Genomic DNA, 60,948 nt, shown 5'->3' with positions numbered 1-60,948 from the left:
GTCCTATCCCAGCCAGCGGCAGGCTCAGGAAGATGCACAACAGTAAAAATACATATATATAAAATCAATTACAGTAAAAAATTACAACCCCTGATGGCGTCTTTAAAGTGCTCTTAGTCCGTTCATCAGGTCAGAGGTGGGGGGGTCCCCCCAAGAGGGGCTGGAGAGGAAAAGGTGCCACGACAGCAAAGGCTTGGGGGAACATCTCTGCCGTACAGGCCCTGCAAAACTGTAAAGCTCCCGCAGGGCCCTGATGCCTTCTGGCAGAGGGTCCCACCAAGTTGGGCCCAGGTATGTTTTCGTGCTGTCATTTTTTGTGTAGCCATTTTCTTCCTCCAGTTTCTCTCTGGTTTTGGCTGATTTCTTCAGTTTCCCTTTGACTTGAGTGGGGAATGGCCAGGCCTGTAGTTTGGGTGCTCATGGTTTGGGACCCAGAGGTCCAATCCACTTGAAACTTGGCAGTCCATTACTGGGAATGGGCCTGAAGGAACTCCACAAGTGTTGTGGCATTGGGCCCCCAAACAGATCCCCCCCAATCCCCCAGAAAGACTCCCTCTGCAATCTTCTATGGCAGAATATGCTGGGGATCGGTTTGGAATTCTTGGAGCCTCCGACTGCTGGGCACCCTTAATGCTGAGCAATTTCCCAGTCTATGAGGAGACCCCTCCCCCTTTGGGTCACATGGCCTACCTTATTTCCTATGGGCAAGCCCGGTCTCCACTTGGGCTTTCTATTATTCCCTATGGGCAGGCAATAAGTATCATTATTCCCTACGGGCAAGGCTGGATTCTCTATTTGCAATCATGTTATAGTTTCTGGAAGAGCCCCATGGCACAGAGTGTTAAAGCTGTGGTACAGCAGTCCCAAGCTCTGCTCACGACCTGAGTTCGATCCCAGTGCAAACAGGTTCGATCCCAGTGCAATCAGCTCCAGGTTGACTCAGCCTTCCATTCTTCCGAGGTCGGCCAAAGGAGTCCCCAGCTTGCTGGGGGGAAAGTGGAGATGACCGGGGAAGGAAAGGGCCAACCACCCTGCCAAAAGTCTGCCGTGAAAACATTGTGAAAGCAAGGTCACCCCTGAGTCGGAAACGACTGGTGCTTGCGCAGGGGACCTTTCCTTTCCTTTCCTTTCCTATGGTGGCCAACGGTAGCTCTCCAGATGTTTTTTGGCTACAACTCCCATCAGCCCAAGCCAGCGTGGCCAATTTTCATGGCAGACGTTTTACGGAGTGGTTTGCCATTGCCTTCCCCAGTCCTCTACACTTTCCCCCCAGCAAGCTGGGGACTCCTTTGACCGACCTTGGAAGGATGGAAGGCTGAGTCAATCTCGAGCCGGCTACCTGAAAACCCAGCTTCCGCCGGGGATCGAACTCAGGTCGTGAGCAGAGCTTGGGACTGCAGCTTTAACACTCTGTGCCACGGGGCTCTTCCATAAACTATAACATGATTGCAAATAGAGAATCCAGCCTTGCCCATAGGGAATAATGGAAAATCAGGGTTGCCCTAAGAATAGCGATCGCCCATAGACAATTCATGATTGCCAATAGAGAATCCACCCCTGCCCATAGGGATAATGATTGCCTGCCCATAGGGAATAATAGAAAGCCCACTTGGCCGTCCCACCCCCAGGCCCCTTCCACAGTGTGATTCTGCGTGTGGGGGGGGGGGGGTGAAGAGGGCAGGACCTTCCTCAGCCCCGCCTTCTGGCGAGCTCGGCCAATGGGGAGCCCGGCGGCCCTCGCCAGCCCCCCCCCCAGCTCGTCTCTGTCTCCTTGGAGACGAGGACGCCGCCGGAGGGATGATGGAGGAGCCGCCGCCGTTGGAGGCGGGGTGAGCGGGGCGGGCGGGGGCTGCTCCTTGTGGCGGGCCGTTCCACAGGCGGGCCCCGGGGGAGCGGCCCTGAGCGCCCCTCCTCCCGCTTGCTGCGCCCTGCAGGTCGACGGAGAGCGGCGCCGGAGGAGGAGGAGGAGGCGAGGAGGAGGAGGAGAGGGCGGCCCCCCCGCCGCCGCCGCTGCTGCTGGAGACGCCGGCCTGCTCGGTGGAGCTGCCCCCCTGCCATGGGCTCCCGGGCCCCACCTTGGCCGAGCTGCCCCCCACCAGCGAGCTGCTCCTGCCGCCGGAGCCCCCCAGCAGGCCGCCCCCCCGCGGGCACTGCCTGCTGGCCAACTGGCAGGAGGAGGTGAGGCGGGCTCCTGCGGAGAGGGGGGCGGGGGTGGCCAGCCTGCCCTCCCCCTCGCCCCCAGCCCCTCCCCCTCTCGACTCTTTGCAGAGAGCCACCAACGCCCTGGACCGAGTGCCCAGCCCGCGGGAGGGCACCGAGGGCTTCTTCTACCGGCACGGGCACCGGGGGCTGCTGACGCTCCACGCCCTCGCCAGCCTGGCCCCCAGCAGCGCCACCACCATGAAGGACTCCTTCCGCCCGCCCCGCCCCACCGGCCTCCCGCTCCGAGGTGGGTGGGCGGGGGGGGGAGGCGCTGTGGTGTGGGCCGGGGGCTGGTTGGGGAGGGGGGCCGCTGCAGGCCGGAGCCAGGATTTCAAATGTTGGGGGCATTTCAGTTTCTGAGGGGGCACTTGCATTCATTTAATCCTTGCCGGGGAGCTGTGTCCTGATGCTCTCTCTGTCTGACCTTTGCCAGGCTGGCTTTGGGCAGAAATTCGACAGGGGTGGCCAACGGTAACTCTCCAGATGTTTTTTGCCTACAACTCCCATCAGCCCCAGCCAGCATGGCCGATGACTGGGGCTGATGGGAGTTGTAGGCAAAAAACATCTGGAGAGCTACCGTTGGCCACCCCTGGAGTAGCACACACCTGCAATATATATTCAATTGCTCATTATATTCGGTCGCTCATATCATAAACACAGGATACACAAAGACATATTCACAAAGTCCCAGTCCCCAAATGTCCACGGAATTCCAAAGTCGACTTGAAATGCAGTCTCCAATTGCTTGTGTGAAGTAGTGGAGAAAAGATGGGGAGGGACGGTGGCTCAGTGGTAGAGCATCTGCTTGGTAAGCAGAAGGTCCCAGGTTCAATCCCTGGCACTCCAAAAAAGGGTCCAGGCAAATAGGTGTGAAAAACCTCCGCTTGAGACCCTGGAGAGCCGCTGCCAGTCTGAGAAGACAAGACTGACTTGGATGGACCAAAGGTCTGATTCAATATAAGGCAGCTTCATATGTTCACTGGTTTCGGCCACAACTTTCTCAATCATCACTCACAGCGCAAATCGCTGCCTCCACCTCCGGTTATACAAAGGATCATTCGCTCATTGGGACCCAGTCCTACTTCACTGATGGGCAATGCCTTCCCCAAATTCCACAGCTGGTTACTACGTCCCATCTTTTCTTCTCCACTACTTCACACAAGCAATTGAAGACTGCATTTCAAGTCGACTTTGGAATACCGCAGACATTTGCGGACTGAGACTTTGTGAATATATCTTTGTGCATACTATGTTTATGATACAAGCGACTGAATATAATGAGCAAATGAATATATATTGTAGGTGTGTGCTGCTTGCATTTCTGTGTTTTTGACATCTCTCTTTCTCGGGTATCCTCTGTCTTTGGGAGCAGCAAGGCACAGGAGGGGCTCCCCTACTGCCCAAAGGGCCATCTCTGCCCCCCCCCACTCCCCGGCCTCTGGACAGGGAGGACCAGCCTCTCACAATCTCCCCACCTGCTTCCCAGGTGGCAGGAGAGACAGCAGGAAGGGGAGGCTGTGGGCCCAGGGGCCTGAGTCAGGGGGCAGGGCCCCTCTGTGGCTACAGGTCTGGGGCGCTGGCTGTGCTCCCAGCCCTCTTGCCCTCCCTCCGCCCAGAGGGGGGGCTCTGCAGAAGCAGCCGGGTCCTGGGGGGAGTGGCCGCTGCAGACTGGGCCGAGAGGGAGGGGTCTGAGGAAGGGCAGCGAGACCCCCCCCTCCGGCTGAGCTCCTCCTCCCTTCCCCCGTAGGGCAGCGCGAGGCCCGGCTGGAGTGCCTCCTGTACCAGAAGTACAGGTGAGCGGCTCCCCCTCTCTCCCCTGCACCGGATCTAGGGGGGAGGGCAGAGGGGGGTGCTTGCCCTGGAGGCACCATATTGGGTATGGAGTCCATTGTATTTTATGGGACCATAAGATAGAATGCCCCAATGGGGGGGCATCATTTTTCTAATTTTACCCCCCCCCCCTCAAAAAACATGGCAATCCGGTCCTGGTAGGGGCAGTTGCCGTGGCGCCCAGCGGAGGGAGTGGAAAGAGCCAGCCGGGGACTGCGATGCTGCTGCTGGCCCAGGAGCTCCCATGACGGCGGGACCCTCTTCCCTGTCCCCCCCCCCTCCGCCCCCGTTTCCTGGCTCTGCTTCCGGGCCTCTCCCTCCCTCCCCAGGGGTTGCCTGCCGGCCCTCTGCTGCCCTCGAGACTCCTTCCCAGGCAGGCTCCCCTCTGCCCCCCCCCACTGAAGTTGCTGTCCTGTGGTGCCTGCGCAGCAAGGAGGCCTTCGAGGCAGATGTGGACCCTCCCCGCGGCCCCATGGAGTCCCGCTCCACCACCCACCAGCACTACTGTCGTGAGGGCTTCTCCTCCGTGCCCCCTGCCCCCACCCAGGTGAGCCAGGCAATGGGCACGGGACGGAGCCAGGGGCCTTGCTGGGTGCGGCTGGCATGATGCAGCTGCTTCTCTCTGCAGCCCCACAACTACCGGACGGAGCAGCCGCAGACCTTCTGGCTGGAGCAGGCGGGACAGCTGCCGGTGAGTGAGACCCCCCTCCCTCCCTGCAGTGTGGAGCAGCCTGGCTCTCAGGCCAGCTGCAGCAGGGGCACCCACCCTTCTTCCTCTCCCTAGGGGGTCTCCAACATCCGGACGGGGGACACTCCCTTCAAGAAGAACGCCTCCTTCAGCACTCCTGTGACCGAATACCTCGACCAGCCTCTGCCTTACGGAGCAGAGAACTACCCCAAGCTCTAATAAAAGCAAAGGGCATCAGACAGGGCTGTGCCGGGTGTGCTCTGGTGGTGGGAAGGGGGCAGCGAGGGAGAGCTGCAGGGGCAGGAAGCAAGACTTGCACCGTGTCCTTCTCACGGGCCAGACGAGGCTGGATCAGGGGAATGCAGGAGACATCCTGTATCTGGATTGCAGTAAGGCTTTTTAGAAGGTTTCCCTTTCTGGCCTTGTTGACAAGTTGGATCCTGTTACCATTAGGTGGGTCTGGAACAGGCTGGAAAACTGGGCTGAAACCAATAAAATGCATTTTAACGGGGGATAAATGTCAAGTTCAGCCTTTAGGTAGGAAAAATCCAATGCATGGTTATAGGATGGGGGAGACTTGTCTTAGCAGTAGTGTGTGCAAAAAGGATCTCGGGGTCTTAGTGGATCAGACGCTGACTAGATGACCCCAGAGGTCCCTTCCAACTCTATGATTCTAAGGCTCCCCGCCCCCTGGGCTGGCCTCTGCTCCTGCCCTGCCTGTATGGCTGGCACACCCCTACCATGCATTCCACTGCCCCCAGACACACACACTCCCAGTCTTGTGGGTTAAAAAGTCTGTATTTCAACAAAATATTCTGTACTATGTTTGGATTTGTATATTTACATCTGGGGGGGGAGGGAGGGAGCAGTCGCTGGGTGGCTCAGCCAGCTGAGCTGCGTGGAGCAGGCAGGCAGGGGCCAGGAACCGGCCAGGCCCCGCAGGGCAGCAGGTCCAGGGGAGAACGGGGCACAGCCCTGCTCTCGATGCTGAGGGGCCCTCACTGGCATGGGGCGGGGGGAGGGCTGCTGGTGTCATGGGGGCAGCGGGGGGGCCCGGCAGCCCTGCCTGCTTCAGCCCAGCCTAGCAGGGGCCTCTCCAGCCAGGGGGTCTTCCTGCCCCTGCGGTCCAGTTGGTGTTCTCTCTCTCTCATTCTCTCTCCTTGCTCCAAGGGAAAGCAATTTCCGCTGTGGCTGCACCTCTTGCTGAGAGCAGCTGCCACCTGTGCCCTTCGTGGGGGGAGGGGCCATATCAGATGACACCGAGGTCCTTCTCACCCAGCAGCCAGTAGGTCCGCAGCTTCCCCTTGCCCTGCCAAGGAAGAAGAAGAAGAAGGCGCCCAGCTGCCTCCAGGGCCCCAGAAACAGCCCCACCCTGTGAGACACCACAGAAGGCTGCCCTCTTGGGGGGGCAACCCCCCCCCCCCGTTATCCCTCCCCAGGAGCAGCACCCACCTTCATCTCCACGTCCCCCCTCAGCTCCAGCTCAAAGCAGCCAAACTCATCCAGGATCTCTTTGGTGGAGGCCGACACATGGATCTTCAAGGCTGGGGAGGGGATCGGGGCTTCAGTGGGGGAGGGTGAGCCAGCTGGAGAGCCGGGCAGGCCCCCGGGGACTGAGGGTGGTGGCCCCAGCCTCCCCTGACCCGGAAGACGCCTCACCCTCGCCGTTGGACTCCATGCGGGAGGCTGTGTTGACCGTGTCCCCGAAGAGGCAATAGCGAGGCATCTTGAGGCCCACCACTCCGGCACACACCGGCCCTGCAGGGAGGGAGGGAGGAAGATGCAGTCCCGGTTCCCACAGCCCCTGCCCCGCTCCCTCCCCCTGGCCCGGCCCGGCCTGCTGCTGCTGCTCACCAGAGTGGATGCCGATCCGCAGGTGCAGCTGCTCGCTTGGCCGGTGCCGGATGCGGAAGGTCTTCACGGCCTCCAGGAGGGCAAGGGCCATGCGGACGATCTCGTGGGCGTGCAGCTTGCCGTTCCGCACGGGCAGCCCCGACACCACCATGTAGGCATCGCCAATGGTCTCCACCTGTGGGGGAGGGGCAGCCTCAGGCTCCGCCCACCGCTTGGGGGCCACCAGCCCCGCCCTGCCCGCCCCTCCCCTCAGGCCACACCCACCTTGTAGACATCAAAGTTGTCGATGATGGCATCAAAGCAAGTGTAAAGGTCGTTGAGCAGGGTCACCACCTGTGGGCAGGGAGGGGGCAGAAGAGGCAGGTCACTCCCTGCCCAAGCCTTTCCACAGCCCCCTGCCTCTCGCCGCCCACAGGGGCAAGCAACTCCCTGGGGCTGCAGGAGGCAGGCTGGACTGGGGAAGGCCTCGGCCCAAAGGCATCACGAGAGCCTGCATGGCTGTGGGGCTGCTTAGGACGGGCTGACCTGGTCCCCCTTGCCACTCGGAGGCCCCAGAAGACAGCCCCCTTTCCAGCACAAGAGAAGAGTCAGGCTCGGCGAGACTCCAAGCCCGCCCCCAGGGGCGACACGGGCCAGACCAGGGTTGTTGGAGGGGGGCGGAGAGCGAGGCACAGGCAGGGCAGAGCTGGGCCTCCTCCTGCCCCCCTTCTCCGGGCACCTGCATGGGGGTGCTCTCCGCCGACAGGGAGGTGAAGCCCACAATGTCGCTGAAGTAGATGGTGACGCAGTCGAAGGCCTCTGCCTGCACCGTCTCCCCACGCTTGAGCTGCTCGGCCACGGAGCTGCAGGGAAGGGCAGAGAGTCAGGGGCCGGGGGGCCGAGAGGGGAGAGGAGGGGCTTCTGCCTCCCGCCCCACCACTCACTGGGGCAGGATCTGGTAGAGCAAGTTCTCCGCCTTGCGCTTCTCCTCTAGGTAGGCCTGGGTGCGCTCCTCCACCAGCTTCTCCAGGTTGTTGGCGTACTGCTCCATGCGCGAGAGCAGGTTGTCCAGGATGCTGGCGCTGCCCTCCCTGCGGAGGAGGGCAAGGAGGAAGGCTTGCAGGTGGAGGGGCAGCAGGGGGAGGAGCCCTGGCCAAGGCACGCCCCCCTCCCCCACCTGGGCCACCAGGGCCTTCCTCCTGCATGCAGGGGCAGCAGCTGCAGGACAAAGACACCCACTGAGCCTGGGGTCTTGTCCTCGCGGAGGGCCTTTGCCACATGGGCAGGGCAGCCAAGTGCCTCTTCTCCAGCCTCACAGGAATCAACAGGGATAGAGGGGGGCAGACTGGCTGTCTTGACAGGGCACCTCCCCCCCAGCTGAGGACTGGTTGAGGTCAAGCCCCCTCTCCCCACAGAGGCTCATCCTTGCTTCACTTGGCCTCCCTCTGTCACTCCCTCTCCCTCCCTCCCTCCCTCCCTCCCTCCCACCCTCTGTCTCTCTCCCCTCCCTCTCCCTGTCTCTCCCTCCATCTCTCCCCCCTGTCTCTCTCCCCTCTTTCTGCCTCTCTCTTTCCCTTCCCTCTCTCCTTCCCCCTCTCCCTCTCTCCAACTCTCTCCCCCTCTCCCTGTCCCTCTGCTCTCCCTTTCTCTCCTTCCCTCTCGCTCCCGTCTCTCCTCCCTCCCTCTCTCCGTCTCTCCTTCTCTCCCCCCCTCCATCTCTCCCTGTCTCTCCCTCCCTGTCTCTCCTCTCTGTCTCTCCTTCCCTCTCCCCCCCTCTGTCTCTCTCCTCTCCCACTCTCCTTCCCTCTCCCTCCTCTGTCTCTCTCTCCCCCCTCCGTCCCCCCTCTGTTTCTCCCTCCCTCTCTGTCTCTCCCCCTCCTTCTCGCCCTCCCTCCCTGCAGTGCTGGAAGGCTGGGTGCGGGGAGAGGGGCAGGATTCCTGGAGTGGGCTGGTCACTGAGGAGGCGAGAGGGCGGAGTCCAGGGCGTCCACTCACTGGGGGGGGGCTGGGATGTACCCAGTGCTGGGGGGGGGAGTATTCATTTGCAGACCAGGCCAGCGTCTGGAAGGGCCCTCAGCCTTTGCAATCCCCAAGCCAGCTGCTTCGTCTGGCAAAGGGCGATGTGGGCAGGGAGCGGGGCCCAGTGCCGCCGTGTGCCCCCTCCCCGGCCGCTCCCCCTGGCACCCACTTGTTGAAGCGCCGGATGAAGATCTTGATCTGGGTGAAGTCGGGGCGCTCGGCCAGCTCCTGAGCCCAGCAGCGCTCCATGAGGACGGCCAGCTCCTCGCTGTGCAGCCGGGTGTCGACCGTGGGGCGGAAGTAGGGCCGCTGGCTGTTGCGCACCTTCTGCACAATCTCTGTGGGGGAGGGGGTGGGCACGGGGGTGCAGAGGAGTGAAGTGAAATGGAGGCCAGGCCGGCTGTGGTGAGGGGGGGGTCATGCCATGGGTGGGCCACTGAGACAATGAGGGGAGGCGCATGAGCTTCCTGGTGCTGGTGAGCGGGGAAGACAGACACAGAGTGGCATTATCACCTGGTCAGCAGCAGCAGCATCAAAACTCCTCCCCCCCCCAGATCCCTGGCCCAGGAAGCAGCAGCTGCCCCCTCTCCCCCCCCCCACACTGAGGGTGAGCAGCTGCAAGGCAGGAGGGCCCCCTCCTCATCTCCTAGACTGCGACCCTTTGAGCGAGGCCGGGCATCCCTGGAACGCGTCTCTGGCAGAGAACTGTGCCCCACGCTTGCCACTCCCAGCTCCTGGGCTGGGCAGGGTTAACCCTTGGACCCCCACTGCCACGTGAGCAAAGGGACTCCCTGCACAGCCGGCCAGGGCCCGAGGGACTGACTGGAGGAAGGCCCTAACCCCACCCTTCCTGGAGACCCCGATCCCATCTCCCCCTCCGCCCGGTCATAGAATCATAGAATGCTAGAACTGCAAGGGGCTCCAGGGTCATCTAGTCCAACCCCCTGCACAATGCAGGAAACTCACAAATCCCTCCCCCGAAGTTCACAGGATCTTCATCGCTGTCAGATAACAATCTAGCCTCTGTTGAGAAACCTCCAAGGAAGGAGAGCCCACCACCTCCCGAGGAGGAAGCCTCTTCCACTGAGGAATTGCTCTTACAGGAAGTTCTTCCTAATGTTGAGCCGGAAACTCTTTGGGCTTAATTTCAACGCATTGGTTCTGGTCCTACCTCCTGGGGCCACAGAAAACAATTCCACACCATCCTCTATAGGACAGCCCTTCAAGTTCTTGAAGATGGTGATCCTATCCCCTCTCAGTTTCTCCTCTCCAGGCTAAACACCTCCAGCTCCTTCAACCTTTCTTCTCCAGACCCCTCACCATCTTCGTCGCCCTCCTCTGGACCCCTTCTAGCTTGTCTAGATCCTTCTTAAAATGTGGTGCCCCAAACTGAACACAAGACTCCAGGGGAGGTCTCACCAGAGCAGAGTAAAGGTATACCATCACATCACGTGATCTGGACACTAGACTTCTGTTGATACAGCCCAAAATTGCATTTTCCTTTTTAGCCACCGCATCACATGGTTGACTCATGTTCAGCGTATGATCCACTAAGATTCCTAGATCCTTTTCGCACATACTACTGCTAAGACAAGTCTCCCCCATCCTATTATCATGCATTGGATTTCTCCTTCCTAAATGCAGAACTTGACATTTCTCCCTGTTAAAATTCATTTCATCGGTTTTAGCCCAGTTTTCCAGCCTGTCACCTAGGGCCATCTAGTCCAACCCCCTGCACAATGCAGGAAACTCACAAACCCCTCCCCCTCAATGCACAGGATCCTCTTTGCTGTCAGATGGCCATCCAGCCTCTGTTTACCCTGATCCCCACACTGGAGAGGTGCAGGAGACAAGCCGGCTGGGACCGTCCATCCATGCCTCCTCCCACTCAAAGGCACCGGCAGCTGCCTCCTCCCTCCAGGTCTGCCTGGCAGCCGCTCTCAGAGTCCTGCAGAGGAGGCTGCTACCGCTGCTGCCCTCGCTGGCCTGGCGGGGACTGAAGCAGGGGCCACACAGCAGTGGCTCCACAGCCCCTCCTCCTGCTGCTGCTCACCTTTGGGGCTGAGGTCCATGCCCTCCACGTAGAAGGCCCCGTTGCGCAGGGCGATCTCTTGCAGGATGATCCCAAAGCTGTAGACATCGGCCTTCTGCATGGCAGGAGGGGGCAGGCGCCGGTTCTGCAGGAGCTCTGGGGCGGTCCACAGCTTCTCTGCAGCCAAGAAAGAGCCAGAGGTCAAAGGGCGGTGGGAATGGCTGCTTCAAAAGCGGGGGCTTCCTTGGCCAGAGGGAGGCTGAAAGCTGCCTCCTCGGCACTCCCTGCTGCGGGAGGAGGGAAGGATAGGAGCCAGTCCACAGGGTCCCTCCCCCCCACCCAGAGGCATCACGCCCGGCGGGACACTCACTGGCGTAAAGGGCGTGGCTGCCCTCCCCCTCGCTGCTCTGGCGGAAGCTGGCCAGGCCGTAGTCGGTGATCTTGAGCACAAAGCGGCTGTCCACCACGCAGTTGGAGGACTTGAGGCTGCCGTGCTGCCCGATGATGCTGCTGTGCAGGAACGCCATGCCCTGGGGGGCGAGGAGGAGCTGCTGAGCGGGGGTGGGGGAGCCAGGGAGGGAATTGTCGGGGGGGGTGCCTGTGTGTGCAGGGGGGTCTCTCTGTCCTGGACTGGGTCGCCCCTTGCCAGTTTCTGTTTCACCCCCCAACACAGGCCCGCCCCTCCCCTCACCTTGACGAGGTCATTGATGAGGGAGTAGCGGAACATCCAGTCCAGGTTGATGCTCTCGTTCTCCAGAATGTCCTGGGGGGGGGGAGGGAGGGGGTGATGCAGGACCAGGCAGCACTGCCCATCCACAAGCAGAGGGGAGGGCCGTCCTCCCCCCTGCTGCCCCCTTCCAACCCCCACGGAGGGAGGCAGCCCCTTCCTCACCTGCAAGCTGCCCCGGGGACAGTATTCCGTCACGATGCAGATGTTGGGAGGGTCAATGCAGGCCCCGATGAAGCGCGTCAGGTGGTTGAACTGGATGTCTCGCATCTGCAGCCAGGAAGAATCAGGGCTGAACCAGGGGGTGGGCAGCCCTTCAGGGGGGCCCATGAGTGACTGGCGTGCGAGGGGAGCTGGCACCAAGGTGGGATTTGGAGAAAGCAGCAGCAGGGTGGGATTATAGGGGAGGGACGGTGGCTCAGTGGCAGAGCATTTGCTTGGTAAGCAGAAGGTCCCAGGTTCGATCCCCGGCATCTCCAAAAAAGGGTCCAGGCAAATAGGCATGAAAAACCTCAGCTTGAGACCCTGGAGAGCCATGAATGGGGCTGTGGCTCAGTGGCAGAGCATCTGCTTGGGAAGCAGAAGGTCCCAGGTTCAATCCCCGGCATCTCCAACTCAAAAGGGTCCAGGCAGATAGGCGTGAAAAACCTCAGCTTGAGACCCTGGAGAGCCATGAATGGGGCTGTGGCTCAGTGGCAGAGCATCTGCTTGGGAAGCAGAAGGTCCCAGGTTCAATCCCCGGCATCTCCAACTAAAAAGGGTCCAGGCAAGGAGGCGTGAAAAACCTCAGCTTGAGACCCTGGAGAGCCATGAATGGGGCTGTGGCTCAGTGGCAGAGCATCTGCTTGGGAAGCAGAAGGTCCCAGGTTCAATCCCCGGCATCTCCAACTAAAAAGGGTCCAGGCAAATAGGCGTGAAAAACCTCAGCTGGAGACCCTGGAGAGCCATGAATGGGGCTGTGGCTCAGTGGATGAGCATCTGCTTGGGAAGCAGAAGGTCCCAGGTTCAATCCCCGGCATCTCCAACTCAAAAGGGTCCAGGCAAATAGGCATGAAAACCCTCAGCTGGAGACCCTGGAGAGCCATGAATGGGGCTGTGGCTCAGTGGATGAGCATCTGCTTGGGAAGCAGAAGGTCCCAGGTTCAATCCCCGGCATCTCCAACTCAAAAGGGTCCAGGCAAATAGGCGTGAAAAACCTCAGCTTGAGACCCTGGAGAGCCATGAATGGGGCTGTGGCTCAGTGGCAGAGCATCTGCTTGGGAAGCAGAAGGTCCCAGGTTCAATCCCCGGCATCTCCAACTAAAAAGGGTCCAGGCAAGGAGGCGTGAAAAACCTCAGCTTGAGACCCTGGAGAGCCATGAATGGGGCTGTGGCTCAGTGGTAGAGCATCTTCTTGGTAAGCAGAAGGTCCCAGGTTCAATCCCCGAAATCTCCAACTAAAAAGGGTCCAGGCAAATAGGTATGAAAAACCTCAGCTCCCAGGTTCAATCCCCGGCATCTCCAGCTAAAAAGGGTCCAGGCAAATAGGTATGAAAAACCTCAGGTCCCAGGTTCAATCCCCGGCATCTCCAGCTAAAAAGGGTCCAGGCAAATAGGCGTGAATAACCTCAGCTGGAGACCCTGGAGAGCCATGAATGGGGCTGTGGCTCAGTGGTAGAGCATCTGCTTGGGAAGCAGAAGGTCCCAGGTTCAATCCCCGGCATCGCCAACTAAAAAGGGTCCAGGCAAATAGGCGTGAAAAACCTCAGCTTGAGACCCTGGAGAGCCATGAATGGGGCTGTGGCTCAGTGGCAGAGCATCTGCTTGGGAAGCAGAAGGTCCCAGGTTCAATCCCCAGCATCTCCAACTCAAAAGGGTCCAGGCAAATAGGCGTGGAAAACCTCCGCTTGAGACCCTGGAGAGCCACTGCCTGTCTGAGTAGACCAGACTGACTTTGATGGGCCCAGGGGGGTCTGATTCAGTAGAAGGCAGCTTCATAAATGTTAAGGAGGGATGGTGGCTCAATGGTAGTGATTCTGCTTGGGAAGCAGAAGGTCCCAGGTTCAATCCCCAACATCTCCAACTCAAAAGGGTCCAGGCAAATAGGCATGAAAACCTCAGCTTGAGACCCTGGAGAGCCATGAATGGGGCTGCGGCTCAATGGTAGTGCATCTGCTTGGGAAGCAGAAGGTCCCAGGTTCAATCCCCGGCATCTCCAACTCAAAAGGGTCCAGGCAAATAGGCGTGGAAAACCTCAGCTTGAGACCCTGGAGAGCCACTGCCAGTCTGAGCAGACAAGACTGACTGATGGGCCCAGGCGGGCCTGATTCAGTAGAAGGCAGCTTCAAATGTTCATATGACACAATGGCTCTCTTTGGGGAGGGCCTGTGGCTCATTGGCAGAGCATGTGCTTGGTAAGCAGAAGGTCCCAGGTTCGATCCCCGGCATCTCCAACTCAAAAGGGTCCAGGCAAATAGGCGTGAAAAACCTCAGCTGGAGACCCTGGAGAGCAGCTGCCAGTCTGAGTAGACAAGACTGATGGGTCCAGGGGGGTCTGATTCAGTAGAAGGCAGTTTCATAGGTTCATATACGTTCATATGTTCACACATACAAGGATGGAGAACTGGCCCCATGGGAGCTGGGATGGTTGGAGCCATCTGGGCCAGGTCAGCCCCTCCCCCCAGCCTCTCCCTCCCCCCCCCCGGTACCTACGTGTTTGAGTTCGAAGAGCACCTGCCTCGTCAGGTCAATCCGCTTCTTGTTGACGTGTTTGATGGCCACGACATTCCCCTGCAGTGGGAGAGAGGAATCACAGAATCCTAGAGTTGGAAGGGACCTCCAGAGTCATGTAGTCCAACTCCCTGCACAATGCAGGAAACTCACAAACACCTCCCCCTAAATTCACAGGATCTTCATCGCTGTCAGGTGGCCATCTAGCCTCTGTTGGAAAACCTCCAAGGAAGGAGACCCCACCACCTCCCGAGGAGGAAGCCTGTTCCACTGAGGAACCACTCTGAACTCACAAACCCCTCCCCCTAAATTCACAGGATCTTCATCGTTGTCAGGTGGCCACCTAGCGTCTGTTGAAATACATCCAAGGAAGGAGAGCCGCCCTCTGGCCTGCCAGAGAGCCATGGGGGGTGGAGGGAGTCCTGTCCGGAGGAGGGACGCTCACCTTGAAGAGGCCGGTGTTGGCAAAGATCTGGTACTTGCCATGTGCCGTCATCAGGGAGCCATAGCTAGAGCCACGCTGGGGGTGGAGGAGGGAAAGAGGAAACAGCAGTCATGACTTGAACGCAAGGCAGGCTCTGGGGGGACACAAGGCAGCTGGACAGGAGCACCAGCGGGCACAGGGCACAACAGTCTGGAGACAACAGATACGGGGGGGGGGGCAGGCTGCCCCTCAACTGCCAGGAGGGGGGGGCTTCCCGGGGTCTCACCAGAGAGAGGGTGAGGCGGCTGCCTGCCCCCTTGTGGTAGCGCTCGGAACTCCCAAACTGCAGTTCCTCCCAGCGGATCCGCCACAGCATACTGGCGAGCTCCTTCTCCAGCATCAGCTTCCTGAGGAGGCAGGAGGGGGGGAGCAGGCTGGCCAGGCCCTTCCTTCAGAGCAGAGAGCCCAGCCCAGTCCCTGCCCCTCCTCCAAGAGCCCCCCTCCCAGCTGCCCCCAGCCCCTCCTCCATTTTTTGCCTGCAGCCACCTTACGGGGCAGGCCAGGTCACCCAGACTGCTCCATGCGCGGAGGGGGGGGGAGGCCTTTCCCCTGCCTGACTCCCTGTGCCCCGCCCCACACAGGCTCTCTCTGGGGGGAGGAGGACTGCGCCTGGGAAGCTCAGGAGTCAGTCCACCGGGCCCTGGCCGACCACCCTCAGCTCATGGCCTCCAAAGCTAGAGCACCTCTGAATGGAAGCTTCATTCCACTCTGCTCATCAGGATCGGCTGCTGGCCTTGGTAGGCCTTCCCAAGGCCCACGTGTGGAAATGCAGCCCCCAAAGTTAATGATACGAGGGGAGGGCTGGAGTGACCCATATCCCCCAGGCCTCTGGAAGCTCAAAGCACTGCAGTCAGCCCTGCCCTGTCCTGCCCTTGGTGGGGGGGGGGGAGAGGAAGGCACGGAAGTGGGCCCACGTGGACAGTGCTGGAGAGAAAGGCCGCTGCTCCCCACTTCTCAGCCTCCTCCTGTTTCCAGGGCTGCTTCTTGAGGCCTTTGGGGCAGCCCCGGGGCCAGCTGCAGGGGAAGGGAGAGGATGTAGCCAGGCAACCAGGAAAAGAAGAGCGTGGGGTCCTGGGCCAAGCCACAAGAGGCCGTCCAGGCACAGAGTCAAGCCCTGCCCCACTATGGGGAGGGACGGTGGCTCAGTGGTAGAGCATCTGCTTGGTAAGCAGAAGGTCCCAGGTTCAATCCCCGGCATCTCCAACTAAAAGGGTCCAGGCAAATAGGTGTGAGAAACCTTAGCTTGAGACCCTGGAGAGCTGCTGCCAGTCTGAGTAGACAATACTGACTTTGATGGACCGAGGGTCTGATTCAGTATAAGGCAGCTTCATATGTTCATATCACCGCCCCCCCCCCCACTCACACCCACGGGGCTGGGGGGCTCCCTCACCTGAAGATCAGGAAGCTGGAAACTCCAAACATGATAAAGGTGAGTCCGGCTCCCAGCGCCACGATGGCCAAGGTGGAGAGCGGAGCTGCAAGGGGAGGCAGAAGAGCTGGGAGAGAGTGTGTGGGGGAGGCTTCCCTGAGAGAGCTCAGCCCCCAACCTCACTCAGCTCCTGGCAGTCCAGTGTGTGGGGAGGGAAGGAGGGAGGGAGGGGGAGGTTGCACATCTCTGGAGGGCTCCAAAGCCCACTGTGGAAACCCTCCCCCCATGGGCTGCCCCACCTCCCACCCACAAGCCCCAAAGGCAGGCTGCAGGCAATGACCTCTCCGGAGCACAGAAGGCCAGCCCATGGGCCTGCCCCACAGCCAAATGCCTTTGAGCAGCCCAGAAGGGGCCAGGACACCTGAGCAGGTGGAGGGGACAGAGGCCGGACTGTAGAGACACCTAGGCTGGAAACAGCAGGATGAGGTCTAGGCTGACTCCCCCATCCCTAAACCCGGCGTGGGAAAAAATGGGAAGCCTGAGGAGGGCAGGGAGGTGCAGAGGCCTCTGGATACACCCACTTTTATCACAGGTGGGGTCATCCACATCAAAGACACAGGGAGGGTTGTCGAGAGGAGGCCCCCCCTTCTTCCAGTGGATGGGTCCCACCCAATTCATCTGCTTCTCTGATCCCATGTAATGACCCACCACCTGTGGAAAGAAAGAACATCCAATCAGTGCTCCACTTTGTTCTGCGTGCTCTCACACAGGGGCTCATCAGTTCCTATGGAGGGCCAACAACAGGGCAGAGAGGCCAAGGCCTTCCCCTGAGAAGAACATCAGAAGAGCCCTGCTGGATCAGACCAGGGAGGGTCCATCTAGCCCACCATCCTGTCTCACACAGTGGCCAACCCGTTCCTCTGGAGGGCCAGCAACAGGGCAGAGAGGCCGAGGCCTTCCCCTGAGAAGAACATCAGAAGAGCCCTGCTGGATCAGACCAAGGAGGGTCCATCTAGTCCAGCCTCCTGTCTCACACAGGGCCAACCAGTTCCTCTGGAGGGCCAGCAACAGGGCAGAGAGGCTGAGGCCTTCCCCTGAGAAGAACATCTGAAGAGCCCTGCTGGGTCAGACCAGTGAGGGTCCATCTAGTCCAGCCTCCTGTCTCACACAGGGGCCAACCAGTTCCTCTGGAGGGCCATCAACAGGGCAGAGAGGCCGAGGCCTTCCCCTGGGAAGAATGTCAGAAGAGCCCTGCTGAGTCAGACCAGGGAGGGTCCATCCAGCCCAGCCTCCTGTCTCACACAGTGGCCAACCAGTTCCTCTGGAGGGCCAGCAACAGGGCAGAGAGGCTGAGGCCTTCCCCTGAGAAGAACATCTGAAGAGCCCTGCTGGGTCAGACCAGGGAGGGTCCATCTAGTCCAGCCTCCTGTCTCACACAGGGCCAACCAGTTCCTCTGGAGGGCCAGCAACAGGGCAGAGAGGCTGAGGCCTTCCCCTGAGAAGAACATCTGAAGAGCCCTGCTGGGTCAGACCAGTGAGGGTCCATCTAGTCCAGCCTCCTGTCTCACACAGGGGCCAACCAGTTCCTCTGGAGGGCCATCAACAGGGCAGAGAGGCCGAGGCCTTCCCCTGGGAAGAATGTCAGAAGAGCCCTGCTGAGTCAGACCAGGGAGGGTCCATCCAGCCCAGCCTCCTGTCTCACACAGTGGCCAACCAGTTCCTCTGGAGGGCCAGCAACAGGGCAGAGAGGCTGAGGCCTTCCCCTGAGAAGAACATCTGAAGAGCCCTGCTGGGTCAGACCAGTGAGGGTCCATCTAGTCCAGCCTCCTGTCTCACACAGGGCCAACCAGTTCCTCTGGAGGGCCAGCAACAGGGCAGAGAGGCTGAGGCCTTCCCCTGAGAAGAACATCTGAAGAGCCCTGCTGGGTCAGACCAGTGAGGGTCCATCTAGTCCAGCCTCCTGTCTCACACAGGGGCCAACCAGTTCCTCTGGAGGGCCATCAACAGGGCAGAGAGGCCGAGGCCTTCCCCTGGGAAGAATGTCAGAAGAGCCCTGCTGAGTCAGACCAGGGAGGGTCCATCCAGCCCAGCCTCCTGTCTCACACAGTGGCCAACCAGTTCCTCTGGAGGGCCAGCAACAGGGCAGAGAGGCTGAGGCCTTCCCCTGAGAAGAACATCTGAAGAGCCCTGCTGGGTCAGACCAGGGAGGGTCCATCTAGTCCAGCCTCCTGTCTCACACAGTGGCCAACCAGTTCCTCTGGAAGGCAAACAACAGGGCAGAGAGGCTGAGGCTTTCAAAAGAACATGAGAAGAGCCCAGCTGGGTCAGACCAGGGAGGGTCCATCTAGTCCAGCCTCCTGTCTCACACAGGGGCCAACCAGTTCCTCTGGAGGGCCATCAACAGGGCAGAGAGGCCGAGGCCTTCCCCTGGTGTTGCCTCCCGGCTTTGGGATTCAGAGGTTGATTGCCTCTGAATATGGAGGTTCCCTTTAGTTCCCCTGGCTGGTAATCTTTGTGGACCTCTCCTTCATGAATCTTTGGGGGCCCTCCCTCCCTCCCTCCTTGCCTTCTTCCCTCCCTTGCCCTTCTGCCCCACCTGATATTCTCCGGTTTCCAAGTCTGCCATGGCCCACACGTCAAAATCTGTCTCTCGATCATTGTTGTTGTCCATGCTCACGGTCCCAGTGACACCTGATCAAGGAGAGAGGGGGAGAAGTGCAACATTTCCACAAGGCCCCTGGCGCCCGCTGTGCATGCAGTGGAGAGGAGAGGAGACGCAGCTGGAGCTGGTTCTGGCCAGACCAGGCTCTGGGGACCGGCAGAGAGCCCCTCCCCCATCCAGCCAGCCCCCTCCCTGCCTCCCACCTCTCTCTCCTGCCGCTTCCCAGCTTGGCAAACCTCAGCTCAGGATATCTGATGGGTTCAGCCCCCATCGCCAGCTTCTTTCCCCTCCTCACAGCATCCAATACCCTGGAATTTCCGGCCCTTCATTTTCTGGAGGATGCGGCTGGAGTCCCGCTTGCTTCCACCTTCACGCAGCGTCTCGTTCAGCACGGCAGCATAGAGGAGGAGCCCGTCGTGGAAGCAGCCGGCCACCAAGTTCTTCTGCATTGGTGGGACACGGAGAGAGAGGTCAAGGCCCAGTCCTACGCCCACTCGCCCTCTCCTGCCCTCCTGTGGCCAGCCTTTGCCTTGCACCTGAAGGTCTGCCCTGACTGGGGCACAAGGGAGACTGAGGTGGGCTGACGGAGCACTTAGCAGTGTCCTCTGGTGGCCAGAAGGAAGGGCTTCTCCTTCTCTGAAGGAACTCCATTCCCCGCACTGGGCAAGCTCAGCTCCTGCAGCCCATCCAAGAAATGTTAGTCTAGAACCCTGGCAGCCCATCCCACGGATCCTTCATGAGCACTGGAAAGGACTGCTCCTTTGGGGCCTGCCCCATGCAGCTGGAGAGACCTCAGCCCTTCTTCCTCCAGCCATGCGGCCCCAGCCTTCCCCGGGCAGACAGCTGATCCCTATCACCGGCCCAGCTTCCTTTCCCACATCAGACTCTCGCCCGCCCACTCGCCTTCTGCTGCTGCAACACACACACACACACACAGCCCCCTCCCTGGTCCCATGCTCCCCCTCCCCCCAAAACACGAGAGGCTTTGCCACGCTTGCAGGTGCCAGTGTCCACGGAGCACACAACACAAAATGCAAGCTAGTGACCAATTCACTAAGAAGTATATAGAAATCAGTCCAGATGTCCGAAACATGTACATTCAAGTCCCAAAGTAGTGTGGTGACAAGCCAATGGATTAAGTACTTGTTTCTTGTGGCACAAGAAGCCACATACTGAGCTGCAGCCGAGGTGAAATTGCTGCTGGAGACGCTCCGCATCCCTCTTTTTTGAAAACTGTGTAAAATCTATATAATTGAATCAATATTGGTCCCAGGTCTGATGAAGACTGGAAAGAAACAAGTACTTAATCGATTGGCTTGTCACCGCACTACTTTGGGACTTGAATATACATGTTTTGGACATTTGGACTGCTTTCTGCATACTTCTTAGTAAATTGGTCACTAGCTGGCATTTTGTGTTGTGGTATCCACTATAGCGACCTCTCTCGGATTGCATTCTATCTCCGTGTCCAGGGGAGGGCAGGAGACGCCAGGTCAGTTGGCGAAGGTGCCCCCCCCCCGCTGCACATGAGGGGTGGTGCTGGAACAAGGGGGCGGAGAGAGGGCCGCTGAGCATGAGGGGCTGGCCCCGTGGACACAGCTCCCCCAGGCAGGGGCAGATCTAGCGGGGGCAGAGGGGGGTGGTTGCCCAAGGCACCAACGGACGGGGGCGCCAAATTGGGTATGGAGTCCATTGCATTCTATGGGTGTGTAAGAAAGAATGGCCCAGAAGGTGGAGCCATTTTTTAATTTTGCCCCCCCCCCAAAAAAAACATGCCGATCCGGTCCTGCCCCCAGGCCAGAGGGCTGAAGTCCCGTCCTTGCAAGAGAGCCAGGCAGGCAATTCTGCCTCTGAACACTGAGCTCCTGGCAGGATCCCACCTCCGGCCCCTGCTTGTCGCAGAGAAACGCCCCTCCCCTCCCCGAATTAATTGGGGGGATTGAGTATCTTGATCCTGTGATTCAGCAGCATGACGGGCTGGTGGCAGAGAGTTCCAAAGGGCAAAGGCGGACTGTGTGACGTGTGTCTCTCTACATCCAGCCCCAACCGCCTCCCACATGTTCCTTGAGGAGGAGGGACCCTCGAAGAAAGAGGAGCCTCCCCCCCATCTGCTCATCCCTTTCCTGGGGGGGGGGCTGTGCCCCAGTGGTCTCACAAGACTGCCAGCCCCCCAGCTCTCCTCCCCCGCCCCCCCCCCGGGCACGCAGGCAGTGACAGCTTGAGTGGCCAGCCAGCCAGCCAGGGGAAGGTTCCAGAATCCCAGCTGGTGCCCATCTGCCTGCGGGGGCTTCCTGCTGCCCCCCTCCCCAAGTCCATCTGGCGCCTGGTGCAGCTGGACCCCAGAGGGGCTGTGAGATGGCCTGGAGCTCAGCAAGGAACCACCAGAGCCCGGCACCCCAGCGCCTCCTCTCCCAGATCTCCCTTGCCCTGAGGAAGCCGGAGCAGCCTTGCCCAGACACAAGGGACGGCACACAGCGAAGGAGTGCAGGGAGGAGGCCTCGTGCCAGGCAACTGCAGTGCAAGCACTGGTCACTTCGCCCCTCCCCCAAACCAGCCCTCCAAGCCTTGGCCAGCCGCACTGGAGCCCTGTGGGCTCCTGAAGACCATCCAGCACAGACTTCCAAGCCAGTCCCTTCCTCTCGGACAGCTCTGGCTCAGCAGGACCCCCTTCCCTCCCCTGTGGCAGCCTGGTCTCCCGCCCTCCCCAGTGGAGCAGGATCAGGCAAGCCACGGCTCTGGAACTGGGGCTCAGAGCGGAGACCGAGGTGTGGTCTCCAGGCCTCAGCCAGGCTCAGAAAGGACACGGCTGCAGAGCCGTGCTCTGTGCGGCTTGCACCATCTGCAGTCCAACTGCTGCGTTTGGACCCCCAACAGAAGCAGCTCTGCACGGAATGCGCTGCACTAGTCCAGGCCCAGGGGCTGCAAAGGCACTCTGGGGCAAACTCGGTACGACCTGGGAGCAAAAACTCCAGGAGTGTGACCCAAAGTTCCCTCTCCAGCCTCCACCCACCCAGCAGTGAAACTGGGGAGCAAGCAGGGCAGGCCCCCCGGCTTCCATCTCCTCCCCCCACCCCAGGCACCTGTGGGGCACCAGCCGCTCTCCCCAAAGGCAGCCCAAGGCCTGGACAGAGAGAGAGAGAGAGCGCAGGCAGCCCTTTGCAGTAAGGAGCCGCTGCACACACAAGCAGGGGCCTGGGACAGGGGAAAAGGAAAGGTCCCCTGGGCAAGCACCAGTCGCTTCTGGCTCTGGGGTGACATTGCTTTCACGTTTTCACAGCAGACTTTTGATGGGGACTTTTGCCCTTGCCTTCCCTAGTCATCTACACTTCCCCCCCCCCCCCAGCAAGCTGGGGACTTGTTTTACCAACCTTGGAAAGATGGAAGGCTGAGTAAACCTCAAGCCAGCTACCTGAAAACCCAGCTTCCACTGGGGATCGAACTCAGGTCATGAGCAGAGCTTAGGACTGCAGCTTTAACACTCTGCACCACCAGACAGGACAGGACAGACTGGCAAAAGGACATTTGGGGAAAGAAAGAAGCCAAGAAAACCACCTGCAAGGCCAAGGTCACATCCCCCGTGAGCATCAAGGCCACCTTTGCCACCTCCAGTCCACTTGATGGGAATCTCAGCCGTGGTGAGGCTTCTTCCCACTGGCAGGGAAGGGAAGACTTTTCCCCAGAAGGTTGGCTTCTCTCCCTCCTGCCCCTTCCCACAAGAGGCCCTGCATGCAGCCAGCCCACTGTGACAGGAGACTGGGGAGGAAGGGAGGGAGACTTTTACCAGCGAGGCGTTGAGCTCCACGCCAAACTCTGCCCGGGCCCGCAGGATCAGCTGCTTCTGGAAGTGCTGGTACTCAGGCGTTTGGGGCTCATGGTATGTGATCACCAGCACCGTCTAAAAGGAGAGGGAAATGTTGTGGGGTTATATCAGGGGCCAAGCCTCCAGCTCCAATCGGCAGGTTTTGGAGAGAAGATCCGAGGGGAGCACCAGCGTCCGGTCCAGCCTCCCGATCCCACGGGGGCTACCCACAGACCCTTGGGAAGCAGCTGGCCGGGCACCACGGCCTCGAAGGGGTGCAGAGGGCAGCTCCCTTGCATCCACCAAAGCAGAAGGGGGGAAGCCAAGTTGGGTCCCCAAAAAGTAGGCGAGAGAAAATGGTAAGAAATGGATTCAATTAAACAGAATATAGATATCTACATTTATCCCAAAGTGTACCAAAACTCTGCTTTAAAAACAGAGGCGCATTCCACCCTTGAAGCAGCCAAGATGTCCAGAATCTGTCAACATGATTCAGTTCAATATCTCTAGGTTAAGAGCCGAGAGCCAACAAAAGAGGACTATCAATATCTCTAGGTTGATACCCTGGAACCACATTAAAACAGGACCAGAAGCCTTTTGGCTTCCCTCAGGGGTCGGATTGCTGTCTCTGTGCACACGAGGAGGACACAGAAACCTGTGCTAATACAAGGACAGGCTGGCTATGAGGCATTGAAAACATTCTGTGTGGGGAAAGAATTGGACTTTTTCAGCACAAGCATTGCGGGAAAGCAGATCTACCATAACTCCTTCGGACCAAGGCTATCGAAAGCGTGTCAGTTAATAGTTGACCCTCACATAAGAACAAAAGAGAAGCCATGTTGGATCAGGCCAATGGCCCATCCAGTCCAACACTCTGTGTCACATAAGAACATAAGAGAAGCCATGTTGGATCAGGCCAGTGGTCCATCCAGTCCAACACTCTGTGTCACATAAGAACATAAGAGAAGCCATGTTGGTTCAGGCCAGTGGTCCCTCCAGTCTAACACTCTGTGTCACATAAGAACAGAAGAGAAGCCATGTTGGATCAGGCCAGTGGTCCCTCCAGTCTAACACTCTGTGTCACATAAGAACATAAGAGAAGCCATGTTGGTTCAGGCCAGTGGTCCCTCCAGTCTAACACTCTGTGTCACATAAGAACAGAAGAGAAGCCATGTTGGATCAGGCCAATGGCCCATCCAGTCCAACACTCTGTGTCACATAAGAACATAAGAGAAGCCATGTTGGTTCAGGCCAGTGGTCCCTCCAGTCCAACACTCTGTGTCACATAAGAACATAAGAGAAGCCATGTTGGATCAGGCCAGTGGCCCATCCAGTCCAACACTCTGTGTCACATAAGAACAGAAGAGAAGCCATGTTGGATCAGGCCAATGGCCCATCCAGTCCAACACTCTGTCGCACACAGTGGCCAAAGAAACCCAGGTGCCATCAGGAGGTCCACCAGTGGGGCCAGGGCACTAGAAGGTCTCCCACTGTGCCCCCCAAGCATCAAGAATACAGAGCATCCCTGCCCCAGACATAAGAACATAAGAGAAGCCCTGTTGGATCAGGCCAGTGGCCCATCCAGTCCAACACTCTGTGTCACACAGTAGCCAAAGAAACCCAGGTGTCATCAGGAGGTCCACCAGTGGGGCTAGAAGCCCTACCACTGTGCCCCCCTCCAAGCACCAGAATACAGAGCATCCCTGCTCCAGAGAGTTCCAATGATAAGCTGTGGCTAATAACCACTTATGGACCTCTGCTCCATACCTGCATGCTCTGAGGGTTTTGGTAGACTTTCTTCATAGGGAAGGTGCTTCAGCCCCTGACCCATTCTGTACTTTTTCCTGTTCTACAGGATCCTTTATTTTGGGGGGACGGGAGGAGATATGGTGGCGAGGCATGGGGAGAAGTCCCCCTTCGCCCTCCTCTTTCCTTGGCCAGCCTTTGCCTCGGCCTCCATTCTTGTCTGCCTTCTGCCCCCCTTGCACTACTGCCTGCTTTGGCTGGTTCAGGAGAGCTCTGATGCCACCCGGCACCAAGACGCTTGTCTCAGAAGGACCAGGAGGTTTGGCACTGCCAACATAATAGAATCATAGAGTTGGAAGGGACCTCCAGGGTCATCTAGTCCAACCCCCTGCACAATGCATGAAACTCACAAACACCTCCCCCTAAATTCACAGGATCTTCATTGCTGTCAGAGGGCCATCTAGCCTCTGTTGAGAGACCTCCAAGGAAGGAGAGCCCACCACCTCCCGAGGAGGAAGCCTGTTAGAATCATAGAAGAGTTGGAAGGGATCTCCAGGGTCATCTAGTCCAACCCCCTGCACAATGCATGAAACTCACAAACACCTCCCCCTAAATTCACAGGATCTTCATTGCTGTCAGAGGGCCATCTAGCCTCTGTTGAGAGACCTCCAAGGAAGGAGAGCCCACCACCTCACGAGGAGGAAGCCTGTTAGAATCATAGAAGAGTTGGAAGGGACCTTCAGGGTCCTCTAGTCCAACCCCCTGCACAATGCAGGAAACTCATAAACACCTCCCCCTAAATTCACAGGATCTTCATTGCTGTCAGAGGGCCATCTAGCCTCTGTTGAGAGACCTCCAAGGAAGGAGAGCCCACCACCTCCCGAGGAGGAAGCCTGTTAGAATCATAGAAGAGTTGAAAGGGACCTCCAGGGCCATCTAGTCCACCCCCTGCACAATGCAGGAAACTCACAAACACCTCCCCCTAAATTCAAAGGCTCCTCATTGCTGTCAAGTGGCCATCTAGCCTCTGTTGAAAAACCTCCAAGGAAGGAGAGCCCACCACCTCCCAAGGAGGAAGCCTGTTCCACTGAGGAACCGCTCTAACGTTTCTGGATTCAGCAAAGACTCCGTTCCCTGCAAAGGTATTACCACCCCCCACCACCCTGTCCCCACCCTGCCTGTGCCCTCCTCTCTGCCCATCAGAGCGCAAGCAGCTGCTCATACAGGGGAAGAAGACTGCAGATTTATACTCCACCCTTCTCTATGAATCAGAGTCTCAGAGCGGCTTACAATCTCCTTTATCTTCTCCCTCCACAGCAGACATCCTGTGAGGTGGGTGGGGCTGAGAGGGCTTTCACAGTAGCTGCCCTTTCAAGGACAACTCTTCCAGAACTCTGGCTGACCCAAGGCCATGCTAGCAGGTGCAAGGGGAGGAGTGGGGAATCAAGCCTGGTTCTCCCAGATAAGAGAGCTCTGGCTGACCCAAGGCCATTCCAGGAGGTGCAAGGGGAGGAGTGGGGAATCAAGCCCGGTTCTCCCAGATAAGAGAGCTCTGGCTGACCCAAGGCCATTCCAGGAGGTGCAAGTGGAGGAGTGGGGAATCAAACCCGGTTCTCCCAGATAAGAGTCTGCACACTTCACCACTACACCAAACTGGGGGGGGGAGGTGCCCACAAAGCCAGGAGTTGTGGCTGGTGGCAAAGAAGCCCCCCCCCCACGCAGAAGAGGGAGTGACAGGTCAGATGACGCCTCTGGGCTCAGGAGTTTTGGCAGGCCAGGCTCCTCCCCAAGCACAGCAGACAGGAGCTCCTCCCTCCCCCCACTCCACGCATCTCCCCTCTGGCTTGGGCCCCACTTAACACCCGAAAAGAGGCAGGACACTGGCTGATTCTGGCTGCACTTACCTGCAACAAGGCAAAACATCCCTTTTCCTGCTGGGGGGAGGGGAGGATAACATTCCCCAACAATTATGCACAGGATAGAGAAGGCAGAGAAAGACGTCCTTTTCTCCCTTTCTCACAATACAAGAACTTGTGGGCACTCAATGAAATTGCTGAGCAGTCGTGTTAGAACGGATAAAAGGAAGTCCTTCACCCAAAGGATGATTAACATGTGGAATTCACTGCCACAGGATGTGGTGGCGGCTACAAGCATAGCCAGCTGTTGGCACTTGGGTCTTTTGGCCACTGTGCAACACAGAGTGTTGGACCAGGGGGCCATTGGTCTGATCCAATATGGCTTCGCCTATGTTCTTATGATGCCCCCTCTGGAGGCAGAGCCCATACTGCCCCAGTCTGGAGGCCACTCCCCCCAGCCAGCAGAGGCCCCACAGCTCAGCCCAGACTCCCCAAGAAGTCCTGCCCCTCATGAGCAGGCAGACAGGGCCTGGTGGTACTTAGCTCAGTCCTCAAGGAAAGGCTCTCTGCACTTACTCAGAGTCACTGTTGCTCTTGGGATTGCTTCACCTATTCCAGGGCTGAGCTGTGGCTCAAATGCTGAGCTTCCAAACCCCTCCCCCCCAAGCCTGCCCTCTCGTTGGGGGAGCTTCTCCTGCCAACTTCCTCCCTCCCCTCCCTCTTACCTGGAAGGCGTCTTGGAGGCCACTTGGATCGGGGCTCTCCTTGCTCTGCCAGGGCTTGGCGGCCTCTCGATGCCCCTCTGCACGCAGGCTCTCCCCAAAAACATCCACATAGAAGAAGACGTAGTCGCCGTTGGTCATGCTCTCGCACTGGGCCAAGCGCATGATCTGGTGCAACATCTCCAGTGGCCCACAGATGTAGACGACTGAGGAGAAACCACACAGGCCACGGGAGGGTCAGATACAAAAAAGGCCAAAAGGAAGGGAGAGGACCTCAAAAACAAGACAACAGAGAGCGCACAGTCAGGACGTGCCATGAGGTATGTCAGGCAGAAGGATGACCAACTGTGTCAGGAGCGCACGATTCAGGATAACAAAGCACCTGGGGAAAGCTAGACTAGATTGTGCATCTTAAGACAACTCTATCAATGTCCCCCCAAATGTCTTATTGTTAACAGCCATTCTCAGGTCTTGCAAGCCGAGGGCCTTCCTGGCTGAGTCTGCCCATCTCAGGTTGAGTCTTCTTTTCCTGAGGCCTGCAGCTTTTCCTAGCATGATGGTCTTCCCCAGAGACTTTTGTCATCTCATAATGTGGTCCAGGTATGTTGGCTGCAGTTTAATCATTTGGGCTATCAGAGAGAGCTCAAGCTGGATTTGCTCTAGAGCCCCCTGACTAGTCTTTGGGGCTGCCTACGGGATCTCCTCCAATCCCACCTCCCCAATGGATCGACTTTCCGTCAGCTGGCTCCATCGTCCAACTGGGCTGCTGTGGAAGAGCAGAGGACAAGGACAAATCGTGCTCTTCTTAATGACACAACCAGATTAAAACCAGACAAACAGATGACACAGGAATAAAACCACCAGTGTGTATTTTCAGATGTAAGGGGCACTTATCCATCAATAATACGAGCAATGCAAAATATGAAAACATCAGCACAGGATACACTCTGCCGCACAAAAACAAGAAGATGACACCTTCCAATTATTGCTGCCTACTTCTATATTTTTAATGAACTGGATATATTTATAACTGGTTATTATTATAGTAAATTGGAGGTTGTAATGTCGTTATTCAGATTGTTATGAAGATACAGTCCCTTCTAATCCAGCCCTACCCTAACTTTTGCTCTCACTCGCTCTGCCATCTCAGTTTGCAAAACTTCAGCACAACTGTTTACAAAGGCATGTTTCGGAGGTCACTAATTCATAGGGTCTCCATAAGCTGGAAGAAACCACATGTGCGCATACACACACACACACACACACACACACAGATCTACCATCATGAATTATCAAGAGGAGACATTCAATCTGGTCTAAACAGTCTTGATGTAATCTGACAAAGACGGCTAGTGAGAATAACCGAAGAAACCCGCACCCAGGACCTTGTCACATTCTGCGTCTCATGATTTACGCCTTGTACGTGCTCAGCTGTGGAAAAAGTGTTGGTCTCTACTACTCGTTAGCTTGCACTGTTCATACTAGTGGGGGACAGTGTCTCTTGCATGGTGCCATGTTATCTTGAGCCACCAATTTCAGGCAAGGTTGGGCATTATTCTGCCTCTTATGCCTACCAGATACAAAACAGAAACAGAGGGGATGAAATTGCAGGGGTGGAAAATGGGCCCAGTATTTGTTGGGTGCAGAGTAAATGAATAGGCAGAGCTCCAGAGCACCCAATGAAGCTGAGGGGCAAGAGGTTTTGGGCAGGCAAACGGAAATGCCTCTTCACTCAAGAAGTGAGTAAAATGTGAAAAATTTCCCCAGCAGAGGAGGTGGGGATGATGATGGGCAGAGATGGTTTAAAGAAAGATTCAGCAAAGCAATAGTAGAAAGACTATTGATTCACTCATCTTCTGGTTTAAATTTATTATGTCAACTGCCTTGAATATGTGTAGCAAGGGAAGGTAATTCTAACTAGCTAAACATGAAAAGAAGAACTACAGAAAAGGTCATCATCATCAATACAATACCCAAAAAATAATACTATCATCATCTTCAAATGGGGAAGTGAATATAGAAATTCTTTCTTCTCTCTCCCTGAATGCTAACCTAAATTAATCTGTATCTTCCCAGCACCAAAAACATAGCAAAGAGGATGCCAGATGAGTGCATCTGGAGAGGGAATTCCACAGAATTGGCTTCACCACTTAGTGCCCCCTCCCTGCTCATCAGCTCTCTCCTATCTTATGGACATCAGAAGAGCCCTTCAAGTCCTTGAAAATGGTGATTCTATCACCTCTCAGCTGCCTCCTCTCCAGGCTAAGCATCCCCAGCTCCTTCAACCTTTCCTCATAGGACTCAGTCTCCAGACCCCTCACCATCTTTGTTGCCCTCCTCTGGACACCTTCCAGCTTGTCTATATTTTTCTTAAATTGTGGTGCCCAAAACTGAACACAATACTCCAGGGGAGGTCTTACCGGAGCAGAATAAAGCAATATCATCACTTCATGTTATCTGGACACTAGACTTCTGTTGATACAGCCCCAAACTGAATTTGCCTCTTTAGTTATTGCAACACACTGCTGACTCATGTTCAGTGTATGGTCCCTGAGATCCTTTTCGCACGAACTACTTCAGATGCTCTGAAGTGAAAAACGCTTCCCAGTGTTTTTGGAAGGGCCCTACCTGGTTTCCAGCCCCTTTCCAAGCTCTCTTCAAAAGTGCAAGCCTGGGGAGCAGATGGCTGCCTTTTGGGGGAGATGATCTTGCACAGTTCTGCTCTTTGCACATGCATGCACAAACACACACACACACACACCACTTTCTGAGGCCCCGGCTGGAGCCCCTCCTCCTAAGCCAGTGTGCCAAACACACCAGTGAGGCTTTCTTGTGGCAGTCCAGGGCCCCACCTGACTCGTTTTTCATCTCTGCTGCTGCTGCAGCTGCTCTGTGAGCTTTCAGCAGCATCTTTACTGTTCTATTGGAAATTGTTTTGCAGATTTGATGCCGGTTCTTTGCCAAGAGTGTTTCCCGGCAAAGTTCCTGGCAAAACAAATTGACAAGCGGGTGAGCAAAGTTAGGATCTGAACAGCAGAGGGCAAAAAGCATGAAGGCAAACAACAGGGATATCTTGAAATCTCTCGGGAGCAGGAAACCAGCCAGGGAGGCAACTGGGCCTTTGGATGACCAAGGAATGGATGGATGGATGGATGGATTGCTTAAGGAAGACAAGGAGATGGCAGAGAAACAAACGGTTTATCTGCAAAGCAGCCTGATGCTTTTGGTCCGAGAGAACTGACACCCAGAGCCTGGCAGAGAGAAGAACGGCCTGCGCTGCACCCAAGACTCTTCTCGCCACCTCCCTCCTCAAAACAGCCCTGCGAGGGGGTGGGGGGGACTGTCCTGTGGTCATCCAGGGAGCTTCTGTGGCTGAGGTGGGATTCAGGACTGGCTCTTCCGCCCCCCCTTCAGTCAGGCCCTCTGCCCACCAGGCCACACTGGCTCTCCGGCTGCAGAACGGCCACATGACAGTTGCACAGCTTCCTTCCTGCCTTCCTGTTCAAGGTTTATTGGATTTATATCCCGCCTTCCCTGCCGAAGCAGGCTCAGGGCAGCTCACAACCAGCAAAATCAAAACAATACACTCACATTATTTACATCATAAATTAAACAGCTAAAACAGCCTGGTGCTAATATCATTTGATATAGTTTCATTTCAGATGGCGTTCAGTATATATTAGGTGTCCTTCCTCCCTTCGCTCCCTCCCCCCCTCCTTCCTCCCTCCCTCCCTTCCTTCCTTCCTTTCTCCCTCCCTCCCTCCCCCTTCCTTCCTTTCTCCCTCTCTCCTTTCCTTCCTTCCCTCCATCCCCCTCTTCCTTCCTTCCCTCCCTCCTCTTCCTTCCTTCCTTCCCTTCCTTTCTCCCTTCCCTCCCTCCCTCCCCCCTTCCTTCCTTTCTCCCTCCCTCCCTCCCCCTCTCTTCCTTCCTTCCTTCCTCTCTCCCTTCCTTTCTCCCTCCCTCCCGCTTCCTCCCTCCCTCCTTCCTTCCTTTCTCCCTCCCTCCCCCTCTCTTCCTTCCTTTCTTCCTCCCTCCCCCTCTCTTCCTTTTTTCCTTCCTCCCTCCCTTCCCTCCCTCTCTCTTCCTTCCTTCCTCACTTCCCTCCCTCCCTCCTCCCTCCTGCTCTCTTCTTTCCTTTCTCCCTTCCCTCGCCCCTTCCTTCCTTCCTTCCTTCCTTCCTTCCTTCCTTCCTTCCTTCCTTCCTTCCTTCCTTCCTCCTTCCTTCCTCCATCCCTTCCCTCTTCCTTCCTTTCTCTCATCCTCCCTCTCTTCCTCCCTCCCTTTCTTCCCTCCTTCCTTTCTCCCTTCCTCCCTCCCTCCTTTCCTCCTTTCCTTCCTTCCTTCCTTCCTTCCTTCCTTCCTTCCTTCCTTCCTTCCTTCCTTCCTTCCTTCCTTCCTTCCTTCCTTCCTTCCTTCCTTCCTTCCTTCCTTCCTTCCTCCCTGATCCTGGCCTTCCCCGCAGGATAAGTGCAGCAAAGGCTGGGTGGAATCATCCCCCAGGACTGACTAGCAGATGGCAAGAGCCCCGACCCCCTGAGGGCAGGCCCCTCCCCCAAAGGCAGCACCAGACCCCCTAAGGGCAGGCCCCTCCCCCAGAGGCAACACCCCCCCTCAGGACATCAGCTGAAGGTATTGGGCAGACCCCACACACACACACACAAAGGCCCCAGTTGCTCCCCATCCCCAGCCCTCCTCTGCCTCGGCCCACCCACTGCCCCCTGGGGCGCAGCGATGTCTGAACTCATGGGAAGGCCCATGCGTGTGTTGCTGACAGGGCGGGGGGGGGGAGACAGGCGGCCTCCACCCCTCTACTGGCTGCTCTTGGCTCCAGAGCCCCTCCGCCCCCCGCAGCCTCTCTTTGGAGATCCTGCCCCCCCACCTCCACAAAGGCCTCTGGCCAAGGGGGGGATTTGCCCCTGTGGGAGCAGAGAGACAGGAGGACAAGGGGGCCGCAGAGCTGGGCGCAAGATGTGGGGAGAGCCCCACCGCCCTTGCGCCTTTGGGCCAGACGCGGCACAAAAACATGTTTGGGTTTGTGGTTCTGCCGAAAGAATGTGCAGGTCCCTGGATTCCAGCCCTGCTCCTGCCTGGCTGCCTAAGTGGAAACAGAGGGGCCCGGCGGGCAGCTCCAGTTACAGGAAAGAGGGGGCGGCTCCTTCCCTGGCACACTCGCCCACAACAGGCGCCCTGGGCCCAGGGCCAGCTCCTCCTCCCCAAAACCTCCCCCAGAAACTCAGGGCCTCGTCTCAGGAGCAGCGGCCCCCTTTGACCAGCTGGGGCGGCCCTCTGGCTCCCCGCCCATGTGCTGCTAGCTGCCGGGTCTGTGCTGCTGGCTCCACACTCCAGCCTCCCCCACGGAGACACCCCCACCAGCCCCTGGCACACCACACACACACACGCATGGGCAAGATGAGGAGAGGCCAGCAGCAGCGCCCCCCCCCCACTGCGTCCTCTACCTGTCCAGAGGGAGAAGAGATATCCCCCCCCCCCCCGTGCAGCAAGGCCACTCCTCCAGGGAAGAAAAGGGAAACAGCTGATATCACAGCGAGGAATCGCCAGAGAGAAGGGCACAGAAGCCCACCACACTGCTGCAGCACTTGCTCAGAGTTAGTGGGGGGGGGCAACTAGCAAGGCCCCTGCTCCCCAGGGAATCTTGTCTCTCCCTTCTTTTCAGTGAGGGACTTGGGCACACTTGGCTTGCAGGGATGGGGCCAACAGACCTGAAGGACTCAGACCCCCTGAGGAACCTGCCCAACCGTGACGGCCAAGATTAGGCAAGTGGCAAGCTGGGAGGGGGCTTTCTCCATCCTCCTGACACTCACCATCTGGAACTCTCCCCCCCCCACCCCAGCCGGCCGGGGGATTCGCCTGTCCCCTTCAGCTGCCCTCTTCCACCAGTGGGTGAAGAAGACTGGGGGGTTTTGTGCTGCATGCCCTCGCTGACCCCTCTTCCCTAACCAAGGGGCTGATGTTTTTAAAAATATATTTTAACTGTTCTGCAGGTATTTTAACGTCTGTTTTTAAACACTTCTAGAAGTTGTTTTAATGAGCCAGTTTGGTGTAGCGGTGAAGTGTGCAGACTCTTATCTGGGAGAACCGGGTTTGATTCCCCACTCCTCTACTTGCAGCTGCTGGAATGGCCTTGGGTCAGCCAGAGCTCTGGCAGAGCTATCCTTGAAAGGGCAGCTGCTGTGAGTGCTCTCTCAGCCACACCAGAAGAGAACCAGTTTGGTGTAGTGCTTAAGTGTGCAGACTCTTATCTGGGAGAACCGGGTTTGATTCCCCACTCCTCTACTTGCACCTGCTGGAATGGCCTTGGGTCAGCCATAGCTCTGGCAGAGCTGTCCTTGAAAGGGCAGCTTCTGGGAGAGCTCTCTCAGCCACACCAGAAGAGAGCCAGTTTGGTGTAGTGGTTAAGTGTGTGGACTCTTATCTGGGAGAACCAGGTTTGATTCCCCACTCCTCCACTTGCAGCTGCTGGTATGGCCTGGGGTCTAGGCTGTCCTTGAAAGGGGAGCTTCTGGGAGAGCCCCCTCAGCCCCACCCACTTCACAGGGTATCTGCTGTAGGGGAGGAAGATAAAGGAGATTGTGAGCCACTCAGAGACTCTTTGGAGTGGAGGGCGGGATAAAAATCCAATATCATCATCATCATCATCATCATCATCATCATCATCAATGAGGAATGTTTGGAGATGAGTTTATTTTAATGGTGTTCTAATGAAATTTTATCATGTATGTTTTAAGTTGTCAGCCATCTGAGTGGCCCTTGTAAAGGCAGAAAAGCGGGAAATAAATTTTGTAAACAAATAAAATCAAATAATTATCTGGACTTCCAAATAGCGTTTGACACAGTCCTTCGCTTGAGCTTCCTGCGAAATTGCAGCAGTTGGTTCTGCCCCCCCCCCCAGGAAGCAGAAGGGAGGGGTGAAGAAGGGAAGGAAGAGAACGGAGCACCGGAAGCAGCTCTTTTGCTGACTCAGACCCCCCCCCTCCCCTCTTGGAAGGGACCTCCAAGGTCAGTCTGGACCACTCCGGGTCTGAGGCAGAGAAGGGCCTTTTAAACAGGAGATGCTGCTGGGGACAGAAGCGAGGTGCCTTATATGGAATCAGACCTCTGGTCCCCTCAGGCTGGCAGCTGCTCTCCACCTTGCCTCTTGCCTGGGCCTTTCTACTGGAGAAGGCAGGCCAAGCAGAGCCCCCCCCTCCTTTCCAGTTAGGGAGGGGGGCTTGCTGAGAGGGCCGGCCTGCTCCTCTTAAGGGGCAGCTAGTGGGGTGGGGGGGCTGCTGGACAGGACAGGGAAATTGTCCCAGGCAGCTGCAGCCGGAACCAGAGGGAGGTGGCTGCTCAGCACTTCTGCACATCAGAAGGAGGGTGAGGCTGGTGCTGAACAGAGAGGCCACCAGAAACCCCAAACAAGGCAGCCCGGAAAGGGGCAACAGGCTCCTTAATATCAATAGATAGGAGGTATCTGGGCCCAGGTGCAAAAAGCGCCTGAAGAAGGCGAGAATGCCCAGTGAACGACAGAAGCCAAGATCTGGTTCCAAGGCGCAGTGTCTTAGGCAGGGCCCAACAAAAAAGGTGCCCCCCCCCCCCTGTTTTTGACATTCTTTGTTCTGATAAAAGGTAGTGAGAAGGAAGACAACTTTTACACATTTTGAGTAAATATTTGAGTCATAGCAGTAAAAAAAAGATGGCAACACGCTGAGCAAACATTGCAAGGGACCGCAGTCCTCCTCCTCTTGCCTTCTTCCTGGGCTGCGCCAGAGTCCCTTGAGTCAAAAGTCCTCCTGCTTGGCCTGCCCAGCGGCAGAAGGGCTCCAAGGCCCACTTGCAGGACGCCACCTCCCAAAGGCTTCGGGCAGAAGGGCACCGCTGCCCCAGAGGAGGCCCTCAAGGGCCTCCAGGAGCTGAACGGAAGTCGGGGGCAAACAGAACGGCTGTGGGATGGGTGTACTCTGGCTAGAGTGGTTGCTTTAATGTTAATCTTTAACATCTAATTGGCTGTCTGCTGTTGCTACCCATCTTGGGTCCTGAATTGCTTGGAAGCAAGAGGCATATAAAGATTTTAAGACACATGAACAACTGGCTGTGTCCTCGGAGGGCTCTGCAGCCACTTCCCAGGCCAGCCCTTCCTTCCGCCTGAGCACTGCAGGGTCGGCTCCAAGGTGCTCTTAGCAGCCACACAGACCAGCTCTGTGCGAAGGAGGGGCTGGGCTGCTGACCCCATGAGCAGCAGCCCCCGCCCCTTTCTGTTAAGCCTGCTCAACGTGCAATAAATTCGGAAAACGGGACTCTGTAAATTTGATCATTTGAAGAATGAGGTGGTGATTTTGGTACAAAATCTGAAACCTGGCAGAAAACCCCAGTAGTAAAATGCAAGATCTGAAATTCAGAATAATGAACAGCAGGAGAGAGAGAGAGAGAACTGTTCAGAATTCAGGAGGATTTGATGCAGCTCATGGCGCAAAGCCAAGCCGAAGGAAGGAATTGTCCAGAAAGTCTCTCTCTGGCTGCATTCATGCCAGAGGCCGAAAAGCAGTCCCCACACGACCACCATGCCATGCGCACAAGGTCACACAGTGTATATGTGTGTGTGTGTTCCTCTGTACACTTGCCAGACATTAAAGCTCCCCAGATTTCTCTCCCCAAAGGCTGCTGCCACCGCCACCATGCCTCCCTGGAGCTCCATGGCCCAACCGCCTGCTGGCCTCTCCACTTGGGATGCCGGGGCAGCTGCTGAAGGCCCTGCTTGTCTGGCTGCAGCCCGGCCAAGCCCTGCAGACGCCCAGCCTCTCCCCTCCGCCCCACCAGACCAAATGCCCCAATGGCAAAGAGAGAGGAGCTTGAGCAGCTCAGCAGGGGGAGGGAGAGGAGGGGAGGGTAGAGATTCTGATCCATAAAGCAGCAACTCCCCCCCACCCCCGCCTCCCAGGGGCTACTGCAGCCCCCCCAATGCAGTTAAGCAGCTATGGGAGGAGGAGAAAGAGCCACGGCCCTGGGGGAAGGGGGGTACCCTGGCCCAAAGACAGGGGGGCCCCCTCCAGCCAAACCCCTGTTCTACCTTTATGACCCCTCCAATCAGCTGCCGGTCCCTGGGAAGAGCAGCTGCAGATGGCTGGTTCAGGTTTTGACAGCTAGTGAAGGGGATGCAATGCACTTCTCAGCTCTCACGTCAGAGTTATAAAGGGGGGGAGTCTGCAGGTCTGCCACTCAGTCTTTCTCCTAATTTCCTGAGGCTGCAAAAGACAGCAAAGGAGACTTGCATGGGCTCCATGTAAACACAGTACATTACAGCACAAGATGAGCTGCAAAGAAAATGCAGCATGGATTTTCCATTAAGTTCTCTGGGATCAGATTACTCTGGGACTGGAATGACAGGCCCCGGAGTGGAATGAAAGCCCTTGGGGTACCAGGAGTGTTCTGGGACTGGATTGACAGGCCCCAGAATGGAATGAGAGCCTTTAGGGTACCAGGAGTGTTCTGGGACTGGAAGGACAAGCCCCAGAGTGGAACGAGAGCCCTTGGGGTACCAGGAGTGTTCTGGGACTGGAATGACAGGCCCCAGAGTGGAATGAGAGCCCTTGGGGTACCAGGAGTGTTCTGGGACTGGAATGACAGGCCCCAGAGTGGAATGAAAGCCCTTGGGGTACCAGGAGTGTTCTGGGACTGGAAAGACAAGCCCCAGAGTGGAATGGGAGCCATTGGAGTACCAGGAGTGTTCTGGGACGGGAACAACAGGCCCCAGAGTGGAATGAGAGCCCTTGGGGTATCAGGAGTGTTCTGGGTAGGGTTGCCAAGTCCAATTCAAGAAATATCTGGGGACTTTGGGGGTGGAGCCAGGAGACTTTGGGGGTGGAGCCAAATTCAAGGCTGTGACAAGCATAATTGAACTCCAAAGGGAGTTCTGGCCATCACATTTAAAGGGACGGCACACCTTTTCAATTCCTTCCTTCCATAGGAAATAATGAATAGGGGCACCTTCTTTTGGGGCTCATAGAATTGGACCCCCTGGTCCAATCTTTTTGAAACTTCGTGGGTATTTTGGGGAGAGGCACTAGATGCTATACTGAAAATTTGGTGTCTCTACCCAAAAAAAACAGCCCCCCCAGAGCCCCAGATACCTACAGATCGATTCTTCATGATTTTCTATGGGAATAAATCTCCATAGGGAATAACAGAGTTCCCAGCAGACATTTCCCTCCCCTCCCCCCGCTTTCTGACGACCCTGAAGCGGGGGGAGGGCCTCCAAACCGGGGGATCCCCTGCCCCCACCTGGGGATTGGCAACCCTAGTTCTGGGACTGAAACGACAGGCCCCAGAGTGGAATGAGAGCCCTTGGGGTATCAGGAGTGTTCTGCGACTGGAATGACAGGCCTCAGAGTGGAATGAGAGCCCTTGGGGTACCAGGAGTGTTCTGGGACTGGAATGACAGGCCCCAGAGTGGAATGAGAGCCCTTGGGGTACCAGGAGTGTTCTGGGACTGGAACGACAGGCCCCAGAGTGGAATGAGAGCCCTTGGGGTACCAGGAGTGTTCTGCGACTGGAACGACAGGCCCCAGAGTGGAATGAGAGCCCTTGGGGTACCAGGAGTGTTCTGCGACTGGAATGACAGGCCCCAGGGTGGAATGAGAGCCCTTGGGGTACCAGGAGTGTTCTGGGACTGGAAGGACAAGCCCCAGAGTGGAAGGAGAGCCCTTGGGGTACCAGGAGTATTCTGGGACTGGAATGACAGGCCCCAGAGTGGAACGAGAGCACTTGGGGTACCAGGAGTGTTCTGGGACTGGAAGGACAAGCCCCAGAGTGGAACGAGAGCCCTTGGGGTACCAGGAGTTTTCTGGGACTGGAAGGACAAGCCCCAGAGTGGAATGAGAGCCCTTGGAGTACCAGGAGTGTTCTGGGACTGGAACAACAAGCCCCAGAGTGGAATGAGAGCCCTTAGGGTATCAGGAGTGTTCTGGGACTGGAAAGACAAGCCCCAGAGTGGAATGGGAGCCCTTGGGGTACCAGGAGTGTTCTGGGACTGGAATGATAGTCCCCAGAGTAGAATGAGAGCCCCTAGGGATAGGGGAAGTGATCCAGTCCCAGAACACTCTTGCTGCTTCGAAGGGCTGTCATTCCTCTCTGGTGCTCCAGCTGCAGTCCCTGATCTACCCCCCCCACACACACACACAAGATTAAAGGAGCATGTGCCAAGGAGACCAAGAGCAGTCCCCAAATATTAGGCATCAGGGCTCCGTGGGGCATCTCCTGAGGAAGGGGGGGGAGGCAGAGGGCACTGCTGAATGTCAGGGGGTCCCTTGGACCAGCATGGCCCCCACCTTCAGAACAGAGCCCCTGGCGGGGAGAGGCTGACTCAGGGGCAGAGAGCTTCCATCACATGCAGAAGCTCCCAGGTTTAATGACCCCCCCCCCCCCCGATTACATGCCCAGGGTTTAAAGGACAACAAGGACCTCAGAGAGCCCATGCCAGGCAGCAGAGGTGACAGGAGCAGTTCTGAGCCTCCAAAGACGGGCAGGTGGCAGAGAAGCACAGTGGAGTCTTGGCTTCTGTGTTTGCCGTGGAAAGTGCGGGGCATGGACCCACAGGGCAGCCCTGTTTTCAGGAAGGGAGTCTGAAGATCTGGGCCAAACCGAGGTGACCAGAGATGTTCTAGCCTCCTGGGGAAATTAAAAATTGATATGTCTCCAGGTCCTGATGGGACTATACACCCAAGAGTTCTTCGGGAACTCAGATGTAACATCGTTGATCCACTAACTTGTATATCACAGAGCCACAGAGTTGGAAGGTGCACAGAGGCCATCCAGTCCAACCCCTGCTCCATGCAGGATCAGCCTAGAGCATCCCTGACAAGTGTTCATCCAGCTGGAGGGGGAGCTCACCACCTCCTTAGGTAGCCACTGAACAACTCTGACTGTAAAAAAGGGTTTCCTAATATGCAGCTGGTACCTTTCCATCCTCAATTCAAAACCATGATTGCGAGTGCTCTCCTTTGCTGCCAAGAGGAACAACTCCCTGCCCTTCCTAGGTGACAGTAAATTCAGCCACTGAACCAGAAGACTGCAGCAAATGTTACACCAATTGTTAAAAAGGGATCCAGAGAGGGAATTACAGGCTAGTCAGCCTAACGCCTGTCTCCAGGCCAATGAGTAGAAACTGTCATCAAAGACAGAATGGTCAGGCACACGGAGGGACAAAGGCTGCAGGGGGAAAATCAGCACGGCTTCTGCAAAGGGAAGTCCCGCCTCACCAACTTTTTGGAGTTCTCGGAGAAAGTGAACAAGCACGCAGACAGCGGTGACCTGGCAGACATCACAGACTTGGACTTTCAAAGGGTCTTTGACGAGGTACTCCCCCCACCAAAGACTCCCACCAAGTAAACTTTGCAGTCATGGAATAAGAGGACGGGTTCTCTTAGGGATTAAAACCTGGTAAAACGAGAGGAAGCAAAGAGCCAGAATCAATGACCAGTTTGTACCAAGGAGGCGAGGAAGCCCTCCATGGGTCGCACAAGGACCACTATTGGGGCCGGTGCTGTTTAATTTATCCACAGATGTTCTGGAAGGAAGGGTGAGTAGCGTAGGGGCCAAGTTTCCAGGTGGCACAAGATTATTCAGGATGGCAAAGCCCGAGGCTGACTGTGAGCAGCTCCAAGAGGATCTTTGCTAACTGGGGGAGTGGGCGACAACGTGGCAAAGGAAGTTCAAGGTTGGCAAACAGGGCTTTTTTTAATAGCAGGAGCTCCTTTGCATAGGAAGTCACACACCCCTGATGTAGCCTATCCTCCAAGAGCTTCCAGGGCCTACTGGAAGCTTCAGGAGAACTGGCTACATCAGGGGTGTGTGGCCTAATATGCAAAGGAGTTCTAGTCACAAGAAAAGCCTTGTAGATAAATGTCAGGTGATGCACACGGGGTGGCGGGGGGGGGGGAATCTCAGCTAGTGGGGTGTGAACCTGCTGAGAGTGAGAGAGAAAGAGGCCTTGGGGCTGTAGTGGCCAGCTCAGTGAAAATGTCAACCCAAACTCTATGCTTGCGATTATTAGGAAAGGGACTGAAAATAAAATGCCGCTATTGTAATCGACCCTGTATAGAATGATTAAAGGGTTAGAACCCTTTCCCTATGAAGAAAGGTTGAAACGCTTGGGGCTCTTCAGCTTGGATAAACGTTGACTGCAGGGTGACATGATTGAGGGTTACAAGATTATGCATGGGATAGAGAAGACAGAGAAAGACGCACTTTTCTCCCTTTCTTACAATATGAAAACTCATGGACATTCATTCACATTGCTGAGCAGACAGGTTAGAACAGATAAAAGGAAGTATTTCTTCACCCAAAGGGGGATTAACAAATGGAATTCACTGCCACAGGAGGTGGCGGCTGCAAACATAGCCAGCTTAAAGAGGGGATTGGATCAACATCTAGAGCAGAGGTCCATCAGTGGCTATTAGCCACAAGATATAGAAGGAACTCTTTGTCTGGGGCAGTGATGCTCTGTATTCTTGGTGCTTTGGGGGGGGGGGGGGGGCACAGTGGGAGGGCTTCTAATGTCCTGGCCCCACTGGTGGACCTCCTGATGGCACCTGGGGTTTTTTGGCCCCTGTGTGACACAGAGGGTTGGACTGGATGAGCCATTGGCCTGATCCAACAGGGCTTCTCTTATGTTCCTATGTCTGGGGCAGTGATGCTCTGTATTCTTGGTGCTTGGGGGGGGGGGCACAGTGGGAGGGCTTCTAGTGTCCTGGCCCCACTGATGGACCTCCTGGTGGTATATTTTGCATTATAATAAGTTGCAAATAAAATCAATAAAATATAGTCATAGCTGGTTGGAGCCGCTTTCCTATGAGGCTGCAGAGTCTGGGACTTTTCAGTTTAGAAAAGAGATGACTAAGGGGGAACATGGTAGATATTTATAAAATTATGAGTGTGCTGGAGAGGGCTGACAAACAGAATTTCCCCCCTTCTGTCAAAATACTGGAACTTGAGGGCACCCAATGGAGCTGAGGGGCAGGAATGTGGAACCTGCTGCCAGAGGATGTTCTGATGGCCACAGGAACAGCCAGGAAATTAGACAGCTGCATGGAGGAGAAGCCGAGCAGTGGCTCTTAGCCATTCTGACTGAGTGGATCCTCCACTTTCACAGGCAGTCCACCTCTGAATCTCAGTGCCAGCAGGCGGCATCAGGGGAAGGCCTCGGCCTCTCTGCCCTGTTTGTCAGCCCTCCAAGGCAACTGGTTGGCCCTTGTGTGAGGCAGGAGGCTGGACTAGATGGACCCTCACTGGTCTGACCCAGCAGCGCTCTTCTGGTGTTCTTCTCAGGGGAAGGCCTCAGCCTCTCTGCCCTGTTTGTCAGCCCTCCAAGGCAACTGGTTGGCCCTTGTGTGAGGCAGGAGGCTGGACTAGATGGACCCTCACTGGTCTGACCCAGCAGCGCTCTTCTGAGGCTCTTCTCAGGGGAAGGCCTTGGCCTCTCTGCCCTGTTTGTCAGCCCTCCAAGGCAACTGGTTGGCCCTTGTGTGAGGCAGGAGGCTGGACTAGATGGACCCTCACTGGTCTGACCCAGCAGCGCTCTTCTGAGGCTCTTCTCAGGGGAAGGCCTCGGCCTCTCTGCCCTGTTTGTCAGCCCTCCAAGGCAACTGGTTGGCCCTTGTGTGAGGCAGGAGGCTGGACTAGATGGACCCTCACTGGTCTGACCCAGCAGTGCTCTTCTGAGGCTCTTCTCAGGGGAAGGCCTCGGCCTCTCTGCCCTGTTTGTCAGCCCTCCAAGGCAACTGGCTGGCCACTGTGTGAGACAGGAGGCTGGACTAGATGGACCCTCACTGGCCTGACCCAGCAGGGGTTATGATTCAAGAAAGATCCGTAAAAACATAACATCCAATATTTTGTGTCACACAGTGGCCAAAACCCAACTGCCATCAGGGGGGCCAGACCAGGTGACACCAGTGGGGCCAGACTCCAGAGGTCCTCTCATTGTTGCCCCCCAAGCACCAAGAATATAGAGCATCACTGCCCCAGACAGAGAGTTTCAATGATAAGCTGTGGCTAGTAGTCACAGATGGACCTTTGCTCCAGATGCCTATCCAATCCCCTCTTGAAGCTGGCTATGCTTGCAGCCGCCACCACCTCCTGTGGCAGTGAATTCCACATGATAATCACCCTTTGGGGGAAGAAGGACTTCCTTTTATCCGTTCTTCTAACCCGACTGCTCAGCAATTTCATTGAGTGCCCACGAGTTCTAGTATTGTGAGAAAGGGAGAAAAGGACTTCTTTATCCGCTTTCTCCATCCCATGCTTAATCTTGTCAACCTCTATCATGTCACCCTGCAGTCGACGTTTCTCCAAGCTAAAGAGCCCCAAGCCTGTTCACCTTTCTTCCTAGGAAAAGGGTTCCAACCCTTGAATCATTCCAGTTGCCCTTTTCTGGACTTTTCCCCGTGCTGCGATAGCGTTTTTGAGGTGTGGTGACCAGAACTGTACACCGTCTTCCAAAGGAGGCTGCACCAACTTCACGTGCAGCTTAGGGGGGCAGGGCCACTGGGCTCTAGGGAGGTTTGTAGTTCAGTGAAAGGATGGGGGGGCAGGCAGGCTGGGGACGTGGGAGAGGGGACGCTGCTGCCCACCTCCAGAGGCCAAAGGCTGGGCTCTGTGGGGCAGCTCAGCTCACAGGGGATGGGAAAGAGCCACTCTTGGTGGTCAGTAGAGGCTGAGAGAGAGGCACACTCTCGTGATGCATTCATGGCCTGCCTGGTGCCTTCCCACTGCGACAGCTGCAGCAGAACTTTTGCTTGTCAAAGGCTGAGGCTGAAAGATCAAATATCTCATGCCGGGAGGGAGTGGGGGAGGGGCCGCTCTTTCCTGAGAGAAGAATGTGGGGTGGGGGGCTGCTGGAGAAGGGCCGTGGAGCTGAGCCTGCCTGCCCTTTCTGCTGCACAAGGCAAAGGCCTTGTTTATCCACAGCAGCTGTTGGGTCTCCAAATCTCTCTGGCCCACTTTCCCAGCAGCCCCCAAAGAATCTGAGACGGCCTCAACAGACAAGAGACAGGAAACAGCCCAGGAAGCTCTGAGGCCCCTCGCCTCCCCACCCCCCAGTCTCCAGGTGGAGCCTGGAGAACTCCTGCTTTTCCAACGGAGCTCCAGCTGGCAGAAAAGGGCTGCTGGGAAGGGCGGCCTCAAGGGCAATGTACCAGGCTGAGGCCCCTCCCCAAGCCCCGCCCTCTCCCAGCTCCACCCCCAAAGTCTCCACATCCAGCAACCCTATCCCGCCTCCCAGGCAGTTGCATCCCTCCTGCTTGCAACACCCCAGAGGGCTCCCAGCAGCTGGGGCACCACCACCACAAAGGCCCCTCCTCAGACTCACATTGGAGGGAGAGGAAGAAGAAGAGGCTCCAGCAACCACCCCTCTGAACTGCGCCCGGAGGCAGGCTCCTCTGGTCAGCGCACAGCTGTGCTTCCAGCTAGTTTACCTCCCAAGAGAGCTGAAGAGAGACCACGCCACAGTGGGGGCTCCTCCAGCTGCCACTAAGAAACCACGCAGCGGCCTAAGCAGGGAACAAGCAGCAGAGGCAGCCCCTTCAGGCAGCAGGGGGTCCAGGCACCTGCCCCCCCCCAGACCCGGTGCTGAGGGCAAGAGAGAGAGAGAGAACAGCCTTCTGAGTCCATCAGGGGAGGGTGGGACACAAATGGAATAAAATAAATAAATGTTCTTATTTCAGAGGGGTTTCAGTGGGCAGCCGTATCAGCTGGCAGTCAAAGGAGAAGGTTTGTGTCTGGGAGCCCAAGAAGATTCCCGGGAGAGAAGCTTCCCAGAGCCAAAGCGACCCCCACCGGGCCAAGGGAGCTCTGACCCCCCCCCCCCCACAGCACCCCACATTTTGTTGGTCTTTAAGGTGCACACGGCACAAATCTAGCTGGCTTTATTTAGATCACATTTCCTTCAAAGTGTCAGCTGCGCTGCAGTAAACTTCTCTTTTTAAAGGAGCCTGTTTAAAATCCAGTCTGACCATAAGGCACAACTGCCAGCGCAGGGCGAGGGTTAAAGTGCTGGGTGAGGATCCTGGACACCTGGGTTCAAATCCCCACTCGGCCATGTTGACAAACGTAAGAGTGAAGACTGTGACCAGTATTCCCCTGGTCAGGAATACTGAAGAAGGGGCTTCAAGAGGGGTGGGAGTGTCTTCAAAGCAAAATATTGAAGGCCCAATCACAAACCATTCCTATGAGAAGGAAAAATGGGAAGAGCCTAAAGAAGCTGAGGTGGCTCCATAAACAGCTCTCTAAAGACTTGAGAAATGAAAAATGACTCGTTTTGGAAATGGAAGGAGGGCCTGATAAGCAAGGATGAATATAAACAAATCAGCAGTGCCTGTAGAGAAAGAGTCAGGAAAACTAAAGCGCAGTATGAGCTTAGGCTGGGCAAAGATGCTAAAAACAACAAAAAAGGGTTCTTTTCTTATGTTCAAAGTAAGAGCAAGCGCAAGGTGCCTACCCTTGTGGGGACAGGAAAGTGGAATTGTGATTAAGAGAGGGCAGAACTGCTCTATTCCCAGTTTTCTGGCACTCCACATGGCAAAAGCAGAACATATAATGGGGGTATGGAGTTCCAACCTAGGATCAGCATAAGGGTAGTACATAAACACCTAGTTCAGCGATGCCAAACATGCAGCCCAAGGGCCAGATCAGGCCTGTAAGCAACTGTCATCTGCTTCCTTCTCTCTCTCTTGCTTCCTTCTGCATCGCAGCTTTCTTTGCCAGGCTTGCTCAATCGCACAAGAGCTACAGAGCAAAGCCTCTGTTTTCTCCATTGCCTGACCAGCACATGAAGCTCGCAATGCCTAGCCATTTCATATTTTCCCCGGGTCTTAGGCTCAGAGCACTGACTATGAGATTTCTGTAATGGATGTCAATAAATCGAAAGTAGGTTTGCAACTTACAAACACACACCTGCACAACACCTGAACAGCATACTCAAGATTGCTATAGCACAGGTATTGTCTCCAGATTCTGATGCAACAATTCAGAACAAGAGGTGTCAGTTATCAGAAACTGTTTAATAAAATATTGCAAGAGTGCTAATCTCTTAATCACATCGTAAGGTTTTTAAAAAATCTTTGTGTTTGTCTACGTCAGGGGTGGCCAACCGTGGCTCTCCAGATGTTTTTTGCCTACAACTTCCATCAGCCCCAGCCAGCATGGCTGGGGCTGATGGGAGTTGTAGGCAAAAAACATCTGGAGAGCTACCATTGGCCACCCCTGGTCTCTGTCCTTTATAAAGTTTATATCTCCACTACCTGGCATTATGTTTTATTACACCTGTGGCCCAGCCCAATAAGGTCTCACTTCTGTAATATCCAGCCCTCATAACAAATGAGTTCAAAACCCATGATCTAGTTTCTTTAAATGAAACTAAGTCCTTGGGGCGAGATGAACTGCATCAAAGAGCACTAAAAGAACTTGTGGATGTAATTTCGGAGCTCCTGGCCATTATTTCTGAGGATTCTTGGGAGGACATGTGAGGTGCCGAAGATTGGAGGAGGGCAAATGTTGTCCCCATCTTCAAGAAGGGGGAAAAGGAGGATCCAGGTAACTACCAACCTGTCAGCTTGACATCTGTATCAGGGGAAGTTTTAGAACAAATCGTTAAATGAATTTTAATGGGGTCTGGGGATAAATGACAAGTCCTGCATTTAGGTAGGAAAAATCCCATGCATGGTTATAGGATGGGAGAGACTTGTCTTAGCAGTAGTCTGTGCGAAAAGGATCTCGGGGTCTTAGTGGTGTTGGAGCAAGAATCTACATAAACCCAGTCTGACAGCTACAGTATGACAGCTGGTGATCTAGCTGCCAGGCTAGGTCACAGTGACCTGATCAGCAGACCGGCTTGAGCCGGCAGAAGCCAAGTGATGCAATCTGCTGAGTCAGCACGGCCAGGATTGGCTGCTTGGACTATATATGATCTGTGTGTGCATCACACAGGTCTCTCCCTGTGAGATGGTGGTTAGGCGAAGCACTTTGTCCGTGGAGGTGATATTGTATAGACTGCACAAGAGAGCACTTGTTGTGTATATATGTTAATACACCTTTTGGCACTAGTTGCACGTGTCTGCCTGATTTTCTTTCCTGAAGCCCTGTGTCGGGCAAGTCATCTCCCTCACTCTGCTACTCCCGCTCCGACAGGGTTATGGGCCCAGCACGCTTCCGCTGCGCGGAGGAGAGAGTTGAGAGTTGAGCTGACTGTGAGTTTGGAAAGAGCCGGAGGCGAGGAACGCCGGTGAAGGACACAGAAGCACCACCGTTCTCTGTTTGAGAGCCAGAGGGACGTCGGCAGCCAGCTGTGAGGAGGAGTCGGCACGATGGCTCAGCAACAGCTTGGAGTAGCCGTTGAGAAGCTCACCTCAGCCAACTACGCGGTGTGGAGCCTGAGAATGCAACACTACCTCAAGCGTGAAGGGCAATGGCTGTTCGTGAGTAACCCCCCTGCTGACTTATCTCCTGCCGAGACTGTGTTATCGGATAAGGCACTGGCCAACATAGTGCTATCTATAGGAGATGACCAGCTGGTTTATGTGCGAGGGAAGGACACTCCCAAGGCTGCCTGGGACGCGTTGAGTGCGGTGCATGTTAGCACCACTGCTGGTTCCCTCATGGCCTTGACAAGGAGGATGTTCCGCACCGTTATGCCGGCTGGAGGGTGTGTGAAAGATCACATCAAACGGCTAACGGACTGTTTCGTTGAGCTGGAGGCAAGAGGCAAGACTGTAGCTCCAGACGACAGAGTGTACATTTTGCTGTCGTCGTTGCCACCTGAGTACACTCCCCTGATAACTTCTCTGGAGACGGTGGACGTAGCGACCCTGACCATGGAATACGTCTGTGCCCACCTGCTTGACTTCCAAGAGAGAATTGCGGCCGTGAGCTGTCCGGGGGTGTCGGCCGGGCAGCGTGCTGTTATCGGTGTGTCCGGGAAGACAGCCAAGAACGAGCCAGCTTTTGCTGCTGGCAGGCGTCCGAAGGTGGAGGAAGTGGAGCCGACTGCGTTTGCAGTCCGTCGCTGCTATGGATGCGGGTCGTCGCAGCACCTGCTCCGAGCTTGCCCTGAGAGGGAGAAGAGGCGGGGGCGTGTGCGGCGAGAGCGGAGGACCGCCAGCCCGTGTGAGGAAGCAACCCGGCTGGTCACGTCTGCAGTAGAGAGCACAGGGTCTGCTTGGATTTTAGACTCCGGGGCAACGAGCCATCTCTGCTGCGAGAAGGAGTTGTTGAAAAACATTGACAGTCCTGAGCATAAGTATGTGAGATTGGCTGATGGGACCACTGCCAATTCTGTTTGCTCAGGCAATGTGGAATTTCCTGCACTGAAATGTATGTTGCAAAATGTGTTGTATGTACCCTCACTGCAGTCTAACCTGTTGAGTGTTAGCACACTGTTTGACCAGGGATACCAGGTGAGATTTGAGAAAACCTGCTGCAAAATCCTGGGAGGTGGGGGAAAGTTGCTTGTGACAGGAAAGAGGGAAGGTAAACTGTATGTGGTCCAGAGTGATTGTGCCCAGGTGGCTCAGGTGTCGAATGAGCCTGTGCACAATAATTGTATACATTTGCTCCATAGGAGACTTGGGCACTGCGGATTTAGGGCGTTAAAGAAAACCCTGGAGCTTGTGCCTAGTTTGAAAGTAAATCCTTGCAAATGTTACTTGGATTGCCAGGTCTGCAAGAAGACCAAAAGCAAGGCGTGTGCTGTTGCTAAAGAAAGCTCAAGGGAAAGCACACGAGCCCTGGAACTAGTCCATTTAGACGTTATTGGCCCATTGCCAAAGAGTCTGTCGGGGAGGAGATACTGCTTGGTGGCCACCGACGACCACACGAGGTACGCGTGGGTTTTCACCATGGTGCATAAGTCTGAGGTGTATAAGACATTCACCAAGTGGGTCAAAGCAGTGGAGAGACAATTAGGGGTTAATCTCCTAGCTGTACAAACCGACAGAGGGGGGGAATTCTTATCTAACCAGATGAAACGTTGGCTGGAGAACAAGGGCATTGCCCACCGTCTGACGAACCCGGCAACGCCCCGAGAAAATGGGCATGGGGCTGTATTGCAGAATGTGATGTATTGCATGTTAGAGGATGCACAACTGCCAATGACCTATTGGGCAGAAACCATACATGCAGCTGTTTCTTTGCAAAATAGGGTTTGGTGTAATACTGTGAAAAATGTGCCTTACAGGTTACTGTTGAACAAGACCCCAGATTTGAGTTCTTTAAAAGTCTTTGGGTCACGGGCTCGGGTTGGCATCCACTCCACGAGTAGCGGGGAGGGGGATGTCCGGGCAGAGAGCCTAATTTTTCTGGGCTACAAGCCAAGGGCCAGGTGTTATCGTTTCTGCAATAGCAAAAGCAAGATAACACTTAGTAAGAGTGCCCAGTTCAATGAAGAAAGCAGCTGGCCAAGGTTGCACTCCTTGCAGAAACAATTTGTCCTGCTGCCAAGTAGCGATAACGATGTTGGAGCGCAGCCCAGAACTCCAGCCCAGGAGGTGGCACCCAGTGGGGCTGGAGAAGGTGAGCCGAATGCTGGCACAGAGCCTGACGAGCAGAGTCAGGAGGCAGAGCCTCAAATGCAGGAACTGGAGGTAAAGTGTGAGAGTCAGGAGGTTCAACACCCAATTACAGGGGCAGAGCAACCAGCCCAGGAGGTGGGAACAGAGCAACCCGAAGAAGACAAAGCTGGTCCAAGCACAGGGCCACGGGTGTCTGCCAGGTCCACCAAAGGCCAACGTCCCGCTAGGTACAAGTGTCCCTATGTCACTCTGACTGCCAATCCAGACCCACCCGGATTTGAGGAAATGTTAAAAGAAAAGGCTAAGAAATGGAAAGCCTGGGTGGCAGAGTGCGAGGCAAGGGAGAAGGAGGCTGAAGCCAAGCGTCTGAAAGAGCTGGCTGAACAGGAACACGATGATGTGTTTTACAATCATGATGAGTTCCTGAACGAATTCCGGAAAGGGTTCCGAGCTACGTAAATATGAACTGTAATGTTGCTGGTGGACATGTATGTAAACTGTGTAAAGTGTTTTGGTGCACTGGGTTTAAATAGATTAGGAGGTGTGTTGGAGCAAGAATCTACATAAACCCAGTCTGACAGCTACAGTATGACAGCTGGTGATCTAGCTGCCAGGCTAGGTCACAGTGACCTGATCAGCAGACCGGCTTGAGCCGGCAGAAGCCAAGTGATGCAATCTGCTGAGTCAGCACGGCCAGGATTGGCTGCTTGGACTATATATGATCTGTGTGTGCATCACACAGGTCTCTCCCTGTGAGATGGTGGTTAGGCGAAGCACTTTGTCCGTGGAGGTGATATTGTATAGACTGCACAAGAGAGCACTTGTTGTGTATATATGTTAATACACCTTTTGGCACTAGTTGCACGTGTCTGCCTGATTTTCTTTCCTGAAGCCCTGTGTCGGGCAAGTCATCTCCCTCACTCTGCTACTCCCGCTCCGACAAGTGGATCATATGCTGAACATGAGTCAACAGTGTGATGCAGTGGCTAAAAAGGCCAATGCAATTTTGGGCTGTATCAACAGAAGTATAATATCTAGATCATGTACTGATGGTATCGCTTTACTCTGCTCTGGTAAGACCTCCCCTGGAGTATTGTGTTCAGTTTTGGGCACCACATTTTAAGAAGGATCTAGACAAGCTGGAAGGGGTCCAGAGGAGGGCGACAAAGATGGTGAGGGGTCTGGAGACCAAGTCCTATGAGGAAAGGTTGAAGGAGCTGGGGATGTTTAGCCTGGAGAGGAGGCAGATGAGAGGTGATACGATCACCATCTTCAAGTCCTTGAAGGGCTGTTCTATAGAGGATGGTGTGGAATTGTTTTCTGTGGCCCCGGAAGGTCGGACCAGAACCAGTGGGTTGAAATTAAATCAGAAGATTTTCCGGCTCAACATGAGGAAGAGCTTCCTGACAGTCAGAGCGGTTCCTCAGTGGAAGAGGCTTCCTCCTGGGGAGGTTTTTCAGCAGAGGCTGGATGGCCATGAAGATCCTGAGTTGGGCAGATGGTGAGAAGGAGGGCAGGAAGGGCTGCACCAGTGCTTAGTTCTCAGGGGCCATTCTTACACACCCAGGGAAAGGTTGATTGACACTTTAAGATGAGTCAGCAATTTTTCTCCAGGCCAGTTTGGCCGGGATCCCGGAGGGTTTTGCCATCTTCTGGGCATGGAGCAGTGGGGAGGTCCTTGTGAAGTTTCTGCACTGTGCAGGGGGTTAGATTAGATGACCCTGGAGGTCCCTTCCAACTCTCGGATTTTGTGATGTGATGATTCTCTGGATTTCCCTGGGTGACCTTGGCCCAGTCACAGTCTCTCTCAGCCTGGCCTACCTGACAGGGTTGTGGTGAGGATACAGAGGAAAGCATTCTGTCCCAGGGGGAGTGCTGACAGCCTCAAGAAGCTGCATTTATTAAGGCCTTTCGCTTTCTGCCCAGTGGGGGCATCAGACAGCCGCCCACCCGGTGTTCCCACTGCGGAGAAAGCCCTGCCTGGATGTCTTCTGGCGGAGGGCTGCTGGGAAACAAGGTGAGGCGGGGGCGGGGTGGAGGGGGGGTCGTCTGGATGGAGCCCTCCTCTCGCAGCCCCCCCCCCCCGCCGGCTGCAGGAGCGGAAAGGGCAGCCTCACCTTGTTTCCCAGCAGCGGGGAAGACATCAAAGGCCGCTGCGGCGGGAGAGAAGCCATTCCAGACATTCTAGCATTTCGGCGTGACCCAGCCTGTTCCCAAAAGAGCAGCCATAAACTGGAGGGGGGGAGGGGGCCGTGGGGAGGAAGTGCCAGGCAGACACAATGAGCGGCTCCCCCCCCCGCCCCCGCCTGCCACTGGGGACCCACCTCCCAGGGCCTTTGTGCGCTCGGGCTGGGCGAGATGGCCACGGCATGAAACCCGCACAAAAGACGCCGCCGCCGCCGCCGGGGGCTGAAGGAGGCCCGCAGCCCAGTTGGGCGGGGGTGGGGGGGGAGCACCTCGCAGCCTTGAACCCAGCCCCCTGGCCAGGCCTCCTGCCCCACACAGGCCCCGCAGCGCAGAAGGCAGAGCCGAGAGGCGGCTGGAGGGCGCGGGCTGTTCCCTGCTGGGGCTGGGCGGAGGGGGGGGGCTGCTGACCCCGACGCCTTCCCAGGAGGGGGCCGGACCGAGAGCTGCCCTGGCTCAGGCCGCACAAGTCTCCCGCAGCAGCCGCGGCCATCTGCCGCACCCAGGCTCCGCGGCCAAGCGCCAGGCGGCCTGCAGGCCCTCCTGGGGCGGGAGGGGACGAGACGAGACCCCTGCCTGGCGTGGCGGGCCAAGGCAGGAGCTCGGCGGCTGGGGCTGCAGGCCAGCCTCACGCCCTTCCTCGCTCCTCCTCCTCCTCCTCCCGTCCAGCCAGCGGCGCCGGGGGGGGGCCGAGCGCGGCGACCCTCCCTCCCTCCCTCGCTCGCTCCGTCGGTCGGTCGGTGGGCTGCCTCACCTCGCCCGTTGGCCTGGATGAACTGGACGGCCGTCTCGGGGCCGCTGCCGCCGCCTCCTCCCCCGCCGCTGCCTCCGCCGCCGCCGCCGGCGTGGTGGTGGTGGGGGTCGTGGGGGGCGTAGATGTGGTAGCGGACGGTGAGGTTGGCGGCCTCGTGCAGCTCCTCGTAGACGCCCTCGATGGTGAAGTAGAAGGGCCGGTCGTCGGTCTTGCGGTCCACGTAGAGCAGCGCGGCGCGGGAGCTCCAGTTGAAGAGCTCGTGCAGGTGGGCCACGAAGGCGCCGAGCTTGGGCGCCGACGGGCCGGTGCGCACCAGGGTGCTGAAGCCGTCCTTCTTGCGGCTGAAGCCCGAGGCCACGGCGCCGGCGGTGAGCAGCGGCAGGCGCCAGTGCGAGGCGAAGCGGCCCACCGAGGCGGCCGGGTAGACGCAGCCGGGGCCCAGCAGCACGTCCGGGTCGTGGTAGAGCATCAGGTCCACCGCCTTGAGCGGCGCCACGTACTCCGAGCAGGCGCCGTTCAGCTCCGACGTGTTGAAGAAGGTGCGCACCGACAGGCCGGCCGCCCGCAGCCCCGGCTCCAGCGCCTCGAGCGCCAGCGCCACCGCCGGCGCCACACGCGGCCAGGCCCACGGGTAGCTCACGTTGTGCTGCGGCAGCACCACCGCCATCGTCACCACCGTGCCGCTGCCGTTGCCGCTGCCCGCGCCCTCGGGGCCCGAGGAGGAGGAGCAGCAGGCGGCCGCCAGCGCCAGGGCCAGCGCCAGCACGAGCAGCGGCCGGGCCATGGCCGGGCTCTCCTCGCTCGCTCGCTCGGGGTCCCTTCTGCGACGGCACGGCGGCTGCGCTCGGCTCCACCGGAGAGGCCGCCCCCTCCCTCCCCTCCCCTCCCCGCCCTCCCTCCCCCCGGGCCAGAGGGCAGCGCCCCCTGCTGCCTCCCGCCCGCCCCCCAGCCCGGCCCGCCGGCGGCCGCGCCTCGCTCCCTGCTGGCTGCCCGCTGCTGCTGCTGCTGCTGCTTCCGAACGCGTGGCGGGAGCTCGAGGCGAGCAGCAGCCGCAGCCGCAGCGCTTCCCCGGGGCCCTGCCTCGCCCTCGCCCTCGCCTCGGCTGGCCGGCTGGCTGGCTGGCTGGCTGCAGGAGCGCCGGGCGGGCGGGCGCTGTCGGGGACCTCCCTGCAGCCTTCGCCGCTCAGCCGGGCCGGGCCGGGCACCCGAGAGAGCCAAGCCGCCCCGAGCGGAGCGGAGCCCGGCTGGCCCTGCGGCCCCAAGGCTCTTGCGGCGCTGCAGAGGGAAGGGAAGGGAAGGCGCGGCGCCCGGCCGGCCGGCCTCTTTGGAGAGCTTCGGTAAAGGGCGGCGGGGGAGGGGGGGGGGTCGGGTGGAGAACGAAGGACCTAAGCCCCCCGCCCCCCCCCCCCGGAATCTGGACTTTGGGGATTCCTCGTTGTTCTCGGGAGCGCGCTCTGCCCTCCCGGGCTGGCCTGCGGGACACGGCGACCGGGGGGGGGGGGGAGAAGATTCTCTCTTGGGGGGAGGGGTTGCCAGCTCGGCGAGGGGGATTCCTGGAGATGTGGGGGCTGGAGCTTGAGGGCGGGGCCTCGGCAGAGTCGGATGCCACAGAGTCCCTCACCCCCTCCCGCCCCACCAATTCCCTCCCGGTGGACGGGCCACTAGAGGTAGGGAACGTTGGCGCTCCAGATGTTTTTTGCCTACATCTCCCATCAGCCCCAGCCATTGGCCATGCTGGCCGGGGCTGTTGGGAGTTGTAGGCAAAGCATCTGGAGAGCTCCCGTTGGCCACCCCTGCCATAGAGTCTCTCCCCCCCCCCCCCCCGTGAAGGGATCCCTCTAGTTTCTGGAGAGCAGCTGCGATGGCGGAGAGCTCCAGGCGCCCCAGACCCTTCTCTGATGCGGCGGCACCTGGGGGCCAAGGCAGGGAGAGACCGCCCGCCAGCCCGCCCTGGGACTGCCAGCCGTCCTGGTGAAGAAGGAGTGCGTGGGCGAGGAGACTGGGGGGCCTTCCATGGGCTGCTTGATGCGGCTTTCAGTTCTAGTCAGACCTTAATTGGCATGAAAGTCAGAAGGATTCACAATCAAAAGTAGGTACAAGAACCTGAAGTGCAGTAAGAACAATACATAAAGCAATCAATTAAAATGGCAGCCAATAATACTAATCAAGAGTAGACACCTAGCAATTAAAATACAGTAGTATGCCTAGATTTAATTTTGTAGGCTTCTACTAAGAAATTCCCAACGCATGTAGTAGTGTGGGGATTAACATCTTTGAAAAAGTAGGACAGAGTTTTCCTTTTAGTAAATACATTGTGTTGGAGATATTTAGCTAAAAATTGTCTACCTTGTAAGGCCAGGAAAGGACATTCTAAAATAATATGGGATATAGAATCAAGGACTCCTAATTCACATGGACATAATCTATTTTGGAGAGGAACTGTCTAAACCTACCAAAGAGAACTGTTGATGGGAAGGCATTTAAACGTGCCAGAGTAAAAATCCTCTTGGAGAGGAGTGACAAGTGGAGGGCCTCAGGGATCTGTCCTGGGACCTGTTTTGTTCAACATCTTTATCAATGATTTGGATGAAGGAATAGAGGGAATGCTTATTAAATTTGCCGATGATACTAAATTGGGAGGGGCTGCAAACACAGAAGAAGACGGAAACAGGATACAGGATGACCTTGACAGGCTGGGAAACTGGGCTAAAACCAGTAACACGAAGTTAAACAGGGATAAATGTCAAGTTCTGCATGTTAGATCAGGCCAATGGCCCATCCAGTCCAACATTCTGTGTCACACAGCGGCCAAAAATATACACACACACACACACACACACACACACACACACTGTGGCTAATAGCCACTGATGGACCTCTGCTCCATATTTTTATCTAACCTCCTTTTGAAGGTGGCTATGCTTGTGGCCGCCACCACCTCCTGTGGCAGTGAATTCCACATGTTAATCACCCTTTGGGTGAAGAAGTACTTCCTTTTATCCGTTTTAACCTTTCTGCTCAGCAATTTCATGGAATGCCCACGAGTTCTTGTATTGTGAGAAAGGGAGAAAAGTATTTCTTTCTCTACTTTCTCCATCCCATGCATTATCTTGTAAACCTCTATCATGTCACCCCACAGTCGACGTTTCTCCAAGCTAAAGAGCCCTAAGCGTTTCAACCTTTCTTCATAGGGAAAGTGTTCCAGCCCTTTAATCATTCTAGTTGCCCTTTTCTGGACTTTCGCCAATGCTATAATATCCTTTTTGAGGTGCGGCAACCAGAACTGCACACAGTACTCCAAATGAGACCGCACCATCAATTTATACAGGGGCATTATGATACTGGCTGATTTGTTTTCAATTCCCTTCATAATAATTCCCAGCATGGCGTTGGCCTTTTTTATTGCAAACGCACACTGTCTTGACATTTTCAGTGAATTATCTACCACGACCCCAAGATCTTTCTCATGGTCAGTCTCTGCCAGTTCACACCCCATCAACTTGTATTTGTAGCTGGGATTCTTGGCCCCAATGTGCATTACTTTGCACTTGGCCACATTGAACCGCATCTGCCACGTTGACGCCCACTCACCCAGCCTCAACAGATCCCTTTGGAGTGCCTCACAATCCTCTCTGGTTCTCACCACCCTGAACAATTTTGTGTCACCCGCAAACTTGGCCACTTCACTGCTCACTCCCAACTCTAAATCATTTATGAACAAGTTAAAGAGCATGGGACCCAGTACCGAGCCCTGTGGCACCCCACTGCTTACCGTCCTCCACTGCGAAGACTGCCCATTTATACTCACTCTCTGCTTCCTATTACTCAGCCAGTTTTTGATCCACAAGAGGACCTGTCCTATTACTCCATGACTCTCAAGCTTTCTCATGGTTATAGGATGGGGGAGACTTGTCTTAGCAGTAGTCAGTGCGAAAAGGATCCAGGGGTCTTAGCGGATCATACGCTGAACATGAGTCAACAGTGTGATGCGGTGCAATTTTGGGCTGTATCAACAGAAGTCTAGTGTCCAGATCGCTGCTCTGGTAATATCTCATCTGTGTTCAGTTTTGGGCACCACATTTTAAGAAGGATCTAGACAAACTGGAATGGGTCCAGAGGGCGACGAAGATGGTGAGGGGTCTGGCGACCAAGTCCTATGAGGAAAGGTTGAAGGAGCTGGGGATGTTTAGCCTGGAGAGGAGGTGGCTGAGAGGTGATATGATCACCATCTTCAAGGACTTGAAGGGCTGTCCTATAGAGGATGGTGTGGAATTGTTTTCTGTGGCCCCGGAAGGTAGGGCCAGAACCAATGGGTTAAAATTAAATCAAGAGTTTCCGGCTCAACATTAGGAAGAACTTCCTGACCATTAGAGTAATTCCTCAGTGGAACAGGCTTTCTCGGGAAGTGGGGGGCTCTCCTTCCTTGGAGGTTTTTCAACAGAGGCTAGATGGCCATCTGACAGCAATGAAGATCCTGTGAATTTAGAGGGAGGTATTTGTGAGTTTCCTGCATTGTGCAGGGGGTTGGACTAGATGGCCCTGGAGGTTCCTTCCAACTCTTCTATGAATCTAACAGGCTTCCTCCTCGGGAGGTGGTGGGCTCTCCTTCCTTGGAGGTTTTTCAACAGAGGCTAGATGGCCCTCTGACAGCAATGAAGATCCTGTGAATTTAGAGGGAGGTATTTGTGAGTTTCCTGCATTGTGCAGGGGGTTGGACTAGATGACCCTAGAGGTCCCTTCCAACTCTATGATTCTATTATTCTAAGTCTGACGATGGAATGGGGAATCTAAAGTAAAAAAAAAATAATAATGGGGTATCTTCCCATGCCTTTGGAGTATACCTAGATTGGCTGCAGAGCAAACAGGGGAATGTGAGGGGTATTCGTGATCCATAAGCTTTAGTTGGATTGTTCTTAAAATATATAATCTGTCACTTAAGAAAAGAGCATTCACCTCAATACCAAGTTTTTATAGTTTGTGGGTAAATGTAGAGAGCCAAGTAATGCTGTGCCTATCTTACATCAGGTAGTATAGTAAACTTCCTGAATCCGTTCTGAAATGAATTTTTAACCAGACCCTCCCCTGCTTACAGAGCCCCGTGGCACAGAGTGGTAAAGCCGCAGTCCTAAGCTCTGCTCATGACCTGAGTTCGATCCCTAGTGGAAGCTGGGTTTTCAGGTAGCCGGCTCGAGGTTGACTCAGCCTTCCATCCTTCCGAGGTCGGTCAAAGGAGTCCCCAGCTTGCTGGGGGAAAGCGTAGAGGACTGGGGAAGGCAATGGCAAACCACCCTGTAAAAAAGTATGCTCACCATCTCTGACCTTGAAAGGTTGCCAAGTGGGAGCTTTGTTTACTTAGGAATTTAGGATTACTGTTTTTCCTCAGCTGCCCTGCAAGCACTTCCTTTAATAACAGTGAATGTGAAGTCTGTTTTATACTGGAACCAGCAGGAGCCTGAGAGCAGCTGAAAGACTAAGGGGACTTGGCTGTGCTGCCAGCTTCCCTGCTGCACGAGGAGCAAAAGATGCCTTCTAGCCGCTGCCAACAACACCTTCACTCTGGTATGTTTCGAACTGCCAGGGCGATTCTTCTCCGGGCTCAGCAAAAGTCAGTAGTGAAGCTTGCAGAAGATCAAAGCAGTTTTTACAAACAAGGTGCTAATTGGCCGAGGAGAAGGTTGGAGGTCAACATATTCCCCACTTCGATTTCCCAGGCAGAAATGGCTTCCAGTTGGATACAAAAACCACATAACCGTGTTTACTAACAACTAACAGCATCAGTTAACCCCATAGTGACTGCAATGTAAGCCAACTTGTTTTCCCCAGCAATTTCACATCCCCGCAAACATTCTTGGTGAACCCCAGTTCCGGAGTCTCATCCTGGAGGCTCCTGTTGAAGTCCTTTTGTTGAACAAGGGGGGCTTCCAGTTCAGAAGAGGAGATAAGCAGGGGGGCTTTTGAGTACACCTGCAGAGAGAAGCATTGTTCTTCCACCTGTATCACTCATGCCACATCTGTACCCACATTGTTTTATAGAAGAGCTGCCCTTTGTGACCTGTAGAGTGAGCTGAAAGACCCAACGTACCTGGCAGCAGGTCTCACACTGGAGGGCGGATGCTGCCCACTCTTCCCATGTGCAGAAACTGGCAGACACTTTTTGCCTCTGAGGACACCCAGACTGACCTGAAAGTCTTTCGACAGAAGAGTTCGAAGGGATGCAGCTGCCTTGTGCAGAAACCAGCGCCTGTCGAGGAAGGCAAGTCTTGTCTTCTCCAACTCTCGGGCTCTCCAGAGGGTTCAGGGAGAGCCTTTCACTTACGGAATCATAGGAGCTGGAGAAGGGGCCATCCAGCCCACCCCCCTGCTCAATGCAGGATTGGCCCAGAGCATCCCAGACAAGTGTTTGTCCAGCTGCTGCTGAAAGACTTCCTGGAAGGGGGCGCTCCCCACCTCCCCAGGTAGCTGATTCCACTGTTGAACAACTCCAGCTGTAAAAAAGTTCATTTTCCTACTATCCAGCCAGGACCTTCCCACCCTTAGTTTACGGCCTGCCCTCCTGCTCTAAGGGACAGCCCTTCAACGCCTTCAAGAGAGCCCCCCTGCCCCCCCGCCTCCTCTTCTCCAGACTGACCATTCCAAAGTCCCTCAGCCTTTCTTCCTAGTTGCTTCCAACCTTGGCCACCCGTTTTGGAAATGTGAGTAGGTCAAGCAAGAGGCAATTGGATGGTCACTAAGAAAAGCACATTGGTGATCTTCGGACACTGTATCCTCTCTCTGCTGAAATGAAGACTTTCCAGAGAGTCCACAGTTCTCTTAATGAGTCTTTAAAGAGTAAAATTCTTATGGCTGGTACTATTCACGCAAGAATCTCTGCATGAAAGCAGCTCTGCCATCTGATCCAAGCAAACCACTCAACACTCCCAGCAGTTTCTAGGCAGCGTTTCACATGAGAGGCTTCCTCAAGAGTAGATTCTCAGCATTCTGGCATTAACTGGTGCATCCTTCAAAATGGCGGCGTCCAGGCTAGGAGCTGATGTGTCTCTCTCATAGGATCAAAGGTGAGCATGGTGTCTCCTTGTCTCTGGCCCCTGGCTTCAGGCAGTCTTTGGGAGACAACCAGAGCGCTCCTGGCTGCCTGTCCAGACCCATGAAGCAGGGGGCTGCTGTACAGCACCAAAGAAGGCACGATCCAGGCATTCAGGGCCTTTTCCCATCCACAGGAGCGGCTGCAACTGCCACTCAGTGCTGCTAGGAACCATCCATCTGACATAGACCCGAGGTGCACCACAAAGCTCGGCCCTTTCTTTCTATCCCAGGGGTCAGGGAAGTCAGGTGACACAGACAAGGAAGCTGGTTTCAGCTGCCCCGTTTCTTTAGAACTGGACAGCGTCTAAACATCCCAGCAGGCAAAAGTCCTGCAGAGCAGGATCTGCACAAGGAAGGCCCCATCATCAGAAGCATCCCGCAGCCTCCTGGGAAACAGAACCAAAGATTCAACTCTAGAGGCTGATTTACTATAGGAATTAAAGCAAAAGGTTTAGCAGGGGACTGAGGCTCAGACAGGCACTAATTCTGCGACAGACTTTCCCCCCAGCAGCACCAGACGGAGCAAGGGAGACTGAAGAAAAGCGGAGGATGGAATTCCTCTCTCTCCCTCTCTCTCTCGGTTGCTAAAGATAGAATCATAGAGTTGGAAGGTACCTCCAGGGTCATCTAGTCCAACCCCCTGCACAATGCAGGAAACTCACAAACCCCTCCCCCTCAATTCACAGGATCCTCATTGCTGTCAGATGGCCATCCAGCCTCTGTTGAAAAACCTCCAAGGAAGGAGAGCCCACCACCTCCCGAGGAGGAAGCCTGTTCCACTGAGGAACCGCTCTGTCAGGAAGGTCATAGAGTCATAGAGTTGGAAGGGTCCTCCAGGGTCATCTAGTCCAACCCCCTGCACAATGCAGGAAACTCACAAACACCTCCCCCTAAATTCACAGGATCCTCATTGCTGTCAGATGGCCATCTAGCCTCTGTTGAAAAACCTCCAAGGAAGGAGAGCCCACCACCTCCCGAGGAGGAAGCCTGTTCCACTGAGGAACCGCTCTGTCAGGAAGGTCATAGAGTCATAGAGTTGGAAGGGTCCTCCAGGGTCATCTAGTCCAACCCCCTGCACAATGCAGGAAACTCACAAACACCTCCCCCTAAATTCACAGGATCCTCATTGCTGTCAGATGGCCATCTAGCCTCTGTTGAAAAACCTCCAAGGAAGGAGAGCCCACCACCTCCCGAGGAGGAAGCCTGTTCCACTGAGGAACCGCTCTGTCAGGAAGGTCATAGAGTCATAGAGTTGGAAGGGTCCTCCAGGGTCATCTAGTCCAACCCCCTGCACAATGCAGGAAACTCACAAACACCTCCCCCTAAATTCACAGGATCCTCATTGCTGTCAGATGGCCATCTAGCCTCTGTTGAAAAACCTCCAAGGAAGGAGAGCCCACCACCTCCCAAGGAAGCCTGTTCCACTGAGGAACCGCTCTAACTGTCAGGAAGGTCATAGAGTCATAGAGTAGGAAGGGCCCTCCAGTGTCATCTAGTCCAACCCCCTGCACAATGCAGGAAACTCCCAAACACCTCCCCCTAAATGCACAGGATCCTCATTGCTGTCAGATGGCCATCTAGCCTCTGTTGAAAAACCTCCAAGGAAGGAGAGCCCACCACCTCCCAAAGAGGAAGCCTGTTCCACTGAGGAACCGCTCTAACGGTCAGGAAGTTCTTCCTAATGTTGAGCCAGAAACTGTTGTGATTTAATTTCAACCCACTGGTTCTGGTTCTACCTTCCGGGGCCACAGAAAACAATTCCACCCCATCCTCTATAGGACAGCCCTTCAAGTCCTTGAAGATGGTAATCCTATCACCTCTCAGCCGCCTCCTCTCCAGGCAGGAAAATTCCCAGCTGTTCTACAGGGTTCCCATAAGAACATAAGAGAAGCCATGTTGGATCAGGCCAATGGCCCCTCCAGTCCAACATTCTGTGTCACAGAGCAGCCAAATATATACACACACACACTGTGGCTAATAGCCACTGATGGACCTCTGCCCCATATTTTTATCTAACCCCCTCTTGAAGGTGGCTATGCTTGTGGCCGCCACCACCTCCTGTGGCAGTGAATTCCACATGCCAATCACCCTTTGGGTGAAGAAGGACTTCCTTTTATCCGTTTTAACCTGTCTGCTCAGCAATTTCATCGAATCCCCACGAGTTCTTGTATTGTGAGAAAGGGAGAAAAGTACTTCTTTCTCTACTTTCTCCATCCCATGCATTGTCTTGTAAACCTCTATCATGTCACCCCTCAGTCGACGTTTCGACTGGGCAGTATAATAAAAAATAGAGACATCACCCTGCCAACAAAAGTCCGTATAGTCAAAGCGATGGTATTCCCAGTAGTAATGTATGGCTGTGAGAACCGGACTATAAGGAAGGCCGAGCGCAGAAGAATAGATGCTTTTGAGCTGCGGTGCTGGAGAAGAATCTTGAGAGTCCCTTGGACTGCAAGGAGATCCAATCAGTCAGTCCTAAGGGAAATCAACCCTGACTGTTTCCTGGAAGGTCAGATGCTGAAGCTGAAGCTCCAATCCTTTGGCCACCCAATGAGAAGGGAGCCCTCCCTGGAGAAGCCCCTGATGCTGGGAAAGACAGAAGGCCAAAGAAGAAGGGAGCGGCAAAAGAGGAGATGGCTGGACAGTGTTACTGATGTAACTAACATGAATTTGAGCAGACTTGGGAGGATGGTGGAAG

General features: G+C 55.9%; 1 protein-coding gene across 1 annotated transcript; it reads right to left on the bottom strand.

The window, feature by feature from the left end:
* Positions 1-5,969: 5,969 nt before the first annotated feature.
* Positions 5,970-51,951, bottom strand: NPR2 (natriuretic peptide receptor 2). Its single transcript, XM_060263514.1, has 23 exons — positions 51,255-51,951; positions 29,531-29,704; positions 26,682-26,884; positions 22,337-22,450; positions 18,863-18,998; positions 18,490-18,584; positions 16,475-16,604; positions 15,915-15,999; positions 14,751-14,871; positions 14,486-14,560; positions 14,023-14,100; positions 11,497-11,601; positions 11,296-11,367; positions 10,975-11,134; positions 10,626-10,781; positions 8,742-8,910; positions 7,498-7,644; positions 7,293-7,416; positions 6,839-6,907; positions 6,575-6,749; positions 6,380-6,478; positions 6,173-6,264; positions 5,970-6,029 (listed from the first exon to the last, which is right to left on the bottom strand). The coding sequence occupies exons 1-23, from the start codon at positions 51,949-51,951 to the stop codon at positions 5,970-5,972; spliced, it is 3,336 nt and encodes a 1,111-aa protein (XP_060119497.1).
* Positions 51,952-60,948: the final 8,997 nt, after the last annotated feature.

The sequence above is a fragment of the Heteronotia binoei genome, unplaced genomic scaffold, assembly GCF_032191835.1.
Source record: "Heteronotia binoei isolate CCM8104 ecotype False Entrance Well unplaced genomic scaffold, APGP_CSIRO_Hbin_v1 ptg000322l, whole genome shotgun sequence".
NCBI lineage: Eukaryota > Metazoa > Chordata > Lepidosauria > Squamata > Gekkonidae > Heteronotia > Heteronotia binoei.
The sequence above is the reverse complement of the archived record's forward strand: the minus strand, read 5'-3'. Positions and strand labels throughout refer to the sequence as shown.

Coding starts and splice junctions, on each gene's coding strand:
- NPR2 (XM_060263514.1), bottom strand. CDS start 51,951: ATGGCCCGGCCGCTGCTCGTGCTGGCGCTGGCCCTGGCGCTGGCGGCC. Junction 29,705..51,254: donor CCCCCACCACCACCACGCCG/GCGGCGGCGGCG, acceptor TCTGCTGTTCAG/ATCCTAACTTTGCTCACCCG. Junction 11,602..14,022: donor TGCTCTTCGAACTCAAACAC/GTAGGTACCGGG, acceptor TCCTGGCTGCAG/ATGCGAGACATCCAGTTCAA.